At 39.3% G+C, this 72089-nt stretch overlaps 1 protein-coding gene across 1 annotated transcript; it reads right to left on the reverse strand.

Moving 5' to 3' along the window:
• Positions 1 to 42994: 42994 nt before the first annotated feature.
• On the reverse strand, positions 42995 to 43963 carry LOC103316489. The gene has a single exon (XM_008210327.1). The coding sequence runs from the start codon at positions 43961 to 43963 to the stop codon at positions 42995 to 42997; it is 969 nt and encodes a 322-aa protein (XP_008208549.1).
• Between the last annotated feature and the right edge of the window lie 28126 nt (positions 43964 to 72089).

Consider the following 72089-nt stretch of genomic DNA (forward strand, 5'->3'; position numbering starts at 1 on the left):
CAATAGATCGCACGAGACGCGCAAGAGGACTGATTTTTGCGTAGACGAGCTGAGCGTTTAGTGTCACGAACCTCGGCTTCAGCGCCTTTAGTTCGCGTCGGTATTAACTTGGTAAGTGTCAGGTGACTTACGGTTTTGCTCTACGCACAGTGGCACGACCTCCGGCTCGCAGGGTCGAACGATGGTCTCTCGACGGCTGATGGAGAGGAGGCGTCCCTCCTAGCCTAGCTGCACAGCTTCTGGGTGGTCTAAGTGCTGGAGCTACTCGATTTAGCGTTTACGTGATCGGCGAGGGCACAGGATGGTCTTAGCCTCGTATGTCTTGGCTCTTTGTCTTGACGATGCTTTCTCCCGGGCTTATAGGCCCAAATTCGTCTGCCTTAATGTGCGGCCTCTCACGCGCGCTTCTCCGCATGACTTGGCAACACCGCGCTCGGTTGCTAAGCCATCATCGCGCGACCAAACGAGCGCGTGCTATACGAATTCGCGGATGCTTGTTACATCCCCCTTTCAGACGTTGCATAGCTCGCGGAGAAACTCTGTACCGTTGTCGCGCGATCATGCGAAAAATGACATGTAGGGATGTTGAAGGATGGGAAGATCGGGTAAGAAATTAAGAATACACTGCTCGTAGGGGACTCGAGGTACTATATTTTTTCACCAACTTCTCTCTCTTACATATTTTCTTCCCTACTGTTTCTTCCTGTCTCGCGGAATCTCCGCAAGAATCTTCTAATAAGAATCACGCTTCAGGCACTGGTGTGCCCTCTTCACACCCGAACTGCGGCTCTTCTCTCTTCTTTCGGAAGTACTCCGCCCGCTGCTGCTCTTTGACGCGCGCACACTTCTCCTCGTGCCGCGCTCTCGCAAGACAAGTTTGCGTGCCGTCGCCGGGCTCCAGCGACCAGTCTCTGCTCTTCGTGCCTATTCTTGATGCGAGTCGCCCAGGTCGCAGCCTCTAGATCAGCCTGGTCCCCGGCCTCCTCGACATACTGGTCGAACCATCCAAATAGGCGCAGATCGCTCCAGTGCTGTCGATGGCCCTCTTCTTTCTGGGTGCTGTCGACTGTCGCGACTGATGGCGCGGGCACAGGAGTCGCCACTCCCCATGCTCCCTCTTCTTTTGACGGGTCAGCGATCGACTCTTCTAGCTGCTTTTTGGCCAACTTCGCTGTAATGCCTTCCGCCGCGGACGACAGTATATGTCTCCTTTTGGCGACGATGTCGCCGACCTTGAAAGTCGGCGCTTGCCAGCGGGCGTCAAACAGTGCCGCCTGGCGATTTTGCGACTCACCAGACAGAGCTTTTGCGCGCTCATATCTCTCTCTCTCTCTCTCTCTCTCTCTCTCTCTCTCTCTCTCTCTCTCTCTCTCTTTCTACAGCTGTTTACGTTTACCTGCCAGCAAGCGAATCAAAACATCAACACGCGCTGGCTCTTCTTGTATATCCCAATTTAATACTGGCTCTTGATTACTTGACCCGGCTCTCGCTTAACTCGAGTTATGGCTATGCCGAAATCGCTGAAATCCTGCAGCGTCTGCAAATGCGCCATAAGGCGGGGTATTAGAACCCTGAAGAACTGCATCTAATGCAATAAGTCATTCCACGAAGCATGTCGGCCTATGTCAATGCTGGAATTATCACCGAGTCCTTGGTGTTGTCTAAACCGAACTCTTTGCGCAATACCTTGAAACCTTAAACTAAAATGAGCACCAGTGTAACGCGAGCAGCAACTACAAGGGCTTCATCACGAGCAGGAGCAGTACAGTCACGGACCTTCAAGACTTCCACTACGGCTAAGAAAACCGCTGTAAATGGCTCAAATTATTTTCCGGTCAGAGACGCATCGTACCAAATGATCAGCTATCAACTTGACGATCCCACGGATAATAGCAGTAATCAGAGTGGACGTAATAACAGCACTGTGAGTGAGGACAAGTCAAGCCCAGCTGATAAACTGACTAAGAAGCAGCAAGAAGAGACACCGTCGCTGGTCCCGTACTCTAGGCGTGCTGTTTTCTCGAATACACTAGTGCACCCGTCTGCATTACCTGTGGAAGATTTATCCAACATTGCACCAGAAGCTTCGTTATCTACTTGTCTACCTTGTCAAGATAAGTCACCAACAGATTTGAGGATTCCGTGCTCAGGAATGGAGGCGTCATTTCCAGCCTGGTAACGTACGCAAATTTCATCCGCGACACCTTACAGGAGGCTATCGTCTCTTAGCAGCAGTGCATGGCGCTCAAACTTGAGGAGATCGCCGCTGTCTTGAGTGTCTTGCCTGAGCTCTCCCAGGCGATTGGGAATCTCGTATCAAGGGTAGATTCCTTCGAAACTCTACTGGCAAAACAAGATTCTAAATTATACTCGTTGGAGACTCTGTTGACAAAGCGAAATTCTCAATTGTTGAAGGTGACTGAAGAATGCAAATTGCTTCGCGAGCGGTGTAATGGACTTTCAGTTGCTATTGACGAAAAATCTGATAATTTTAAAAAACAAATCGGATCCTCCGTGAGCGAGGTAAAACGCTCTGACTTCTGTGTTGCGGGTGCGAGCATTCCGGATAATGCCGGTGACTCCGAGAGCGACGCCGGGCCATCAAGCGGCGAATTTATTAGGACTAGGTTCCGTAAGTCTGCCTCTCGGAATAGAAAGAAGCGCGTTGGCACTCGAGTTGCAGAGCTCAACCACCGTCCTAAAGGTCGGAGAAGTCTCTGTGCCGGGAATAATGGTGGTGCTAGGGTCGCTGAGCTAGTCACTTTAATCCTAGTAACATGCATTTTCTGATTGCACCTCCAGACGTTAAAATTAAAATGTTTGATCCTAAAAATTAAAAAAAAATCATCAAGATCTTCAAATTTCCCGAGTTTTTCGAGCTACTTGGATTTATCGAGCAGCTTGACTAGGAATCCAGAGATTCAGCAGCGTCTCGAGAAATTTGTAGTTTGGTCAAAAGACTGGGTAGTGTCAAGTGCGAAAACCGTTTCAAAACCACCATGCTTTTCTGGAATCCCTTTTACGCTTTGGTTACTCTTTACACAGATTTAAAATCAGATTTTCCAGACTACGAGTTAGCAACGGGTCTTTGCAATCAAGATTTAGTAGAACATGATCATGCCAAATTACGCGGAAGAGGTGGATATAATTCTAATCCAACCTGTAGAATGTATCGTTTAGCAATACGTCATATTGTGTCAACAGATTTTATTCGTAGCAGTAACAGAGGTAACGACACACGTGAAGATTCGGGATCTTTAATGAACTCAAGTAGTGTAGATCTATCTATTGCAGAAAATGCAGAAGCTTTAACTAATGAGAATATTGATTTACTTGAATACGAGTCAAAGGAATTACAGTAAATTAATGAACTTATAACCGCTGCTGATACTATGGATATGTATATGAACGTAGATTCTACTGGAATGCCAGAAATGTCTGAAAGGAATACGTTTGAAGCAAATGCGATCACTTTCTTTTCTGGCTATACAGCCAAAAAATGTTTAAGTAAATTTCCTTGTGACGAATGCAAAAATGTTTTTATTAAAAGTGGCGATTCTTTAACAACTGATAATGAAAAATATATCCATTATAGAAAGTATTCGCATAATGAACCAGACACGCCAGATATATTGTACTTGACGAGACCAACCGAATTATTCACGAGTGTAGTAAATTGTCAATTAGAAGCTTTTAACATTTATCATGAAAGTTTATGGCACCAAAGAAAATTATTGTATCATTATTAGAAATCGTTGAAACGTAGACTCGTGAGAAATTCCCAAATTGGTTCGATCAAGACATTATTTGTTATGAACATAGAATGCATGCTTTAAAGTTTTTGCTGACCGTAAAAATATTTGCTAAAACTCGAGAGCATAATAACATTACAAAACAATCAAATAAAAAAGATATTATTAGTAAAAATCAAAAGTTAAAAAATATTAAAAATGTTTGAGTTTATATATTTATATACTGTTGATTTTCTTAGTCGATTGTTTCTGTAAATATTTGTGTTACATATAGATATATTTATTTATTTATTTACCATTTTATTACCATTTTCCTTCAAAGATAAAAAAGGTGATATGATCACAGGCCTGGCATTATAATTATAATAAATTAACAATAAAAAAAACTTAAAACTCAATCTTATCCAATAATACGCATAATTAGAAGCCTCCATACTGCTACTTTTTTGTTAATATTTTAGCATCATATAAATTATTTCATATTTAACATTTTAAGTAGGGGGGATGGGAAACCCATTCCCTAGGAAAATGGGTTTCTTAATTCTGATTGGATCACTACCAATCTTGGCATTCCACAGGGCTCGGTCCTGGGTCCTCTTCTCTTTCGTCTTTACATCAACGATCTTAGAGACATTTTGGCTTTTTGTAAAAGCCCTAAGGGCGAATTATCGGATAATGTCGAGCATTTGCTATATGCTGATGACCTACAAATCTATACGCAGGTAACGAGGGACGATTTGAGAAGGGGTGTGGACCATCTGCCGTCTGTGGCGCGTGCAATGGAAGTCTGGCCGTCTGAGAACGCGCTTCGCCTCAATTTTGGAAGACTAAAGCTATTATTTTTGTGTCGGACAGTAGTATTAACAAGGTGCAAAATCTAAAGTTGCCTGGCATTGAGATCGAGGATAGCGTTTTCATACCCTTTACCGATACTGTAACCAACCTCGGTATTTTAATGGATTTGAAGATGACATAGAATCCGCAGGTGGATGCAATTAGCTGAAAGGTTAATAGAGTCCTTTATGGACTTCGATCCTTTAGATCCTGTACCACCGAGGAACTGCGTAAGCAGTTGGCGGGCCCTGCAGAAGTATTGTTCAACGATAGTACCTGCGAGGATTCGGTGTCAGCTACTTGTGCAGAGCTTGCTCTGCCTACGCCACATAAGAAAAAATACACACAAACACATACACACACACTAGTTGCGTTATTGTGTGTAATTTAAAATTTTCTAAGTCTAAAAAATTTAGTTTTTAACGTTATATAATAAAGTTTTTACCTACTTAAGACGTGAGTTGCTCATGCGTAGGAACTAGGCGCTTTAGTCGCGCTTTGGCTAGTGACTTGCAATAGGCCGCGCATGATCTTAGACAGATATATGTGTATGCACGCGCGCTCCCCGCTCCGCCGCTGTTTCTGCTGCCGCCGCCGCTGGCCATTCGCGCTGCTGGTATTCTGCTGCTGCTGGCTACTCAGCTGTTGCCCAGAGTGTTGGCTTCAAAAAAGGGCAGTAAAAAATACTCGGGTATTATCCAAAATTACTTTTGGATGGTTTTGATTTTTTAATAATTCTTACGCGCAATGCAGAGCTTGTATGGGGTATAACATCACACAGATTAAGTCCTTAACACCTACTTTCCATCTAGGATTCTTTAGGAAAAATACAAAATTTGAATAAATAATTTGATATTTAAATTTACCGAGTTAAAAAATGAATTACCCCTACTTACCCGTTGTGGCACTCGATGCGATGTTTTGTGAATTTTTACACTGTCCGTAGGATTCTAAGTAAACGAGTGGTTCTTTTGGGCTAAAATTTTAGGGGGATATTTTGTACACCTATAGTTAGACAGTGACAGTTAATAAAATTTTCAATTAAAATTGGAGGAATTTTTGCGTGGTGATCATTTTGAGCTAGGCTTAACATAACCTTAAAATGTCAGATTTAAACTGATTATACTGCACTGCGATTGGCTGTTCCTTTTTGCGCAAAATCTTTATATTAATTAGTTTTTATTCAAAAAAAGTAAAATTTGAAAACTTGTGACAAGAACAATCTGTAAAACTAATTTGTCAAACGTTTTGAAAAGATTCATGACAATAAAAAAACGATACCATCTATTTGTTGTAAAAATTTTAAGCTATTTTAAGTGTTTTTTTTTGTTTTTTTAATTCTTGCGCAGCTTCCAAAACCCTATCGTTTCTGAGATATCGATGATCCCATTGTTTTTAAATTTTATTGATTTCTTTAATCTTCAAAACTAAGCATTCAAATGCTCCAAAACAAAATTAATTGCTGTTCATACTTAAAATGATTTGACCAATTGGTTTCTGAGCCAATCTCTGAAATCCAATTTTCTTTCCCCTTTGTTTCCTTCTAGGAAATAGTATAATTTCCAGTTTCGCTAAAACTTCATAGAAACGTTTTTGCAGGTGTTATGAGTTCGAATCATGCGTCATAAGATTTTCAAGCTATTTACTTATTTCTACCCAACTTTTGGGTCACCCTACCCTACTAACCCTACTACCCTACTACCCCTACGTCTTTAACTGGCACTCCATGCATATAATTGACACCCTGTCCATATAAGTACCTCACCACTCATTTAAGTAAGTGTCTTCCAATTATTTTTTACATGAAACTCCTCTTTTTACTAACTTACCTATACTTAATGCTGACATTGTAGTTTATCTTGAATATTAACATTGTACTTTACTAAATTTTTATCGTTATTGATACAGTTATATAAATTTTTCACTATTTGTGCTATATTTTTTCCTATATTTAAATGCAGAAAATAGCCTTTATTAGAAAAAGCAAAAAATGAATTTAAATTTGCGAAAACATCAAACTTAGGTGATTTTCCCTTGTTTAATCATTATATCAGGTTTGTGAGTCAAATTACTAGTTACTTATGCATTATTTGGATAACTTGTATCCCTATAATTGTGCAAATTTAAATGTATTGGTATATTGCGGGTAATTTAGGAAAACGCAAGAAGTCAGGGTAAGAAAAGAACAAAGAATTAACGTGGAACTTATAGGTCTTTATTCTTAATCGTGAGAAAAGCGTGCGTGTAAGTCGGGAGGCTGGAACAATACTGAGCGCTCTGCCGTCCTTTTTCTGCGGCAGCGGAGAAACGGGAGAAGCGCTGCTCGTGGTGGGGATCTGTGCAAGCTCTACGCGCAGCGTAGAATGGCTAGCGTTCTTAAAAACTTGAATGCCCTCCGAGGTGTTCTTAAATCTAACACTCCCTCCTAGTAGCCGTTCGGAGTGGAGTGACAAACAAAATAAGATTACAAACTATGGTGTATGTGTTTATGCTGTGTGTGCATGTGTGTGCGTGTGTGTGTGTAAGGATTGATCATATGTAATATCAATGTTTGTATCTTTGGTCGGGTTGGTCCACTCTATTTGGTTGGTCTTTTGTAGAGGTTGCCCCTGTTGTGGTTCCTGTTGGGAGATGTGCACCTTCCGATGAACCAATTAGGGGCGCAGCCTTAGTTTTATGGGGAAGGGGTTTTGTGAACACGTCTGCTCTATGTTCTTTAGAGCATAACTTAAAATACTACTTAATTTCTACTAACTTATGTTCTGCACACTGTCTGACGTAATCTTCGTAAACCTCTGTAATATGTCTGAGTTTGTTGCTTCCATCCATTTGAGTGCAGACCACTGCTGCCTTGTTGTCACACCATAGTGATTGGATATGAAACTGCGTTTGGTATATCTCTGAGCGATATGCTAAGAGCTATCGACTTCCTGCATGCTTTACCCAGTGCTACATACTCAGCCTGACAGGTTAACAAGGCCACGTATGACTGTTTATGTGTCTTCCATGACACCAGGTCTCCATACAGCAGAATTGCGTGTCCACTTGTTGTAAAGGAGTTCTTACAATCAGCAAAGCTTGCGTTTGAGTAAGCTTCTATGCTGTCCAATTTACCTTTGTATGTCAAACTCTTCTTTTTTGAATACTCCAAGCACCTGAACAGGCGTGTGACCATTTTCCATTTATGTTCTATCGGACTTGGCTGGTGCGGAATGAGTACATTCACAGCGCAAGCTATGTCTGGACGTGTTCCATTCACTAAGTACATTAAAGAACCCACAATTTCTCGTTATTTTCTCTGATCGATTGACATTGTCAATCATAATACTTTCCTCGCGGTTTTTACGTTCTTTGTTCAGTACCTGATTGGTTACCATAGGCGTGTTCTGCGGCTTGGCTTGACAGTAACCAAATTTATTCTGTATCTTCTCGATGAATTTCTTTTGATCTAGCTTGATTTCACCTTTAGACTGATTTCGTGTGATTGACAATCCTAGAAACTCTTTCGGTTCTCCTAGGAGTTTTATGTCAAATCGCTTAGCCAAGTCAAGTTGAATTTGATCCAACCTTGCTTTCTTGATTCCTGCTAGGAGTATGTCATCGACATAGAGCAAAAGTATGACAAATGTGTCCTTTTCGTTAAGAAGAAACAAGCATGGATCTCTTCTGCTTGCTCTGAAACCCACCTTTTATGCATGCTCTGTAAAATGCAAGTTCCAGTTCTTTGGACTGGTTTTCAGCCCATACAGTGATTTCATTAATCTCCACACCATATCCTTGCCTTGTTTCTTCTGCTTTGCATATCCGTCTAGAATTTTCATCAGAATTTCCTGTTTGATAACTGCTCGTACCAGAGGCAGTCTAGAAACTAGTGCACAAGTTTCGCATGAATCATTAAGATTCATGTCCTTGAAACCTCTGATTACTATTCTAGCTTTTTAATCAGCGTCACCTGTACTTGTAATTTTCTTTCTAAAGACACATTTGGAATCCAGCACGTTTAATCTTTTCCCGTCTTTTTTGATACCTCACTCTCTACCTCAACTTTCTTGGCTAAAACAGCTCTTCCTTTCGTTCTGGTGATGTCTCGTGCTCTGAAAATTTCGTAGCAAACAAGAGAAAAACTACTAAGATTTTAGGCACTACCGGGGGGTCTGCTCCAGGCTGCGTTGCAAAACCTGATCTCTTTTCTACAAATCTTTAATTGCTTTCTTCTTATTCTCGTACCCAAGTAAGTGAGTCACCTCGGCGAATTTTGACACGAGGTCTCGCATACAATTGCGCGCATGCGCTATCCATACTTCATTAAGTTATCGTCATTTTACAAGTTTTCTGGCAGAACATTTTGTTTAGACACACACTCTAACGAGTCAGTATCACTCCTTCACTTAGTACATAATTTCCACTCTACAAATTACATCACTTTATTCCGACTAAATAACCCGCATACTCATACGTCGACTCTCATACACACGCTCGGCTTATCAGTGAACTGCAAGCGGATCCGCACGTCGCGGTTTTCCCCCTCCCAGCGGTTTGCTCTCTTTTTCACTCACACTGGTTCGGCGCTACGCTGACTTCTTCCATGTAGTGTATGCGTGTGGACCGGCAGAATTGTAGTAGTGAGGCTGGTGGCGAAACTACGTAGTATAGTGTGGCGGGGTCTGCTACTCTCTCTCTCTTTCTTTCCGACGGGAACTGGTGGTGATCATCCGACTGCTATTTCTCTTTCTCTTTTCTACAAAACAGATTCACAATGATATTAGTACCAACTCATAGAGTGGTACAGCCCCGGCAGAGAGTAGCATGAAAGAGAGAGAGAGAGAGAGAGAGAGAGAGAGAGAGAGAGAGAGATATTTCTACCTCGACGGTCACCCCGTCGCAGCCAAGGTAAGAAAAAAAACAAAGAATTAACGTGAAACTTGTAGGTCTTTATCCTTAATTGTGAAAGAAGCGTGCATGTAAGTCAGAAGGCTGAACAATACTTAGCGTTCTGCCGTCCTTTCTCTGCAGCAGCGGAGAAAAGGGAGAAGGGCCGCTCGTGGTGGGGAGCTGTGCAAGCTCTACGCGCAGCGTAGAAGGGCTAGCGTTCTTAAAAACTAACTTGAATAACCTCTAAGGTGTTCTTAAATCTAACAAAACGTTATATAAAAATTAAGAACTCTACATATTAAGACAATAATAAAAAGCAAATGAAGAGGAAGCTAAGTGCCAAGAACTTAGCAGCAATTTTTAGCAATTTAATCCACATTTATCATAAATTGTCAATTTAAATAAAATGTTTAATATTTTTATTTTAAAGTTTTATTTTAAAATTTAATCACGAATCACACCATAATCGCGTGATTATAGCCGCCGCAGCATGGGATTCGCTGTTCTGCTTGCTTCCACTACAGACTGGTTCAAGCACACTGTTATCGACAGTGTATCGGTGGCACAAGCGTAGTGCGACTACACTCGCGCACGACTAGTGAAGCAATCGTCCGTGAAATTCAAGTTCTCGCAGTCGACAGACAGCCAGACGCTTGAAAATAATACAGGTTTGCGTTTTGTGCTAAGGGACCCAACACTGCAAGATGTCACTGATATCAGGGCCGTTGATTCGAGTATACATTAGCTGCTTTAGGTGTCACACTGACAGACTCCACTAGGGCTCCTCCGTCACCTCCTGTCGCTTCTACTTAACCTCGGCGAGAGCCAGTGACAACTGTTATGTTCTTTGTCTTTTTCGAGCGACTCCCTATTTCTGCCGTCGTTCACACAAAAACAATAATTAATTGCATAGAGGCATTCACACTGACATTGGAACGCTTTGGCCCGACCTCTCCGAATGAAGCCTGTAACGCGGTAAAATTTAACCACGTTACATATTATACGCCATAATAATTAAGATTCAATCCTGTAAATATTTGTATTTGATAATCGAAAATTTAAAAAACCAATATAGAAGTAAAAAGTGTCACGGTCTCCGCAGGTCGTCTGCTTTTCAAACTCGTCTTTGCGGCGCTACTGGGCCATCTGACCACGAAGTTACAATAATAGTATGGTACAATCATTTTCATTACACAAGATAGTAAAAATCAATAGGATGCATAGTCTGAGCGGCATAACAAATTTTTTATTTACAAGTAAAAACTAACAATAAAATGTGCTATAATATGCCAAAACTTATTTTGAATAAGTTATTTTGGAAAACTTAATTTTACTTAGATTGTCTTCAAGTTTAATTTTTGAACAAAAATATGTTACTATTATTTAATTAAAGTATTTTTACAGTAATATTTTGTGAAAGAATAATTAAAATTGGAATAATGGATTTAATATTGAACATGTTCGTTATTTGGAAGCAGTTTAAAAAAAATGTTCAATATAGGATAATTAAAAACTCTATTACTATCCTACAACAACTTTGTGTAATAGGTAAGAAAACAATTGATTTCTTATATGATTTTATTTTTTTAATTAATTTAAGTAGTTAATTTTTTAATAAACGCCATGACAATTAAAATATTGTGCGCTCGTCATGCTAATTGGAAATCTAGTAGACGACGCCAAGTAAGACTTACTTTTGCTCATGCATATAATCAATTTATTTGCCGCGTCGCATGTACGTGAATCCATGTAACATCTTTTGTAATTCAAGGAAATTGATAAATTATTCTGACTATTCCATACTGTTTCCTGCGTATGTTTTTAATACTACATTTTCTGATCTTGCGACTAACTCAGAATTCAGAAAAACAACGATGCCAGAGAGATCTTGTAGCTACGCGCAAAAAAGTGTACAGCGTGAACCACACACTATACACTTCTATGCGGAGTTAACAGTTAGAGTAAATTTACTTTGGTTGGATAGACGAAAGGATGAACACTTGATTAGTTGATGAACGAATTTATTAGATGTTTCGTACAAAAGGAAGTTCTTGGGCGACGGAGCTGTTGATGACTTGGTGGTCAGCAGGAGAGTGAGCGGAAGAGCGCGAGCGCTGACCTGCGAGTGCATGTTGAGTAGAAAAGCCTTCAGATGGCGCTAGATGTGCGCAGTGGACCTCACGTAAATCAAGCGGCACGAAGACTCGCCAAGACTCCCTCTCTTCGGGTCGCTTGATCATATGATTTTGAAATTTTAACTTCTGGATTTTATTTTGTTTCTGAGTGATTCTCTTTTTCAATGTTTCTTTGATTTCCCAAATCTGAAACATAATTAAAATTTGTGTTTGTCTGATTTATAAAATACTTTGGAATTTACTGTAATTGTAAGTTTATGTGTTGAGTATTTTGTCTCTACAATATGTATGGTTTTATAGTGATTACAGATTCTAATGCTCGTTGTTATTTTAAACTGTAAAAATAGAGTAATCTCTACGAGCAATTCGAATTTCTTTATTGTGCCGACGTTTCAAAAGATTAAATCTTTCCTCACTAGGTTCAAGTCTTAGAACAAACAGATTGTGTAACTCATCATTGTATAGTCTCCTCCATTCCCCGGTTTCCTCATCTTTCTTCGGCCCGTATATTTTTCGCAAGACTTTATTTTCAAATACCCTAAAACGGTTGTCCGCCTGCTTAGTGAGAGCCCACGTTTCGCACCCGTACAGAACCACCGGCAGTATTATTGTCCTGTATATTCTTATTTTAACGTTTTTAGACAACAGCCTCGACTTAAGTAAATTACTCACGGCGTAGAAGCAAGCATTACCCGAATGGAGTCTCTTATTTATTTCGACATTAATATCGTTTCTATCATTTATGATCGTACTCAGATACCTGAATTCGCTAACCTTTTCAAAAGTAAAATTCCCAACTCTGAGATCTTCCTCCCCTCTGCAGATGCCTAGCTTATCCACAATCATGTACTTTGTTTTTGATTTTGTTTTTGATTCACTCACTTCTAACCCTGTATACTCCACCGCTTTTACGAGGATTTCCGCGTTTCTTGCTACCGTTTCAGTACAATCCCCCAGTATATCCAAATCATCTGCGTAGCCTAGTATCTGCGTTGTTCCATTAAGCGTTGCGCCCAGCTGGCTAACCTGCATTCTTCTAACGGCATACTCTAACGTTAAGTTGAACAGCACCGTAGAGAGCCCATCCCCTTGTTTTAAACTATCGCGTATCATGAAGGGTTCTGATACATTACCGCCTACTCGGACCTTTCCCGTGATTCCGTTCAGACATATTTGAATTAATCTCACGAGTTTTTTCGGTACACCGAGAAGTACTAGAATTTGATACATTTTGCTTCGCTTAATAGAGTCGTACGCTTTTTTAAAATCTATAAATAGTTGGTGTATGGTTTCGCAAAAGTCCCACTTTTTCTCTAACAACTGTCTTATGGTAAACATTTGATCGCTCGTCGATCTGTTGCGCCGAAATCCGCACTGATAATCTCCTACTATATCTTCCGCGAATGGAGTGAGTCTAGCTTGTATTACGTTTGACAGAACTTTGTAGCACGTTGCTAAAAGTGAAATACCCCTATAGTTATTGCAGTCTGTCTTATCCCCCCTTTTAAAAATCGGTATAATGATAGATTCCTTCCAATTTTCGGGTATTGTTTCATTTTTCCAGATTGCACATACTAGTTTATAGATTTTGAAAGTGAGCTCGACGTCCCCATATTTGAGTAACTCAGCTGGTATAGAGTCATTTCCCGCGGCTTTGTTGTTTTTTAGTTTTTTAATCGCGGCCTCTACTTCTTGGTAGCTCGGTTCCTCCACGTGGGGTTCAGCAGTGTGAATTTCGTCCCCTAATTCTTTGCTATTTTCGTGTACGTTTAATAATTTATCGAAATAATTTTTCCACAGCGACAGTAATTCGTTGTCATTTGTTACGAGGTCCCCGTTTTCGTCCTTCATCAATTGCGCTCTACTCCTAAAACCCTTTCTGATGGCGTTAATCTCTCTGTACATTTCGCGGGGGTTATTTTCCTTACTGTTGGTTTCTATTCTCCTAATAAGATTCTTTTGATACTCCCGCTTCTTATTTCTGTAGATCGCGCTCGTCTGTTTCCTTACGTTAGAATACTCTTCTACGGTCCTATCGCTTCTACTTTGTAAGCTGCTTGCTTCCACTACAGACTGGTTCAAGCACACTGTTATCGACAGTGTATCGGTGGCACAAGCGTAGTGCGACTACACTCGCGCACGACTAGTGAAGCAATCGTCCGTGAAATTCAAGTTCTCGCAGTCGACAGACAGCCAGACGCTTGAAAATAATACAGGTTTGCGTTTTGTGCTAAGGGACCCAACACTGCAAGATGTCACGGATATCAGGGCCGTTGATTCGAGTATACATTAGCTGCTTTAGGTGTCACACTGACAGACTCCACTAGGGCTCCTCCGTCACCTCCTGTCGCTTCTACTTAACCTCGGCGAGAGCCAGTGACAACTGTTATGTTCTTTGTCTTTTTCGAGCGACTCCCTATTTCTGCCGTCGTTCACACAAAAACAATAATTAATTGCATAGAGGCATTCACACTGACATTGGAACGCTTTGGCCCGACCTCTCCGAATGAAGCCTGTAACGCGGTAAAATTTAACCACGTTACATATTATACGCCATAATAATTAAGATTCAATCCTGTAAATATTTGTATTTGATAATCGAAAATTTAAAAAACCAATATAGAAGTAAAAAGTGTCACGGTCTCCGCAGGTCGTCTGCTTTTCAAACTCGTCTTTGCGGCGCTACTGGGCCATCTGACCACGAAGTTACAATAATAGTATGGTACAATCATTTTCATTACACAAGATAGTAAAAATCAATAGGATGCATAGTCTGAGCGGCATAACAAATTTTTTATTTACAAGTAAAAACTAACAATAAAATGTGCTATAATATGCCAATTCTGATGGCGTTAATCTCTCTGTACATTTCGCGGGGGTTATTTTCCTTACTGTTGGTTTCTATTCTCCTAATAAGATTCTTTTGATACTCCCGCTTCTTATTTCTGTAGATCGCGCTCGTCTGTTTCCTTACGTTAGAATACTCTTCTACGGTCCTATCGCTTCTACTTTGTAAGCTATCTAATTTAGCCTTTTTGCGCCTTTCAAACCAGAGTTCGCACTCTTCGTCAAATCATGGTTTGCTCTTTGGCTTTTTCTTTTTACCCAGTACTTTGTTCGCGGCCTCTTTTACCGTTTTTTCGATGTCCCCCCATAAGCTATTCGGTTCGTCATTCCCCTCCGTCGATGTGTTTGTTTCTTCAAGTGCCTGAAACCTGTTATTAATTTCTACCTGGTCCCTAATTCGCTCTGTTCTATCTCGTAGCTTCTCAATATCGAAGCTTTCTACCTTGTTTGCTCGCTTACTATTTTGATTCGCTACTATTCTAGCTCTTAATTTGGCTACTACTAGGAAGTGGTCCGAGTCGCTATCTGCCCCTCTGTAAGCCCTTACGTCAAGAACATTAGTATGACGTCTTTTTTCAATGAGGAAATGATCAATTTGGTTCTGTGTCCCCGTCCGGCGATGTCCACGTTGCCTTGTGTATGTTCTTGTGCTTAAAACACGTAGTTTTGATTATAAGTGTTTGTAGACTTACAAAAAATAATTCTAGCCTTAAGTATTTCACAAACGAGATTAATCATTATTGTTTAAAAACAATATTCTGTATTTGATTGAAAGTTCCATAATTTTAGATCATTAACCAAAGAGTTGAGGTTTATCTGCAAGTGTCAAAGTCAATTAAAAATTCAAATTAAGAATACTATAATATAATAATAATAATTAAGAAAAGTGTCTGCAAGTATACTGCGACAAATAACTATTACTTTGTTTCTTCAGTTATGAGTTAGACTCTTATGATAAAAAAAAATTATTTTTGTTTGGAATGACGATAATTTGTGTTTTGTGATTGTATTATCTAATACATAAACAGTATTTGTCAATTACTGAGAAAGAGTAATTAAATTATTTTTCCAGCACATGGGTGTGCAATACTACTGTAGTTTTTTGTACAATAATTCAAATAAAACATTTTTTTTTTAGACGAATTAGGCTAACTTTTTTTCGCTTAAGTCCCATGCATCTATAACCTGCATAGAATAATAAGTTTATTATGACGAGATTACACAAAATTCATGTGGGAACCATGTGGTTTCTTGTGGGCTCCCACAGCAAAAGTCCACGTGTGAACCATGTGGGATCCACGTGGAAACCATATAGAACCTACGTGGTTCCCATATGGTTTTCACATGGGTCCCATGTGTGCTTTGTTACGTGGGTATCGAATTGGTTTCTGCGTTAATTCAATCAACCCTAAATATCGCGAATTATAGTTGCGCGGGTTTTGCCACGTCACAAGTGGATGTGCTAAATATGGATAGACTACTGCTTGGTGGTGTTGAGGTACGTGTACATCTTGTGCGTTTTCGTGACAGCTTCTGTTTAATGGATCCCGATTCTGCATATACAGTACACATAACCGAGGCGACACTATTTGTTCGCCGCGTAAGGTTTAATCCAGGCATTTCATTGGCTCACGAAAAAATGCTTTCTAAAGGTACAGCAAAGTATCCGCTTATACGGGTAGAGGTGAAAATTTAACCCTAAACAGTGGCGTGCATGATCAGTCGATAGATAATGTCATACTGAGTCAACTGCCGGAAATAATCATACTTATTGAAACTATTTATTGGATGGATTTAATGAAAAGGTCTATAACGGCGATACAAAACTCAATCACAAGTGCCATTAAAACCACTGCAGCCTGACTTCAAAAAAACAAAGATGTATGTGGATGCGTATCACACACTTTTCTCGGGTACGGGGGTACATTTTTCAAATGCCGGTAATTCGATACCACGCGATGCATACTCAAACGGCTACTGTCTTTTCGCATTCGATTTGACACCCAATTTATCGGCCAACAATGACGCCCACTGGAATTTAATTAGAAGAAATAGTGTAAGAATTGGCGTGAGATTTGATGACGCATTAGATACTGTTGTAAATTGTATAATTTATGCTTAGTACGACAATCTGTTGGAGATTGACTCGTCAGGACAAGCAGTATTAGATTAAGATGCTAAAGCACATTGGATTATCGCGCCTACTTGTAATACGAGATTCTTAAAGAAAAATATTTTAAGAGAGAATAATTGGCTGACACTGCATCATTATGGTCTGGATTGGTATGATGGAGATGTTTTGCTAAAAAAATTCTACAAAACTATGCACGATATTTGCAATAAGATTACGACACGAGAAGTTATTAATTAAGAGGAGGCGTAGAAGTGTTTACCTTACTATAAATTGCCATACTGCGCACGGCATTTCATGCAACATTCTATTAAACGCTGCGCACTCCAGTACACCTGTGCACTCAACAACGCCTGCGAATTGAAGTTCTGGTTAAATTCATGTGTTGTCGGAGACAATATAACAACAACAGCAGAGCGTCTCTTCACGCTGCCATACAATCTTTGCAAGAATGAATTCTCTGAATATTCTTCAGAGGTTGCGAAAAATGAGAGCTCATGTGGTGTTTTAATCGGCGGATCGAATTCCAATGACCTGGGTAAAACTATGTGGCTTTGTGTTTATTACACAGAGTCAAAAGAGTGGTGGTATGTACTGGGTAGCGATATATGTGTCCAAAAATGGTGGATGGTATTTTGATAGTTTTGGTGCACAACTATACATCCCCGATCATGTAAACAGTATCTAGATAAATTGTAAGAAACTCAGATAGAACAACATTCGATTATGCAACGATAGGACTTTCCCCCGGATGCTGGGTAATCAGTCGGATCCAGGATTCGGATAGGGGAAATGGATAATAATGAGTCTGTTGTTATATTTCAATAATAATAGTACTGTATATATCGTAACAAAATAATAGTTTGAGTTAGTTTGGTTCAGATGTTAAATCCCGTCCGGAACAGAAATCAAGTATGCGAATTGTTAGGAATATTTTGCCTTTACAATTAGAATTGTTAGAAATAATGCAGTCCCCCTCGAAGGATTGCCACCTTGTCGTGTGCCCGTTGGGCCGGTACCTCTGGTCAATTGTGCGGCGGATCTCGGAAATGGACCCGGCGAGAGAGAGTGAATGTTTCTGGCTGTGTCTGATAACCTGTAAAACAAGCTCTTAAATGTATGTGGATCCCCGTTAAAAGGGCTCTCACTCAAGTGCAAGATCTCCCTAAAAAGGCTCTCCCTTGTTTCGGACTCTCGACAGGCCTGGGGCGGGACTCACTCAACTCTCCTCGTATCATAGGGAGGAAAGCGAAAACAGCCTGGCGGACCAACTAGAGGCTAGGAGCAATCCCCCAACCAGGCAAAGGCGGTAGTGCGGTTAAGCGGGGGGCCCTGCTAAGGCCACAGGCATCGGGGTTCGCTTCTCCGCGGTGGGTGGCTTCTGGGGGGCTGGGTCCAAGAGGCGGGGGCAGGGCTTGGACCACACACACAAACACACCCGTGTAACTTACTGTGACGAGACACGAGTCTCGCACATATAAGGCGACCGCGGCGACCACGGCATGCGCAGCGAGCGTACGCGCAACGAAAGGCGAGGCCGCAAGAGCGCGGAGCGCGACAACCGGCGAGCGACTCAGCGACGACGCGCCAGGTGGCGCGAGCGGCATACGCAATGCGCCGCGAATGCACCCATACATACCCGCGCCGCGCGCCTTTATAAGGCGGATCACGCGGCACGATGGCCAGTTCTACTCGAGCTCCACTCCAGGTAGCATCGTGCGCACACGTTACTACAGGGAACAGCGAGAGATAGATCTGCGCCGACGAAGTCGTTTCGTGAGCACACGTGACGATTTGGTAGACGAACCGAAACCCGAAACTCCGAAACCCGAAACTCCGAATTGCCGTCGTGAGCACACGAGGCAACCCGGAACACCCGAGCGACATCGAGTCTCATCTACGTGAGCACACGTGACGATACCCGGTGCCACCGTAAAAATCCTAATCAATAAAGCCAGCCTTACGCCGACATCTCACGACTCGCTTTATCTCTGTGCGCACACAGGACAAAGAGAGGAACGAGACGAGCAACGAAGATTTGTTAATCCGTGCGCACACGACTCCATAAATCCGAGGGATAACCTCATAACCCCGTTGCACTATCCTGACCGTTACTGTGCGCACACAGAGCGGTCGAGATCGTTGTTGCGCGATACATTCGGATCGGTGTAGCCGTGCGCACACGACTCCACCGTACCGAATGAATTCATAACCTCAAAATCCGTCACCGATCCGTCATACCGCCACCGTACCGAAACACCGTAACCGCGAATACCGAATCATTTTTGTAACGAAATCGCGTAGATATTCTTGTAAATTGTCAACCGTGTTAGTTTAAACAAATCGATTTGTAAAGGCGAAATATTTTTAACAAGACGCATAATTGATTTCTGTTTCAGCCGGGATTTAAAAACTGATTCCCACTTGCTATTCTTTACTTAAGAAATATATTTTGTTATTATTAAGAATATAAAAACAGACTCTTTTCTTGCCCCTTTCCCCTATCCAGATCCTGGAACGGATTGACTATACAGTCTCTTGGGGAAAGTTAAACCGTTACATTACAAAATGAAATGAAAAAGAGTGGAATACAGGAAACGGTTGCAAAAGTGGCAGCAACAAAGGAGCTCCCCAGCTCAAACCAAGTCCTCACGGACGGTATTCTGAAAGACCGGGCGACTGTCGTCAAGACGGCAAATACCGGTGCGAGTTCCCAGGAGAGTCACCAAGCGGCTGCAGGGTCCGCCCCAGCGGAAAATACCGGTGCCTCCTCGGAAACTGAAAACAGTAAGGTAAAGTAAAGAAACAGGCACTAAAGGAAGCTATCCTCAGGGGCGAAGCTAAGGACAAAGCGTTTGGAGGACGCTCCTGGGGGGTCGCAGGTTGGGACTCTTGCAAGCGCGACCAAAAGACAACACTCTTATAGATCCACCCTGAGGGAGCTTAAAAAGAGGTCCGTTGGGGACGCTTCAAAGAGCTACAGCCGAGCGGTGGCTACTGACTTGAAGGTAACCATCGTTCCGGTCAAGTTCTTGAAAGAGCGCCTTGACAAGGACCAGGGAAAGAAGGTCCTGGAGGCCTTGGAGGGGGAGATTAATGACGCCCCAAGAAGAGCCAGGACAGAAGGAAGTAAAGGTTATGGAGGTCGATCCCGGCTTTAATAAGGTAAACATAGAGGTAGATGCGGGTAGCGGTGCTCTCGAACAAGATGGCTGATCGGGGGCAACGCAACAGCGTGAACAATATGAATGGGTCCGGATCTGTACCGGATACCACCATAGATTTTACGCAGATTAACCTGCACCATTGCAAAAGCGCCTCGGCTGTTCTGGCTAGACGTATCGCGGGGGTGCGTACAGGTATTTGCCTAATCCAAGAACTTTGGATTCACAACGGCAAAATCGCAAGGCTTAAACGAAATAGGTACACTGATCAGCGGCAGTCCCGTCTCGACTAAAACGTGTCTTATTGTTAAGAGGCTTCAGGTGGATATGGTGCTAAAGTACTGCTCAAGAGATCTATGTACGGCAAGGGTAGGCTACAAGGGTACCGAAGATGAGCGGAAAGTCTTTATGATTGCCGCAGCATACTTTCCTTGCGAGGAAGCGTGCCCGCCAGGGGATATAACACAGACTGCAATTCTAGAGGAGAATGTCTATTTGAGTTCTTATGGAAACTAGCCTGATGGAAACCCACTTTTCAGACTTGAGGGAAGAAACGAGGTCAGAGGCTGTTTAGCTGATGGCCCGCGGAAAGGACTAGAGACTGGTGAAATGGGTAACAGACAAGGCAAGGATAAGGTGGACTATAGGGACGTTCGAGCTCTGCAAGGCGGCAGGTCTGGACGGCATTTTCATGACTCTGCTGCAGCAGGGCATAGACGTATTAGTCCCAGCCTTGGAGAAATTGTACTGAGCCTGTCTGGCACAAAGATATGTTCTGAAAGAATGGGGGCAGGCGAGGGTGACTTTCCTGCCAAAATCAGGTAAGACACATCCCACGGTTGCAAGGGACTTCAGGCCAATCAGCATGACCTCGTTTTTACCCAAAACCCTGGAAAGGCTGGTTGACAGATATATTAAGGAGTAATCACTAGTAGAAGCGCCGCTGCACAGCAAGCAGCATGCCTACCAGACAGGAAAGTCAGTGGACACAGTGTTAGTGGATGCAATTAGCTTCATTTATTCGACACTATAGTGCCTGGTAGTGGATAGCTTGCTCTGCATCCTGAACGAGGTTGGTATAAACGCACAGGCATATGCAAACGACATCGTCATCCCGATCAGGGGGGACGACGAGGACGTGCTAGCAGGTCTAATTCAGTTCGCACTGGACCTATTGGATAAATAGTGTAATAAAGTAAAACTGAGGGTTAACCCTAACAAAGTCAGTGTCATGCTGTGTACGAACAGGTATAAAAGCAAGCTGATGGTAAAGCTCTAACTCTATGGAGTTCCCCTGGAATTGGTAAAGAAGGTCAAATACCTCTCACCTGCTGTGTGAATGCCCAGCTTTCGCAGGGACAAGATAGAGAGTGTGGGGGGTTTCTGTGTTAGGGTTAGAGGAGCTAAGGTTAAAAAGATTGGCATCAATTTTCCGAGTCGCCGAAGCTATAAATAAGGATCTATAAAGTAATCACTAATGGTGAAGGAGGCACAGCACAATATGCTTTAACAATATATTAGCAAGGCTACGCAATTACGGTACAATAATGATTATACAGTTGCGGCATCGGCGTGTTGGGTCGGTATCAGTATTACGGAACAGTGACCAAATTTGAGGTTAGAATTTTATTCAGGTGCGGCGCAGTCGTGAGGCACGGCTACGTCGATCCAAATGCGTCGTGTAACAATGGTTTCGATCGCCCTGTGTGCGCACAGTTTCGGTCGGAACGGATTTACGGTGTTTTGAGGTTATCCCTCGGACTCGTAAAGTCGTGATTGCACGGCTCCTCGTCGCTTGTCTCGTTCTTCCCTTTGCCTTATGTGCACACAGTGACAAAGGGAGTCATGAGATGTCGGCGTGAAACAGGTTTTGAAGGTTAGAGTTTAACCTCAAATCCACAAGGACGTAAGCGCACGACCTTGTGGGTCGTCGGTGAGGGTATTGTTACTTCCTTAACCCTGTGTTCTCACAGCGGCAGTGGGAGCAGCAATACGTTAAGATATAGGCTAAAGGGTTTTTGGCGAATCTGGGTAACGTCTACGTGTGCTCCACGTGGGCGAGACTTGGTGTCGTTTGGATGTTCTGGATTATTTAGTGTGCTAACGACAATAATCCAGGGTTCGGGCTTGAGTGCTGCTAACTAGTCATCCCGTCAGCTCACAAGATGGTTTCGTCGGCGAGGGTCTATCTCTGGCTCTCCCTGCAGTATCGTGTGCTCACGGTACTGCCTGGATCGGAAGCTCGAGTAACAGCCCGCTGCGCCGCGCGGTCAGCCTTATAAAGCCGCGCAGCGCGAGTGTGTACAGGTGCGTTCGCAGTGCTCCGCAAGCGCCGCTTCCACCGCCTGGCGCGTTACGGCTGAGTCGCTGGTCGGCCACCGCAGACGGCCGCCGCGGTCCGCGCTCGTGTGAACTGGCCTTTCAGTTAATGCGCGCGCGCGCTCATTACGCGTCGTGCAAATACCCCTTTTGCTTTAAACAAGTCTTTATTTGCAGGGTTTTGGGATTGTATACATCGCGATTGTCATGTTTGTGTATGCATATACAGGGTGATTATAAAACAATACAACATTTTGGTATCACCGTGATCTGCGTGAAAAAATAAGTCCAGGGGAATAAGTCCGAAGAATTTTCCTTTACTTTTTAATTTCCCAGTCAGAAAAAGAAAATCTTTCCACCACTGCGCCAGGCGGAGAAGCGCATACTATTTTCGCAAAATGATCGGCTTGCGCCGAAAACTAATGTACCATGAGCAAAATCTTTGCAATTTGAGAAAAGCTAGGAGGTGCGTAGCCCAACGCAGATCAAAACTTAACCTATTTACAGGTTATCTAGCTCTTACATTTAAATTTCAAATGAGTCTGTGCCTCGACGCACAGCCCGAACTTGGTTGGTACAGGTGATTTAAAAAATGTTTTGTGTGTACGACTGTCCTAATCTCTATGCCCAGATTTACTTTTTTTAGCTAAAAAGATTTAAAAAACGGCAAGATTTTTTCTGCTGACTTTTCTGCGGCCAAGATCGAGCGATCGAGCGAGCTTTTCTGGGTAGAGTGTCGCGCTAAGGGCTCGCACAGCCTCACCGCACAAAACACAAGCTTTTTTCTAAACAAATATTAGGAAAACAACAAGATTTTGTCTACCGTCTTTTCTGCAGCCAAGATCTGGCGATCTAGCGAGCTTTTTTAGACGGCGTGTCACCTTAAGGGCTCCCGCAGTCTTGCCACGAGAAACACTAGCTTATTTTTCTACTTGAGATTGTTAAAACGGAGCGCGCTGTGGGATTCAAGCGATATTAAGAGCATTTTTAGGCTGCGTGTCGCGCAAAGGGCTCAAAACATGATTTTTCACACATGAAAATGGATTACAGTCGGCGAAGTCGTACGACTCGTATGCGCGCTTAACCACCTGAAAAAGCTAAATTGTGGAAGGGTTCGAATTTTTTTTAGAAAGAAATCAAAAGTGTTTATTTATAGCATTTATTTTCTCAAGAATATCAACCTGCACTGGTTTACGATGTATGTGAATTCATAGGTAATTAGCTCAGAACCAATCACTCTTTTTAACTTCGGATATTTTAGCCAGATTGATTTTGACGCATGTGCGATAATACCAGAGCAAGCATGAATCGCACTGAACTGCGTTGTTAACAAGTACACGTTTGCATTTTTCGCATGTATACTTATTGATTTTCTTTTTTGACTGCACCAAAAATTTTAATCTTTTAAAAGCGTCAATTCTTAAAAAGTTTTTTAAAATGAAGATACCGACGTCATCGTCTTGAAATGATTCCGATATACTTGACATTTTCTTAATTTGGTCAATATCTATTGAATTTCGGCCGTACAATACGTCAACTATAAATGCTTTAGTAAATTCCAGCCATTTAAGCATAGTTTTAGCTTTGTCCACTAAGCACATGCCCCGAAAGTTTTTAATTTTGAAGTTGTTAAAATGAACCATTTTGAAATGTATAAAAGAGATTTTTCTATAAATTCTATTGCACAAATGTTTAGATGACTTTAATGAATCGGTATTGAGAACATGAATGTGCGAAATCATATAGCTTTAAAACGTATTTGATTAATCCTATATCCTTTGCAGATATCTGGAAGATCCAAATCTTTATTTTCATTGTTGGCTTCAAATTACTTTCTCACGTAACTTTTTGCCAACGATACACCATTTGACGGTCCCACTGAGCTTCATGCTTTTGTCATAATCTCTAATAAAAAGTTAACTTTCTCATTTAGTCTTTCCATCTTCAAATTTTTTACGACATCATAAAGCCTCAGCTTGTTTATAATTTTGGAAACGTGTTTATCCAGAAGTATTATCGAGTGAGGCTTTGTTTTGCATAAACAATTCAAATAGAATATTTTTACATATAAGATAGTGAATCAATAAAAATAGTTATACAAGTCGATCATACAAAAATATTTACTTGATGTGATGATCAATTTTCTGTTTCCGACCAGCAATAAAATTTCGCATCTGCAAGATCTGACTGGTAGAAGATGATCGCGCAAAAACGCTCTTGTAGACATCTCGAAAGCGAGCTGAAGAGAAAAAGTCTGCATCTTCATAGGTAGTCAATACCTGAATAAGACACTGATACTTCTCTGGATTTGACATAAAGCGAGCCGTAATCGATTATTTTCCTGCCATTGCAACTAACAAGTCGTGTTACAGTTTTGCATTAACAAAAAAAAAGCAGCTGTCAGAATCTGACCAAATATATACAATAACAATGCGACGTCGTTGATCTTGTTGATAGAGGTCGCTATGCACAATTCTCGGCGTTCGAATCGCGCAACGTTCGAGCTCGGTCACAACAATATTTACCAAATGACAATAGAAGACAACCTCACGATGATATTGAGCCTTCTACAGATGAGTGACGAGACAATAGTACATTGTACAACAAGTGCGGAAAGTTGCCAATAGCGCACACAAGTGGCGTTGGGCGCAGGAGCAAAGCGAGTGCGACCAGCCGGCTGCGTGTGTTATGGGCAACTAGGCACGAGTTGCACATATTATTTTTTATTAGAAGTTCGAGAGATGTATGCTATTGGGCGTACGAGTTTTTGTGGGTCAACGAGCAAATAACCCTCGCCGTAAAATCACTTCAAATGTGTACATCTCTTGCGTAGCAGGATGTTATACTGATATTTTCCGCATGAATTTGCAATGCGTGCGCCAAATGGCAATTTCCGAGCATGCGTGAAAAAAGCAAAAAATCTATCTAAACTTATGTTTTGTTCGGCGAGGCTGTACTAGTCTCTAGCGCTACACATCATAGGAAAAAGCTTTTCAGATCAAGAGATCTCTGCAGTAGCAACGGCCGACATTTACGGAGAAAATCCTGCTGTTTTTTTAAAACCTTACTAGGAAAAAAGATGAGAGGTTCATAAAAATAAACTTAAGTAGTCTGTCGTATATCATAACATTTTATTTAATGCACACAACAACATTAAAAGTTATCTTCATTACTTGAAGAATCGTGATGTTCAATATTATCATTATCATCAACATTATCATCATCATCATCATCATTATTATCATAATGATCAGCATCCAGGAATAGCAACCTTATCATATCATCTGTTAAAAATTCATTTGTCTTTTCCGAAAGTTCCTCTATAGATGACAAATACAAACAGAGTACATTAGTAACCTCTCAATCATATCTGTATTGGTGTCAATCCTAATAATATATTGATAATTATTATATAGTTATGTTATTATAATATTTTGAATACATTAAAAGTACCAACCTAGACGTTTTTCTGGAAAATTTATCACAAAATCTTTTAACATTTTTATTGTTTGACTCCTGTGCCTCTTCAGAGAACATCCCAATAGGCAAAAACAATCCATCAAGCATATTATATCCATGCAATAGGATGATGTGCATCGATGGAGGCATATAGTACCAATTGTACAAACTAACATACTGTCTTGCTGTCTCTCTACAGTAATCACGAAATGCTACATTATCAATTCTTTTTCCAGAAGATATCACAGCCGATATCACCCGAAAACGATATAATAAACTGGTCAAAATCTTTAAAATGGTAAAATGCTGAGAAAATTTTGTAAAAGGACGTAGTTTTTAAGAAATATTCTGAGTTTTAATTTTGTATTTTGAAAAAATTATTCATATAAGTCATCCACGTGTGTGTGTGTGTGTGTTTTCTCTCTCTCTCGGAGAAGAGGTGTTAGGGAAAATCTTAGAAAGACCATAGCGTGACTTTGTTTATGGGGTCGTCGAAACAGCCCCATCCGCAATTTCAGCGGTGTGTCGGATTCACACCGACTAAACCCATCCTTTTTACGGCCAGATGAAAAACACCCAACCGTACCAAGGAACGCCCTCTTTGTTTTTATCGATCCTCGGTAAAGGCGCACCTAGCTCCATCTTCTGTGCCCTTGTTCACTGCGGTACGACCGTTGAGTAGTGCTTCGCCGGGGAGGGTGGCGAAAGGCTTTTATGCCCTCTTCTAATTGATGTAGTCATCATCACGTCTTTTTCTTTCTGCGTCGTCCGGGCGTCTGCTTCTTTCCGCATCGTCCGGTCGTCTGCTTCGTGCGGCATCGTCCGGCCATCCTCTGGACAGCATCAACCCCGACACGGCTCAGTGACCTTTGTCTAGCTACATTTTTATTCCGCTGTTTCGCCTTGTCTTCGCCTTATTTTCTCTTCATTTCTAATCTTCTTGAGGATAGCCTTACGTAGTTGTTTACTGTGTTCCGACCATCCTCCGACGTCAACATAGTTGTCATTATTGACTCAGGTGTCACTCTGGTCTGGAGATAACACTCGAGTTCTTCTCGCTCCATTTAGTATCGTGAACAGTCACAGAGAACATGCTTCGCATCTTCGTTAGCGTCCAAATAAGCTGGGCAGTTCGGACTGTCGTCTAATTTAAATCGATGCAGATAAGCCCGGAAGCATCCGTGCCCGGTTAAAAACTGTGTAAGGTAGTAGTTGACCTCCCCATGTTCTCTTTCAGTCCAATCCTTTATTTTTGGTATAAGGCGATGTGTCCATCGCCCTTTGTCACTAACATCCCATCTTGTTTGCCATTCGGCCATTGTCTTCTTTCTTGCTGCATCCCAGATCTCCTTCTGAGTTTTGTCACTATTTCTTCTTTTAGTTTGAAATACTTCCTTACTTTTCATCGCCAATAGGTCAATCGGCGGCATACCAGCAATAATGCTCACCGCATTGTTTGATACTGTACGGTGAGCTCTTAGGGCACTTTGTCTGTACACAATGGTTAGCATTCAGGCATACAATTTCACCCGCATCACATCTGCTTATATTGGGGCTTCATATAGCATAATCGATGTGGTTACACTGGCTAAGAGTAACCTTCGCTTCTGAGTTGGGCCTCCTAAATTTGGCATCAATCGTGATAGAGCAGCGCTGACTTTTGCTGCTTTTTGCTGACTATTTTCAGATGTTGTTTGAAAGTTAGTCTTGCATCGATGGTAATGCCCAAGTACTTGATGGTTGGTTGAGAAGCTATCTCATGTCCATCTACCGTCAGTTTAATTTCCTCTTTCTTCTTCCTACTAGAGATAAGAATAACTTCCGTTTTGTGGCTAGCTAGTTTCAGACCCGTCTCCGCTAGCCATTCGTGTATTATACGGATCACCTCTTCCGCTATTTCTGTCACCTCTTCTTTATGTTTCGCTACTACCACTACTGCTATGTCGTCAGCGAAGGATCTTACCCGGGGTGTCCAACATGCAGAGCGTTCTGTATGATGAAGAATCCTGGGGTGGTTTCTTTCCTTTTGGCAGAAGCATGAGACGCTGTTTCTTCCAGTTTGTGGGGAATGTTCCTTTTTCTAGACATGCATTGTACAAGTCTACGAAGACCTCTGGATAAGCGTGGATGGTATGCTTCAATGCAATATTGGGAATGCCATCCGGCCCTCGGGCCTTGTTGTTTCCTACCCTTCTGCAAGCGGCTAACAATTCCTTAATCGTGATTAGTAGAACAGCCTCTTCATTCGCACCTCTTTTGATGACACTTGGCTCTTCCAGTTGCCTGGGGAACAGTGTGGTCACTACCCGGTATAATAGTTGCAGGCATTTTCGAGGGGGTACGAAGCTTCATTTAATCTTCTTCATTACTATTTTGTAAGGTCCACCCCAAGGGTCCTGTTTGACTTCATCCTGTAGTTCTTTAAGGCACCGTCGCTCGTTTTTGTGCGGGTTATCTTCTCAAGCTTCCTTATAGCGTCTTTCATTTCTTGTCCGCGGGCATCTACTATTTCCTAGCCTCTACCGGTTTTATAGTATTTCTTTCTTGCCCGTTGTTCTCCTCTTTTGGTCTCAACTTCTTTGTCCCAGCAATATACTGATGGTCATCTACAATTGGGCACTCTTCTCGGCATGGCCGCGTCACAGGCTCGTGTGATTTTACTCGTCATCTGTTCCGCCTTGCTGTTCGCCGTCCCCGAGGGTTGCAATTTTTCCAGTGCCAGTAGAAACATCTCCTTATCATAATCCTTCGTTTTCCAACCGACTTTGCTGGTCCATGTACTCGCGCTGGGTCTCTGCTCTGATTTTCTTAGCTCTATTATTATGGCTTGGTGATCACTATTTGTGTAGTGTTCACTTACGGTCCACTTGTCAATTGTACCATTAAGGCAATTACTAACAAATGTCAGGTCTACAATAGATCCTGCGTCTCCTCTTCTAAAGGTGTTAGTATTACCCTGATTAACTAACACCAAGTCCAGGAGAGCAGATGATTCTAGCAGTACCCGTCCTCTTTGGTTAATCCTTTGACTGTCCCATTCTACGGCCCATGCGTTAAAATCGCATGCTATAATTACTGGCTTTCTTCCCGCAATATCCTACACGAGTCGATCTAACTGCTGCTCGAACTGTTCGATCAGTGCGTTAGGCGAAGCATAGCAGCTGTATACGTGTATTCCTGCTATCTTTGCACGAACAAATCCTTCCTCGTTTGTCAACATTTTTTCCTGAAATGCCACGTTCCTACATGCCCAGATCATTGCTCTACCAGTGTCGTCTGTTTCCCATGATGTCTGACCCAGAGCCCTGTATGGTTCACATATAATGGCTACGTCGACCTCCGTCTCATGAACGTACTGGTTAAGTAAATCCTGTGCTGTCTCGCAGTGATTCAAGTTCAACTGCACTATCTTCATTATATTCGTTTCTTCAACTTCTCTACTGACGCTCGGTATACTGGGCATGTGTAGCTACCAGCAGCATGGTCACTTTTCTCTGTTGCTTTTTTGGCAGAGAACGCAGCTCGGTTTGTTTTTACAATCTCTTGCATTATGTTCTTCGACTCCACACTTATAACAGTGGTTACTTCGATCCTGTGTTACTGTGCAGTTTTTGCCAATATGTCCAAATTCTAGACATTTATAGCAGCGAAGTGGACGTGCATTCCGCTTTCTCTCTCGTATTCTGTATACTACCCAGCCAATCTTGATTTTCTGCGATCAATTGCCGAGCCATTTTTGCAGGCATTTGAATGACCGCCGTCTGCGTATCGCCATATGCCTTGCGCACAGACTTTACTGCCGTTTCCTCCACTGCATTTGAGCCGCTATCTTCAAACTCCCTCCGTAGCGCTTCCACGATGCCCTCCTTAGTGGTTAGAATATCAAGATCCTTTACTTCAAAGACCTCTACATCTTGTAGGGTTCTTACAGTGACACCCTCTTCTAGCACTTCTTGCACCGCTTATCGAAGTGCCGTTGCCTTCCCTTCCGATGTGCATTATTCATATAAGTCATCGACACGTGTGTGTGTGTGTGTTGTGCGTACCGTAGTATTTAAGAAATCACTTCGTCATTATTATTAACATTTAACTCATTCTATTTTCAATCAGTTTACTATTTTTTAAACAAATTTATCATTAAATTTTTAAAGTGAAGCATAATGAAAGAAAGTTAAATTGATTACCTGTATCTTCGGCAACGATATCCACGTTGTTAAAAAATGTTCTGGCTGTATTACAAATACGCGCTATTTTCGATTTGGTGATTTACCATATAAAAGCTATCTGATGCTGAAATTTTAAACGATTTCATCAAGCGGTTTTCAACTAAAGAGCTAAAATGTAAAAAATCGTTTTCTCGAAAATTGCGCGAGCGACCTATCTAATGAATAGCCTGTTGTTTTGATGGTTAGGTTGGTTAGGAACACATGTAAACAAACGTGAATTTCTGTAAAAAAAATCTGATGACAGTGTTCATATTCTATAATAAAAAACAGAGGGGTCTACAAACTTTTGGATAATGAACTATCTAAAACTTACATTAAATTATGTATCAAAAACCGCCTCATACATTAGCAAGCAAATATATAGATGTATTAAAACAATATTTCATTTATTGGACCTATAAATTTAGTTGGAGGAAGCTACGTGCCAATGAATTGGCAGCGGTTTTTTACTTATTAGTCAGATATTAAGAATCAGTAAATCATTTAGAAAACTAACACCAATAATTTTGATATCTTTTCTCCGCAGAAATACAAATATTTAAAATGATCATCCCTACTGAAAATAATCATATCCCGGTCACCAACGACACATTCGAGCTGCTGAAATTCGCAGCTTAGCCTAAGAACGCGGCCGCGGCGCGGCGCGTTAGGTCTCTGTCGCGCAAGCTCCGAAACTTGATAAGAACGAGCTTGACTCTCGACTAGCAGCTCGCCTTGTCACCTGCGACACATCCAAGCTGCTGAATTTCGCAGCTTAGCCTAAGAACACAGCCGCGGCGCGGATCACGAGGTCTCTGTCTCGCAAGCTCTGGAAATCAATCGAAAAAAGCTCGACTGTCAAAGGGCTTCTCGCCTCGTCACCCACGACACATTCAAAACCTTATTTATAAACGCAATAATGACTTATTTAGTGAATGCAAAAACAGGAATAAAGCGTTATTTTTATTAGACGTACACGAAAAAGAAATATTTTTAAAATTGAGCTTATATGAGGTAGTGATGAATGTGACGGTAAAGGATAGTTACTTTTCAGATGATAAATTTCCGATTTCCGCAGATTTTCCGATGCTCTAAGGCAGAGTAGCTGTGTACGTGTATGCACAACGCGCTACTTTGCTGTAAAGCCATTTAAAGCACAATAAGTTTCTTAGTAATAAACAGATACTGAGTAATAACAACTGATACTTTCTTAGACGTTTATCTCTATTAAATTTTCTTTAAAGAAAGCCTTAAATGTTAGCATCAGAATAAACTTTTTTGTTGCTCTCAAGTCACTGTGATCGGAGAATGCCCAGGCCATTGAGGAAATCTGGAAATGAAGGAAAAGGAATGTCATGGAATATTCTGTGATATGGATTAGTCTGGTATAAAGTTAAGATATTCTTCTAAAACGCCTTTTTATTCTTCTTCTTCTTCTTAAATTCTTAAATTCTTAAACCTTACGCCCTTGCGGTGAAGGCAAGCGGAAGCATACTGTCTCGTGTGCTATGCTCCAAAATTACGCTAATTCTACGGGGCTTTAGACCTACGTTCTTTTCAGCTAAAAGAAGTAAAACTGGGCGTAGAGACTTGGACAGTCGTACACACAAAACATGTTTAATCACCGCTCACGCAATGGAAACAAGAGGCAGCACGTTCTGTGCTATAAAATGGGTCTCTCGTTTGAAATTTTTTCGTGCCTAGCTCTCGATAGCTCGTAATAAGCTGTACCGACCAAGTTCGGGCTGTGCGTCGAAGCACAGACTAATTTGAAATTAAAATGCAAGAGCTAGATAACCTGTAAATAGGTTACGTTTCATTCAGCGTTGGGACACGCACCTCCTAGCTTTTCTTAAATCGCAAAGATATTGCTCATGGAAAATTAATTTTTAGCGCAAGCCGATCATCAGATTCTGCGGAAATAGTTTTAATCGCATCTGCTGCTCCTTTTTCTCGCGCAGCCTTCGCTGACCTTCTCAGCAACGGTTTCCTTCACTCGTCATCGCGCGGCCGCCGCCGCGCTCACTTTCCTTCGCGCGCTTCTCCGCCTGACGCGTGGTGGGGGGACTTTTTGGGGGAAAATTTTTCGGACCAATTCCCCTAGACTCAGTTGTTCACGCTGATCACGGTGGTACCAAAATGTTGTATTGTTTTAGAATCAACCTAGTCGTTGATCATTCAAGCGGGTAAGAGATTGCTTCCCGATCGAAGCGAAGGCAGTAAATCACTCGAGGAAATAATCGGCTTTACTCTCGTGTTGCATATAGTGCTTTATTCACGACTGAACTGTGTAGCCACTTTATTTTTAAAAAATTTGCTTCCATCTATTGCCAATACATTCTAAATTGAATAAATCAATACAATTTTTTTTTTAAATATTCAAAATATTTAAAAATGTTTAGTTTTTTTTATACATTTTCTACTTTTTAATATTCATTCAAGATTTTCAAAATTTTGCGGAGATAAAGAATTTAGTTCCCGCATTTTGCGGGAATAAAGAGTTTATTTTTTGCAAATTTACTTTAGTCCTGCATTTTGCGGGAATAGAGAATATATTACTTGCATTTTGCGGGAATAAATATGAGAAAATAAAATGCTACTATATAGTCATACTAATACTCAGGATACGCTTAAAACCACATTATTAACAACATTCTTCCAAAATAATACCTAAAATTTCAAGAACTGTAGTTCTGACGAAAAAGAGAACAAGTCAAGAATCGGTCAATAACACAGTTACAGACAAAGCGAAACAATGCCGTTACGCGTGTTTGTATGAGTGTGTGCGCGCGCGTGTATACGTTAAAAATATTACAATTACACACAACTCAAAAAAAAAAAAAAATTTTACTCGAGATTTATGTTAAATATAAACTGCATTTTGTAGTGATACTTCACTCTATAATAAAGTGACCGTTCACTCTTACCCGATTAAAACCAATTAAGGTCAAAATATATAATATTCTTTCGAATTAAAGCGCAATTTTTACTTTGAACGATTGACGTTAATTTAACTAACCAGCTCCAATGTGTGTGTATTTTTTATGTGGCGTAGACAGAGCAAACTCTGCTCAAGTGGCCCTCTGACCCCGAATCCCCACAGGTACTAATGTTAAACAATACTTCCGTAGGGCCCGTTAATTAGCCTTTTTTACCTTTTTTTTTTGAAGTTTGACATTTCCATACATTCCTCATCTAACGTTTCTCTGCATCAGTCCGAGAAGCGTTTCGCATCTATTATCTAGTGGCCTTCGTCTAGTAAACGGTTTTCCTCAGCTGTTGCGCCTTGTCCTTTCCTTCTATTCTTTTTTTTTGTCATTTCTAACCTTCTTGAGAATGGTCCTTACGCAGTTGTTTACTGCACACTAGCCATCCTTTGACGCTAGCATAGCTATCATCATTGAGTCAGGGGTCACTCTAGTCAGAAGGTAATGCTCAAGTTCTTCTCTTTCCATTTCGTATCACGAACAGTGACAAAAGACATACATCGCATCTTCATTTGCTTCCAAATATACTAGGGAGTTTGGATTATCCTCTATCTTAAAGCGGTGTAGGTAGGCTCGGAAGCATCCATGTCCGCTTAAAAACTGCGTAAGGTAGTAATTCACTTTCCCGTTGGTCCAGCCAACAATACGTGGTATGAGGCGGTGCGTCCATCGTCCCTTTGCACTGGAGTATTATCGTCTTTGCCACTCAGCTAGGGTTTGTTTCTTTGCGGATTTCCAGACTTCCTTTCGAGTACTGTCATTACGCCGGCTTTCTTCGTATACATTCTCTCGTTCTGTTGCTAGAAGGTCAATAGGCGGCATACTTGAAATACCACATACTGCATCTTCTGATCTGCATGTTCGATATCTTCTGATATCACTGCATGTTCGGTAGGCAGAAGCGACCCGCAATGCATTTCTCCTATAAACTGTTGACAGCTTTCGTGCACAAGACTTCACCAACATAGCGTCCGCCCATATTGGGGCACCGTATAACATAATTGATTTAGTTACACTGGCTAGGAGTAACCTTCGACCCTGCGTTGGCCCAGCTATATTAGGAATTAGTCGCGATAGTGCAGCACCGACTTTTTCTGCCTTATTTCTCGACCTCTCAAGATGCTGCTTCAACGTTAGTCGAGCGTCTATGGTGATTCCAAGGTACTTAATGGTCGGCTAAGAGTCTATTTCGTGTCCGTCCAATGAATGATGCTATGAAATGAAGGCTATCTGGATATACAGATAGCCTTCATTTCATAGCTAGCAAGCTCAAGTCCAGTCTACTTTAGCCAATCGTGGATTATACCTACTGCCTCGTTAGCGATTTCCGTCACCTCGTTCTTTTGCTTTACTACTACCACTACTGCAATGTCATCTGCAAACTCTACAACCGTTGCCCCTTCGATTAGCTCTATTCTAAGTACTCCATCGTACATGATGTTCCATAATAATGGGCCAAGCACCGACCCTTGTGGGACCCCTTCGGTTACTTGATTGGCTTTTGTGCCGCTCTCTGTGTCATACAAAAGTTTTCTCTCTTTTAGTTAGTCAGACATAATCCTTTTTATATATGCGGGTACCTCTTTTTTCCGTAGTGCCTCGTGTATCTTGTCCCAGCTGGCTGAGTTAAATGCATTTTCAACATCCAGTGTAACAATAGCACAGTACTTCTTGGATCCTCCTTTATATCTTTTTCCTTTTATTGCAGTTCTAGCGGTGTCAACTACTAAGCTTACGGCATCAAAAGTAAAGCGTTTATCCGGAAGCCGTATTGATATTCCGCTAGTCTGCCTGGTTTTTCAATGACTTGGTCCATTCTAATGCCAATCGTGCGCTCTAAAATCTTGCTCGGAGTGTCCAGCATGCAGAGTAGTCTGTATGAGGCAGCTTCTCCAGGTGGCTTATCTCCTTTTTGTAGTGGCACCAGGTGTTGCTTCTTGCAGTTTTTAGGAAACGTCTCTTCTTCGAGACATAAATTGTACAAGTCCACAAAGATATCGTGGCGTGCCTGTATAGCTTGTTTTAATGCAATATTGAGTATGCAATCCAGGCCTAGAGCCTCGTTATTCCCAATTCTTTTGCATGTAGCCAGTAATTCCTCTGTGGTGATTGTTGGAATGATTTCGTCATTTGCCTTTGCTTTAGGAATAGCTGTTATTTCAAGTTAAAGAGGAAACAGTGTGGTCAGAATACAGTCCAGCAATTCCGGGCTCTTAGGAGGGGGTATATAACCTCCCTTTATCTCCTTCATTACCACTTAGTACGGTCACCCTCTAGGAATCCAGCTCAACCTCGTCCTGTAACTCTTCAAGACACCGTCGTTTATTTTCTTGGGTTTTTTCTATAGTATCCGTTTAGCATCCTCCATTTCTTTATTTAGTGCTTTGCGAACAGGAGAAAGGCTTTTTCCCGCTTCTGGTTGATGTAGTCGTCATGACTATAGTTATCTTTCATTTTCTGCTTCGTACATACACACATAGGTACTCAGTCTCTTTGTCTACGTCTGTTTTCTTCGTCTTTTCTGAATTTCTTCGGAATGTCTGCTGTATAGTTGCTGACTGCGCACCATCCATACTCTGAGGTCAGCATGGCCGTCATAATAATATCGTGAGCACTCGCAAAAGGCGTGCTCAACATCCTCTGTTGCATCCGAACATATTGGGCAGTTCGGATGGTCGTCTAGTTTGAACCGATGAAGGTACGCCCAGAAACATTCGTGCCCTGTCAAAAACTGCGTGAGGTAGTAGTAACTTCCCCATGTATTCTTCCAATCCAGTCTTTTATCCTTGGTACAAGGCGATGAGTCCATCGCCCCTTGCCACTAATGTCCCATCTTGTTTGCTATTCAGCTATCGTCTTCTTTCTTGCGGCATCCCAAATCTCCTAGGCTTTTGTCATTCGATCGTCTCCTAGCTTTAAATACGTCCTTTCTTTCCAACGCTAAAAGGTCAATAGGTGGCATAGCTGCAATAATGCAGACATTATCGTCCGATACCGTACGGTAAGCGGACGCCACTCTTAGTGCACTTCGCCTATACTCGGTAGTCAACTTTCGCGCATACGATTTCACCCGCATCACATATGCCTACATTGAGGCTCTGTATAGCATAATCGATGTGGTTACACTGGCTAAGAGTAACCTTCGCTTCTGAGGTGGCCCTCCTACATTTTGCATCAATCGTGATCTCATGTACATCCACCGTCAGTGAGATTCCCTTAATTTTCTTCCTACTGTAAATGAGAATAACTTACGTTTTGTGACTGGCTATTTCCAATCCCCTCTCTGTTAGCCATTCGTGTATTATACGAGTTGACTCTTTAGCTATGTCTGTCATCTCTTTTTTATGTTTTGCTACTAACACTACTGCTATGTAATTATCAAATCCTACGACTGTTGCTCCTTCAGGTAATTGTAGCTTTAGCACCTCGTCGTATATGATGTTCCAAGTCAGTGGGCCAAGTACTGACCCTTGGGGGCACATCCTGTAACTTTATAGTTCTTGGTGCCGTCCTCAGTGTCATATAATAAGATTCTGTCTTCCAAGTAGTCGGACATCATCCTTCTTATATATACTAGGAGGGTTCCCCCCTGCTCGTTTCGCTCGCCAACCCCCAAGTGCAAATTTTGAGTGATACTCGAAATTTTCTATGTAATTTGAAAATTAAGCTATAATGTTGATAAAATTTTAAATATAATATATAATATTTATGTCAAAATTCAAGCTTACAACTATTATATAAAATTTTTTAAATATTATTTAAATATCATTAACTTTAACTTAATTAGTATCTCCATCTGTAACTTCATATTTAAATTACTTGTATCTTTATCATGATGTCGGACTCAGACCTAATTCTGATTTTTTATTAGCTATTGCATTTTAAAATATTTGTCTTTATCGCTGTCTTTATCCCTGACTTCACCTTAATGTTTTTGAATCTAATTTGATTTGAGTTTATTTATATTACTATTCTTATTCTTGACTCCATATTTTTCTCTGCCTCTATCTCTGATCCCATCGCTATCGTTATCTGTATCACTATCTCTATTCTTTAATTAATATTAATCTAAATTTATATTATGTTTATGTCTAACTATATCCAGATCATCGATCTCTATCCTAAATTGTATTTATATCTATTATTTTATTAATCCTCTGTCTCTATTTTAAACTTTAACTATGTATCTATCTCTTTATTATTATTTCACTTCCTTGTTCATCTCTCTGACTATTTATTAACAACTCCAAAATCAATCCCATTTTCTTTCTTTATCCTTCTCTTGTACTTTGTATCTAAATTTTATATTTTACACTTATAATCTATACCAACGCTGTTCCTATCTTTATCGCTATCTCTACTTTCATCTCCGAGTCGTTTACGAATGACATCGTTATCCCGAATTCTTATTGTATTTCTATCTCGAGCTTTTCATTTAATCCTTTCGCTTTATCGTGCCTATTTTTTTCTTTATCTTTCTGTTCACAGATTGCATCTTCATTATCGATTTTGTTTATTTACCTATGTCGATCTCTGTCGCGATTTCTAATTCTGCTTGCTATACATTTTCAAAGTTATGTGTAGCTCAAGGATAATCTATCGTTACATTTATCTCTAATTTAATTTCTAATGCCGTATCTATTGCGTTTTCAATTGTCTCTCTGTCTTTCTTTAACTTATTATGTCAATAAAAATTTTTATAACTTTTAGCGACTTACCTGTATTTCTATATTAAACTTTGTCTATTCTTCTGTATCAGTCCTCTTTTTCATATATATCTATCGTTACATTTATCTACGACTCTAGATCTATCACGAATTCCATCGTTATCATGATTTCTGTCTTTACCTCCTTATTCTCAGATTTTCCATCTATCTCCAATCTTCGTCATTACGTTTTTGTTTTAAAGTTTTTGTCGGAATCGACATCTCTACCCTTATTCGCATTTTTACCCATATTCCCGTCCTCCCTTTTTCTTTATGGTGAATTCTATTCTTATTTTTAATATATTTCTAACATTTTTAGCTTGAACTTGATTTATATTGAAATCTATATTTTCATTATTTTGTTATCTTTTGAGACTTATTATCCATTACTATCTCTACACTCTGAACCCCAAAGTAGAAAAATTGACGTAAGGAAGTATAGATAAATTAGTTCACACTTAAGGAATAGAATAACTCCTTAGATTTGTACTTTAAGAAAGTTTAAATTGATGACTTTATACTTTAGAATCGCATGAAAATATTTTAAAAGTGTAAGTACTTTAGTAGAAGTTTGAATTTATACTTTTAAACTTTCTAAAAGTTTAAAATTTCACGGGATCATCCCTGGTAGGAACGTTGCCGGGTTTTCTAGCAAAATTTGTCTAGAAATGAACATTATTAGTAGATTCTGTCTGGTTGATCTACCTGAAAACCCTATACTGGTCACATGAATTTTGCACGTCACAAATAAAATTAATAAATATAAGGCTTTTTATTCCTTTTTAATGGATTTAAATATATTATATTAATAATTAACGATTCAAAGGATTGTTTAGAACTGTAGTAATAATAATTTTTTTCATATACACGTAAAAAATTAATCCCGTGAAACCATAACCTATTTTTTCTGTCGAGAAAATAAAGCACTGAAAATGGCTTAATTGTCGATTTTTTTTAACAGTAAGTTGGATCTTAATGCAGTTTTTTGCATTCGATTAGTGAGAGCGTCCACAAACTTTGTGACCTATAGTGATAAATTACTTTTTGAAAAATACATTTGTGCATTAAAAATATGCATTTTAGAAGTGCATTGCAAAAAGGCAATGAATAATTAACAACTTGGTAAATATTGAAGGAAATTAATCCAGTTCTGCTACTCGGGAGTTTTTGGGGTCGTTGAACGCGAATATCACGACGGCGACGGTCTCCGAGGTACCTGGTGAGTATGGCGGACCGTGTCAACGTCGTCTCCTACAGTTTTGCGGGAATTATTTGAATAATTTGTCGAAACTCGTTACTCAAGAGTTTTTGAGATCGCTGAACATAAATATCGCGATGTCAACGCTCTCCGAGGTACCTAATGCCTAGGGTGGTCAGTATAAACGTCGTCTCCTAGAGTTTGGCGGGGAATTAATAACATGATTTGTCGAAACTCGTTACTCCGGGGTTTTCGAGGTCGCCCAAAAATCACTTCTAAAATGCATATTTTTAATGCACAAATGTATTTTTCAAAAAGTAATTTATCACTATAGGTCACAAAGTTTGTGGACGCTCTCACTAATCGAATGCAAAAAACTGCATTAAGATCCAACTTACTGAATCGTTAATTATTATTATAATATATTTAAATCCATTAAAAAGGAATAAAAAGCCTTATATTTATTTGTTAGGTGGAAACTTGAAGAGTTTCCCCTTTAATGCGAGTTTGCCTATCTGACACGCTCTACAGGTGTCCAGGGAGGAATCTGGTCAGGATTTGTGTCCCTGCCCACAAATGTTTTCTTTTCTTTTTGGTGGTGGTCCAAATCAATGCTTGAAAAGCTTACCTTGGGTTTATTAGTTGAAGACGTTCCTAGATGGCTTGTTCTTCGTTGTTCTATTTTTTTCTCCCTTTTATTTTGGAAACTTGGAGTGAGTCTTTTGGAAAAATTTAAAATGACAAAAGTCTATGGACCTTCTGATTATGTATTTTCTTCCAAAGAAATTTTGTACAGATGTGAGTAATTCTCTTAGATTGAATCTTGGAAATAAACGCTATTGAATCTAACTAAAACGAATCTAAATTTCTGAATAAAATCTGAATGTAACTTTGAAATCTATCGGTCCGCCGGCTTCTGTGCCCGATCACGGAGTGAGAGAGTAGCGTGGTTCGAGAGCGCTCGGAAGAGGTTCCGGACCTCCCACGCCGTCGCCAGCTTACTTCCCCTTAGCCGCGTTACAGTGTCCACGCTTGTTGCACTCATTAGGCCTTACGGGGCCTGGCAACTAGTTGCGCGCCGAAACTGCAACGTAGCTCCGCACGTGCGCCTCTAGCCGTTGGCGGGGAAGTTATTTAGGTCAGCAAGATTCTTAGCCACTTGATACTTTTGTGGCCTTGAGTCTCGCTGTACTTTTATACGTGCAGAACTTTCTCGATCCCACATTTGAAATTATTATTTCAAATGTGAATCCAGAAAGTTGTCACGTAACATCCTCCCCGCACTTAAGAACGTTTCTCGTCCCCGAGAAACAACCGACGCCGTTATCTTTGGGTACGTGGTCCCGTAAGTGGAAAAGGAGAAAAAAAACTTGTGTTCGATGTGGTTGAGTGAAAGAGAAAAAGCAATTTTGTCAGAATGATTCGATTTATTCGGAGGGGCAAAGGGCTTTAATTTACTTTTTGTTGTTATTGCAATTTTTTTTATTATTATTTGTTCTGGTCTCCAGTCAATTGTGCTGTTTCTCTTCCCTTTTAGGTAATGTCGTTAATGTCTTGTGAGTTATCGCTCAGCACATGATCTATATGTGTTTTATCATGTGTTGATGCTTTCGCTCATGGTTCTTTAATGCGTCTAGCTTATGATTGTTTTGCTTGACATACACATCTAGTGTGTTTGGTTGGTGGGATTTTGACTAGAGAAACGCCATTGACGAGACTTCTATGGGTTTTAAATGTTTTGCTTTTATGTTCGGGTGGGTGGCTGTAGGGATTTTTGATTTTTGATCATTCTGTCTGTATTCGTTTGATACAGCTTTCACTGGGTCCGTTCTACCTTGTAGATTTTTGCCTAGGCCTTTGCCTTCTATATAGCCCATTTTTTCCATTATACTTTGTGATTTTGACTTCGTGTATGCTTTAATCGCCTTGTTTTTATCCTCTTCTTTTGCATATTCGACGTTTGCTATATACATATGTGGTGTCGCCGTTGGTATGAAGGTGATCACGTATGGTCCATGTGTCATGAACCCGTTCATGGCGTGTTCTCGTTGTCTTTTGAATTTTATGAGGACTTTGGAATCTCCCATGTCCGTGATGTCTATTTTGTTTTGGTCCATTTTCCTGTAACAAAGAGGAATGAAAGATAGAAGGTATCGTTGCATGCTGTAATGTTAGATATTGTTTTAGGGTTTGACATATTGTTCATGCAATGTTTATTTGTTTTAGGGGTACACTTTGTCTACTTATCATTTGGGGGTTTCTGGAGGTCTATTTTTCTTTTATTCGTGTGTGTGTGTGTGGATTTGAGGTTGAGCTATGAGTAAAAAAAATAAATAAAAGAGACGTAGCAGAACAGGGCCACTAACAGCAAGAGAAAATGGGCCTTATTAATCCAAAAAAAAATTTTCTCGTCAAATCAAAAGCGCATGTGTTTTGAGCAAGGGATTTTTGTTTGTGGGTTTGAGATTGCTCTATTTAGCGAGCGGGAGATTTTGTTTGTGGGTTTGACCTAAAGACGGTGTTAACCCATATGTTACTGCTGTCCATGGCTTAACCTACAGGCTACTGCTGTCCATGGCTTATCAAGAAACAACAATATTCTATATCTGAATGTGTGAGTCGAATAAAGGAAGAAAAAAATGCTACGTCCACGTATGTGGTGACAGAACATTTTATGTTTCAGTGGGTTATGTGAGTTAGGTGTCAGCTTTTTAAACCTTTGTTGATAGAATTAACGGGGACATTTCAGTTGATATGGCCATTTGTGACTCTCATATTATCATCATTAATGTTCCCCTTTCTATTGTGTTTGTTTAATGCTTGTATTATGTTTGTGTATGTATGTGTGATCAGGTTGTTAGTTATGCTCGTGGTAAAGGAAAACTATTTTTTTTTATTATAATGGGGTTTTGCTTTACTTTATTCCTTAGATTTTTCATCTACATCCATCTTTTCTAAGACATTTTTAGGAGTGTTTTTATTTTCAACGCGAGTTATGAAGTAAGAATTGGTTGGGTCTATTTCAAGAATTAAACGTTTTTCCTGATTTATGGTGGTGCCTCGTTCCGGTCCGACTTCTATGGTGTTACTTGGTGTTGGTATCTTTAGTAACTGGTAGTTCTGGTAACATTGGCTTTGCGATGTTGCTTAACATTGGTACTTCTTGTTGAATTACTGCCGCCTTAGCCTCCTTTCTGATTTTGGTTAGCATGGGAACATGTTGAGGTGTTGCTGTTCCGGCTGAGGAAGCTGCCATAGGTTTCTGACAATTGGTCCATTTGGCTTGTTTCTTACAAATTTGGTCATGTAATTCGGTTCTTCTTTCTAGGTTCTGCAAATGTTGCTTTGTACGTTGGGTCACTATTCTTTCTTGCTCTTTCTGCGTCGGATTCCTCAAAATATTGAACGTAGCCGTATGACAAACGTCTCTTTTTGTCTCGTATGGTCTCATAATATACCATCTTTCCAAACTCCGCAAAGTGCTGGAAAAAGGTCTCATCCTTTTCATTATCGATGCCTTGCCAGGGTAAAATGCAAAATAACCTATCTTTACTCATTTCTCTAGCTTGTTGCGTGTTGTTCACGACTCGTACTTCGCGTTGGACCGAAGGATTTCTTTTTGCTGGAGTAGGAATGTTCTCATTGGGTAGCGACCTTCTTATCGGTATTGGTACTGTTCTAGCCAGTCTTCTGAACTTGTTTTCTATTATGAGTATGGTCTTTAAATCATTTGCTCGTATAGCCTCCATTACTGTATCGTAAGTTATAGTAATCTTTTTGCTTCTGGGGTCTGTTCTGTGTTTTTCGGTAAAAATACACCGTGGTTTCCCAACTTGTTCAAATTCTCGCACAACGGTCCAGACTGCACCTGCATGTCGCAAAATATTGATACGCTTGTAGCTGCCGTGGTCATCTTGCTACTTTCTGTAAATATAGATTTTTTTTTGTATTAGGGGTATTTATGTACTGTTAAAACTTGGTTCGTATACAGGGGTGTGTTAATAATCGTATTCCGCTTCATTTTTAAATTGGGTTTCTATTATGAATGATTTGGATTTACTTAATTTATTGCATTTCGTTTTCGAAGTAATAGGGGTGTCTGTTAGGTTTGTTTCGATTATGGGGTTATCGCAATTGGGTTCGTTAGTTTGAGGTATTTTATATGTTTGTTTATTTAATTTTGGGCAGGGTATCATCATTCTGCATTTCATTCCCTTTATTAATGCTATGATGCCTGCTATGATAACCAGTTGGAAGGTTAGACCGCTATACAGGAGAGTGTTTGTTTTATATTAGTGTCTTTTATGTTCTTTTAATTCACTTAATTTTTCTATTATTTGTTTTAAAGGTTTAGCTTGGTTAAAGTCAGATTTAGGTCCAATTATTTAAATGCTTTGGGGTGCATCGTGACCAGGATTCTGGTCTTTTTCGTTGAGAATGGAGTACATGTCATGTATTTTTAGATCAATTTCGGGTTTATACAAATATGTAGTTCGACTGGATTTGGTTTCCTGTCCAAATATCATGCTGTCGGTGGTTCTCCCGACGCACGTTAGTGAGAGTCGTATTATTCCGGCTTTCTCCAATTTTATTTTTGTGTCTCTTTGATTTGTGCACGAAATTCGCATTTGTTCTGGTTTGATAGCTGAATATAACCAGGATTGAACATTTTCTAAATATTTCAATTGGGTTTTTGCACTGATTCCATATCTTATGTCACAGCTTTTTAGTGTTTCTGTGTTGGGGTTTAATAGCATTCCTACTTCGTAGTCCTTTGATGTAGGTGTGCTCTCAAATGGACCAAGTATTGGACAAATGAGGGCATAGTGTGTTTTTGCGCATTTGATTGTGGGTTCCACATCAAACTTAACGTATCTTTCTTGATTGGAATTTATTGCTATATATTTATGCAATGGTTTCACGAAGACTATTTCTGTTGTTTGGTTTTGATCATTTTGTGGTACTGCCACCGGATGTAGTCTGTAAATTTTATATAGTTCTCTGTCCACCAGTGGTACATATATTACGGCAATGGTCCTTCCGTCTTGGTGAATCGCGTCAATTTCTGATATTTTGATTATTTCTTCTATTCTTAAATGCTCTGTGGGTATAGCAAAGTCCAGGTTTTCGCTGGTTCTCTTTACGTCCGTCATAATTTGATGTAGCATGTTTGTTGTTATAAGTTCCGGGTAGATCTTTCGTTCTTTCAGATATCTGAGTACTTTCAAAACCTTCTCGTTGCTTTTTATTAAGTGGTTCAGTGTTGGTTCTAGGCATCTTACGTATACAGCTATTTGTACTAGATGTTTTAGTTCATCGTCTTCTTTTAACATTTTGTTTATTGTTTTGGTCATGCTTGCTTCGAATCCTTGGAGCACTTTTTGGTGGTTTTTGGTTATGTTATATAGTTCTTCAATTTGGCTGAGACTATATGCGCATTTTGGTCCATTATCTGCACGATTTTCGTCTGGTCCTGAAATAACATGTCTATGTTCGTGTTGATATTGTCTACGTCGTCCGTGGTGACTAGACCGAATAATCTTTTGCTTACTCAGCCTATTATTCCTAGGGATGCTATTCTTTTCACTCGAATGCTTCTGGGGTTTCTCACTGCTGGATACGATTGATGTGTCATTGTTTTGATGGTTTCATTTATTTGCTTTTGTACCTCATTCAAAGTTTGGTCATTTAACTTTATAAGATCTAGTCCTAATGCATGTTTGCATTTTGTCTCTTCGATTCGCGTTAAACAGCTGTTGTAGACGGCCTTGTATGACTCCAATGGTGCATGTATCTGCATGAATTCATCCATCTCGATGTAGATTTGAATTTTCCAGTCAGCTCTTCTTGTTCTCATGACGTTCACTCTCTCAAAGTAGATGCCAGGATTCGGGTCCAATAGGTCCATTTGACTTTGGGCCGTTATTATTATATTTAAAATTATAAGCAAAAGTTTGTTTAATTTATTCATCCTGCAAATTTTGATATGAGTTAATGGGAGTTTATAAGAATTTTATGAATGTTTTATTTGAAATTTATTTATGTTTATGTTATTAATTAATCAGAATTGGTATCAGAGTCGTCCTCTACATGTTTTAATTTATCTATATGCTTTCGAATTCTTTTACCATTAGGATATTCTAAAATTACATTTTTCCTACCAATAAATTCAATAATCTTCAAGGGCTTATTTCTATAACCATCAAACTTTCCTGTTCGAGGTTCAGTGATAAGTCTGGCATAGCCTCCCACTTTTCCCTTAAATTTCCTAACCTTTTTGTCGTAAACTTGTTTCGATTTATGTTTGTTTTAAATTTGTTTTTTACCCGCTAAGAGTTTCATATCATCGAGTCGCAATATGAAATCTCTAATGTATGTGTTATAGGTTCTTAACTTCTCATCAGAGGGTATTTTTATAGGGAAATGGGGAAAAAACTATTCTACCATAGACTAATTCGAAAGGGGTGAAGTTAGTTACTGAGTGTACGCTAGTATTGTACGTAAATGCCGCGAAGGGTGCTAATTTGTCCCAATCATCGTATTTTTCAGAATAAATTCGGATAAACTCGACGAGGGGCGCATGGCTTCTTTCGAGAGTGCCATTGGTTTGGGGTCTATAGCCAGAAGTGGTCAAGCGATTTATTTTGAATAAGTTTAGCGTGCATTGAACTATGGTAGATAGGAAGCTGGTCCCTCGATCGGATAAAATTGCTCTGGGTGCTCCGAACTGACAAATTAGGTGTCTGACTAATGCGTCTTAGCAAATGGCAATTCCCGCTGGGCGTCATTCTGAGTTTGCCCACTGTGTCTATTGATACTTTGTCGAATGCTTCAATAGGAGTATCGGTGATTAGCATGGGTTCTCTTGTTTTGAATCGTTCTATCTTCTTCTCCTGGCAGCTTTCGCACCTTCTGATGTAGTTTAAAATGTCATTTCTCATTCCGGGCCAATAATATCTTTTTCTTATTTTCTGGTACGTTTGATTTATACCTTTGTGTCCACCTGTTAAACTGTCGTGTAAATTTGCTATGATCTGCTTTATCTCGTTTTCCCTGGGTAACTGGACTTTTCCGAAGCAGATTGTTATTTTGATTGTCGAATTGGAGAAAATTCTCATGAGCATTTCACTAATTAGACCAGGCTCTAAATCATCGGTGAGGTCTCCTCTTTTTGAAATTCTGAAACTTCTTATATCTTTGTTGACCATTGTCTGTTTGAGATTCATCAGTGCATTGTTTAAATCTTCAATTCTTATGGTGTTGAAGTATTTTTCTTTTAACACCACAGAAAATACATTGTATTTCTTGTAGTGTGTGACCAGTATTTGACTAATTTTCGGTTTCTTGTTTTTCAGATTAAATGGTTTTATCGCTCCGATTTCGATAATTTTGATATTGAGCTGTTGCATTCACAGTCTTTTGATATGAAATGAACTATGTTATCCCTTTTATAGGTCAGGCAATCTTTTACAGTTTTCACATTATCTTTTATTGGTACACAATCCACGCTCTTTCCAACTGTCGATCCATAATTTGTCGTGAGACTTGTTGTTGTTGTCATATCTTTTGTTGACGGGTAATAATTCTCCCTTGATGGGCCAAGGGGAAGGCATTATTGTTTCGGGCGGTCTCGAATACCTAATGTTCACTTCTGATTGTTCATTGTCTTCGGTTTCTGTTACGATACCTTTATTCACTTCTTTCTTGGTGCGTTTGGTGCTGTTTGCTATAGGTTGAGAACCTTTTATTTTGGAGGAAATCAGATAGTCTGCCTTCTCCCGGTATAATTATAAAATCGCTACTCAAGTCTTATTCATGATCTGAGAGAGAGTCACGATCATTGTCCATTCTCTTGCAGTTTTGCCTGTGTGACGATCTATTAACTCTTTTACCTTTTCTCCTAGGACTTGGTCCATATGTTCAGTACCATAATGCGGGTTGAGTTCGTGCATTCTAAAACGCATTTGTTCAGTGATTTCTTCTCCTTCTGCGAGACACAATGGTACATCGGTAACCGACTCGTACTCTGAATCCACTTCGTCCTTCTTTGGCATTATGATATCTCTTGAGACTTTCCTCAAACTTCTTGCTTGCTTCTTCCACTTCTTCCTTGCTTAAAGTGGTCCTTATGGAACTTTCTCTTACGGAGTCATCATCGGTGTTTGGTTCTGTGTTTGAAGGTTCTTCTGCACTCAATAGCACTTCGATATTACTGATTGTCCTATTTTGACTGTCGGTCGATGACGTGTCTCCATCTGAGTCGGAGTCTTCTGATTGATAATTATCAATTCTTAATCCACTGTACCTTGGGTCGGGCAGTGGTGGTCTTTCGGTTTCACTCCCTGCTAATGCTGTGGATGATATCCATGACCCACTTGATGGACAGAGTTTTCTATTGGTGGATGCCTCAGAATCGGTATCACTTTGGGTATCCTTGCTGCTTTCTTCTTCGCAAGTTGCAATTGTCTCTGATGTAGGTTTGGTCACTTTCAACAAAGGTTTGTCCATGTGCTTATTTATTTTGGCAGACTTCACTGTCTTGGGCACTTTTGGTATTGCTCCTTGTAGGTGGCTATTGGACTTTCTACCTTTGCTGTTCTCCCTCGCGTTCTTTGTACAATCACGCTGTGATCCAATTTTGGTGCATTCTTATTTGTTTTCGCTCCTACTGGTCTCCCTCTTCCTCTTGGTGCTGTAGTTCTTTCAGATGCTGAGTGAGCTCTGTTTCGAAAAGTTGTTCCATCTGTTGAAGCATTACTTTTGGTTTTGTTCCCGTACTGCTTGTCATCTATAATCATGACCTTTATTTTTGGCAGATTTTCATTTATTTCCTTTTCGGTCATTTCTGGAGGATTTCTCGATATGGCATCATCATTCTTGTTCAATTTTCCTGGCTTGTATTTAAAAGTGTACTCGTACCCGGTGAATCTAAACATCCATCTCATTAATCTTTGTCCAGGGTCCTTTCTAGTGTGCATCCTAAACACTCCTTTTCTGTAGTGGAGTATTTTCTTTCCGCTTTGTTTAATGCTCGATAGATATTGTACGGGGTGGTCGAATCCATCTTTCTCTTGGCTTAGAACGGCCCCAATTGCGTAATCCGATGCATCAGTCGTCAGAGTGAATTCTTTGTTGAAGTCAGGGAGTTGTAGTATGGGTTCCACCATGAGGCACTGTTTTAATTTTTCAAAGCTTTCTTCGCATTTTTCGGTCCTCTCAAACTTAACATTCTTTTTCAATAGATCATTAAGCGGTTTTGCAATTTTGGCAAAATCTTTAATGTACTTTCGATAATAGCCAAACATTCCAGGTACTTCCCTTATATTCTTTACGCTTTTGGGTGTGGCTAATTTAGCGATGGCTGCAACTTTCTCTGGATTTGGTTCCACGCCTCTCGCACTTATTATGTGCCCTAAGAAGCCCACTTCTTTTCTGAAGAACTCAATTTTATCTGGTTGCAGAACCAATTTCGCTTCCCTTAGTCTTTGTATTAAATTTCTGATTCTACTTTCGTGCTCTTGTAGATATTTGCTATAAACAATGATGTCATTTAAATACACAAGCATTTCAATGTTCTGAAGTCCTCTAAGTGCTTTTTCCATTAGTCTTTGGAAAGTCGCTGTGGCATTTTTCAAACCTTCTGGCATTCTGGTATACTCGTAATGTACATTGATTGTTGTGAAAGCTATTTTATAGCAGTCTTCGGGTGCCATTGGTATTTGTTGAAAGCCGCTTGCTAAGTCGAAGATGGAAAAGTACGTTGCACCTCCCAATTGGTCCATGATATCTGCGATATTCGGTAATAGATATGCGTCTCTAATTGTTTTCTTGTTCAATTCTCTAAAATCAATCACCATCCGCCATCTTGGATTTCCATGGCTGTCGGGTTTCTTTGGCACAATCCATATCGGTGAATTGCAAGGTGAATTGGATTTTCTTATGATTTTGTCTCTTAGTTTCTTGGCTACACTGTCTCTCACAACTTGCTTATGCTGTGGCGGGTGTCTATATTGTTTCGTGTTTGTAGGTACATCGTTCTCTAAATGAATGTGGTGTTGAATCATATCAGTACATGGTTTTTGCGGCCCATTATAATTGTTGTAATATCGGCCTCTACCTCTGTATCGTCTTGAATCTGGGATTATTTTAGCTTACATCTTGGTTTCTAGTCGTACTGCTTCTTCATAAGCTTCCCGCGAATCATTGGGTTTACTGTAATCTACTCGCTCAGCCAAATTTGCAGGTAAACCTTTAATAAATATGTCCACTGCTAAAGTTTCCAATGGTGCCAGCATTTCATTTTTGAATTCTTCTCCTTTTTCTTCCTTCAAAGCATTCTTAGCACTGCTCAGGAGCACGTTTATTTCATCATAAAAATCGCCTACTGTGTCTTCTCTCATTCTCTCATTCTCACGTTCTGTATCTTATTATTATAGTAACTGAAGTTTCTTCCGGGTCCAAATCTTTGCTTTAAATGTTGTATCAAATCTTCTACACTTTTTATCGTTTTATTGTTTAAACTTTTCTTTGCTGATCCCGTTATTTTATGTAGAGCATGTTGTAAGAATTGCAGCTTAATCGGGTCACTGACTAACTCGCTAGCGTTCCTCAAATCTTGTATGTAGTTTCGAAGATTCTTTTTCCCATCAAAAGTTGGAATGCCGCTTATGCAATTCATAAGTGCAAACCTGCTTGCTATGGTGCTCATTAATAGCATGCTCGCATTTGGTGCTCCTCCATTGGCTGAATCATCATTGTTTGAGGCGTTCCCCGTCATCTCGAATAAGTACTGTGTGCCTTCTAGATAATCTAGATAATCACTCGTATCGTCGATTGATTCTCTTGCACTCTTATGATACTTTGAGTTATTTAATATGCTTTCAGTTACTTTGGCTTAAAGCATATTAAAAAAAAATTAAAATAACTAATATTCATCACTCATTAGCCCCTATTTTCCGCACTACCATCCGTATGGTAGGTCCTATATGGCCACTTATTTTAACAAATTTAAAGTATTTAAGAGTATTTAGTAGTAAGTATTTAGAATTAAATATTTATTTAATAATAAAACATACTTAATTCACGTAAAAATGTTTCATGAAGCTAAAATATTTTAATTTTTCTAAAATGTCATAAAATTACGTAATAAAATGTTCGAAATCAGTACATAACAAACTGTCGTCACAAATCACACATCAACATTACATGAAGAAATACGTAATTTCAATACATCACAAAATCACATCAATATTTTTACCAGGGAATGCTACCTTCTACTCATTACACTACTATGTGAATATGTTAAGGATTCAAATTCTTTTTCTTACACCCATAATCTCTTTTTCGAGATAGATAAGATAAGAGAAATGAGAGGACAGCTGAAGAGTTACAGGAACAGATCCTCCGACGATCAAGTCCAAGCGGACAAACATTAGCGATTTTAAAAAAATCCTTATAACTTTTGATCCGAGCGGTCGATTTCAACCATTAAGAGCTTAAATTATGTTCTTTTCTTCTATTTTCGTTTCAAAATTTTGGATTAAGATTTTGATTTACGATCAGCTATTAATAAGGTAATGAGAAAGGTAGAAACAGACATAATTGATAGGCATATATATAGTTGACGATTTGACAGTTAGTTGGCATGTATACGCAAAATTATTAAATTTAATTATTAACTTTTTCAAATATTTTTAGAGATGGGAAAATATAATATAAATTTGAAAAATGGATTGCAAAAATTATATCATTTTTGCATAAATTGTCCAGAGGATAAATTATATGACATTTCTTTATTGAAGATATATAAGATAGTCACTCAATGTTCGAAGAAAAGACATTTAAATATTTCAAAGCTATCACCACTAGTATTTACATTCTCAAAAATTGTTAATTTAAGAAAAATCGAATTTCAACGGAATACATATAACAGTGAAGTAAGTTAAATGAACATTTTCTGAAATTTTTCATTTTTTTGTTACACTATTATTGCAACGTAAATCTATGTAGCATATGTTGTAACAAGGTACAAATTGAAGGATATATCGGTTTGCGTGATGTTTGAGTAATTAACATTCTGCTGTCCATGCAGAAAATTCAGATCAGCGCACTAGCTAAGGAGTTGAAGTAGCAAATGCGATGCTCCACTAACACGTGTGATTTGGAAAGTAAGAACTCTTTTAAAAAAAATCATTTAATTAAACTAAAAAGATTAGGCGAGTTTGATTTATTGTGTATTATCATGAATGTCTATAATTTCGTTTACAATGAAACATGAATTATACGATGAATCATATTATTTTATCCCGTCATCAGTGATCCCAAACGCTCAAACACTTAAAATCTCTTATCCAAGCAGACAATGCAAACACAAAGCATAGTTCAGCTCAGAAAACATGCTAATAAGCAAAAAAAAAAAAAACTCGCGAACAGTAACGATAAGCATTTTTTTCTGTATGATGAACAATCTGAACACCAAAATAGAATAGTAAATAGTGTCGCAGGCGCCACGGTTTCGTCTGCTTCTTATTCGCATTCGTAGCGCTGCCACGCCACTTGATAACGTGTTGTTTATTCAAGAGATATCACCAGCTTATGTCGAACAGTGCAACCGAAAATAGAAGCCAAAATGCTGTCTTTTCTTAAGGGGACACAACACTTTTAAACTTCGGAAAAATTGATTTTTTTATTGCCTATTTTGACACAAAATTTTCCGTAGAACACACTCCTGAAACTCATTCATCGAAAAAAAAAATTCCGCAAAGTTATAAGCAAAATATTAAAAAAAATTTTTATCGTTTTTTTATCTAATAATTTTAATTTTAAGTTTGATAAATTCAAACTGAATAAAATTTTTATTATAAATGTTGAAAATACTATTTTTTACCGTAGTTTATACGTATATTATGCTCCGCATACATATTTTAGTGAATAAATTAGAGCGTATTGATGAGATTTTTTTGCGTTATTTTTGAGATAAATGTCTATGTTTGCTTCCTATATAAGGCTCCGATCGAAACGTAGGGATATTTATTTGAATTTAGATATCGCGCGCCCGCGTGCTACCTGTGGGCACGTTAGAATCAATGTGTCGGAAAGAAACAGAGCGACCGTTCCTGCTGTTCTGCTAGCAGACAGCAAATATTTCAAAACACAGCGAATATGGTCCTGGGATTTGTTTTACACTGAGTAAAAACAGCTTATGTTTTAATACATAAAAAAAGCTGATATTTTTTACAAGAGTTTTTAAATTAATCTAAGAAGTTTTTGCAGTGTTTTTGGTTATGATTATAGCTTATAACCCCACAAAAAAGTGAAGTGTTTGTCTTAAAGCAGAGTAGTGAAGATTTAAAAAAAGTGTAAAGTTCAGTGATTTTGAAAATATGTGTGATTATCAAAATACCAAGGGCAGGTATGCGTGTACACATCTAGACAAGAAGTACTCTCAAGGAAGAGGCAAGAAGAGGCAAAGAAGATTTGTAGGAGTAACGAGTGAGGATAAACTTGCCAACAAGTCAAGACTTCAAGTTCATCAAAGAAGATACAAACTCCAGCAGCGGAAAATTCCTGTAAGATCAGAAATAGATTGACTGATATCAACATTCTATTTCCTGCGCTTGAGGATATTTCGATTCTCAACCAATGCCATGGTAAAGGTCAACTTGGCGAATCCAAAGCCTAGGATTACGATTCAAGATTCAAGTAATGTGTATTGAGTGTGGTCAGCTGACAGCTTTTAACTCATGCAGAAAAGTTGGCGTCAAGAACCATGCTTGGGTGATCAAGAAGAGCAGTAGTTACATTTCGTGCTCTTGGACTTAGACACGCTGGTCATCATCTATTTCGTGGGTTGATGGACTACTACCCATACTAATACCCATGGCTCAGTCTCCATGTGATGCAATTAGCGAACAATTCAGTGAAGTGTGTGAAAAAGTGGCCAAGGACTCCGTGAAAACTGCAGTAATGGAAGAAAAAGCCTCTACAGAGATTGGAGCTCGCGAACTAGTAATTTTCTGCAGTTTTAACTTGAAGATTCTGCACAGTGATCAAAAGAAAAGATAAGTATAAAGTGTTATTATTATCAAGGACAACATAACCTTTTTATCACATTTTTATAAAAATTCATAATATGCCTTTTTTGGTTGCAGGTAAGAAAAGCTGTACAGAACCCAGAGGTATAAGTGAATATACCTCATAATTGCGGAGAGTCAAAGTCTATGTGTGAGGGACACTTTAAACCATTTTCATAAATATTAAAGTTGATTTTCTCTAAATGTTGTTTTTACTATTTTCAGCTCACTGTCCGTAGGATTCCAAGTGAACGAACGGTTCTTTTGGGCTCAAACTAAAGGAGGATACTTTGTTTGTGAAAAAGTTCACAAATTCTTGCACTAAGTGCCATAATGGGCCAGCAAGAATAACGAAGGTTTTAGCATGATAAAATTAAAGGTATTGATGCTTAATATATCTATAAAAAATTTCAAATGATTTAGTTAAAATTTATGAATTTTTCTTAGAGTTCTTTTTTTCAGGGTTTAAAGGTGTTGTGTCCCCTTAAGGGGGAAAATGCAAATAATAGTTAAAAAAAGAGGGCATTTTACCTTAACTCGAGTATTTAAAAAGTAGATGCTCAAGTTAAAAGTTATAAAAAGCTAAAAATCAAGAAAATCGCAATATTAAGGTTTAAAAACTTACATCGCATTTAAAAGGCTTAAAAACTTACAAAAATACTTAAAAACTAAAATAAAAATGTATCTATTAATAGAAAAATTTCCTTATAAACTTCATAAAAATCCATAACAAAAAATTAAACAACAACGTGTTAAAAACTATATTTTATATTATATAAATATTTCTTATACAAATTGTAAATCGTTCTAATTTGTTAAAGATATTGATAGCTACGAAATTGCAGTTTTTCTTACTCACAGTTTTACCTATTCTTGGCAATCGTATGCTCTTATTTATAGAATTGCTATCGCTTATCGCGTAAAATTTAAATGTGTGTAATAAGCGATCCTTAATGTAACGTAATAGTAAAAAATAGCCTTTAATCGGAAAAATTGCCTGACTTTAAATGAAGGGTTGATCTATTGTTATGAAGTGATTCTTCTTTATTATTTTTCGCTCTCTGTTGAATACTTTGTATGGAATTTAGACAGTTGTTCTACGCATCTCCCCAAACAACATTCTGTTTCAGATTTTTGCAAAAATTAAAATAAAATAATCTATATACTTATCCCATTTCATATTGAAGTCTAACAGTCAACCTAGATATTTATGGCTTTCCACTCTTTTTATTATATATTACCTATTTCGATTTGTAAATTGTCCGGAACGCTACCACAGTAGCTGTCACATTATACACACAAACACACACACACACATTGGTTGACTCTTGTTGACTGGACCAAAAGGCGACACAGGGAAGTAAATAACTACCTTACGCAGTTTTTGAGCGGACATGAGTGCTTTCGAGCCTACCTACACCGCTTCAAGATAGAAGACAACCCGAATTGCCCAGGGTGTTTGGAAGCAAATAAAAATGCGAAACATGTCTTCTGTGACGGTTTGCGATACGAATTGGAATGACAAGAACTCGAGTGTTACCTCCAACATAGGGTGACACCTAAGTCAGTGAGGACAGCTATGCTGACTCTGAAGGATAGTTGATGCACAGTAAACAACTACGTAAGGATTATTCTTAAGAAGTTAGAATTGACGTATACCTTCATCAGATGTACACATCCTGTACACCTAGACACCGTTCTCATATGATTTATTTACCTACATCAAAAATAACGGGGCGAACTACTTAGAACTCGTCATCAGACACCCTGTACATCTGGACACCGCCCTTGAATGATTTTCATACCCAGACACCAAATACCATGGAGCGCACCACCTAGACGTCGTCATCGGTCATTGTGTTAAAATAATTTTTACACCTAGACACCAAAAACCACGGGGCGATCTACTCAGACCTCGTCATAAGCCATCCTGTACACCTAGACACCGCTCTATTATGATTTTTATACCTAGACAGCAAAAACCATGGAGCGCACCACCAAGACGTCGTCATCAGCCACCCTGTACACCTAGACACCGTACTTGAATGATTTTTATACCAAGACACCGAAAACAACCTGAACATTTTCATCGGCTACCCTGGCACTGTTACTGTTTCGGAATGCTGAGTATGCACCAGCAACCCCTTAATTCTAAATATCGTAATATATTATTATATGAGGAATGTGAGGATATGTAAAAAAGGTGGAAAAGCAATTCCCTATTATATTTGATGCACAGCTAACTTAACCGTTCTTTCACACTAGAGGCGGCTAACATCACCGTCCTTTTACACTGGAGAAAAAGATAATGATTTGAGCAAACCATATACAAGATTGTTTATATTATATAAATGACAGCATTTTTTTGACAACTTCTATTGAAAATCGCTGATTAGCATACGAATGTGATAATGTATAAAAATCTTTTAGAAACAAAAATGGAAAGTATCGTTTTTCTTAAAAGTAAAATCTCGGATACCAATATAGAAGTTTCAAGTTAATAGTGTCGCTAGCGCCAAAGCTTCGTCTTCTTCTGAAACTCGCTTCTGAGGCGCTACTGCACCACTTGATTTATGTTGGTGGTAGATATCTCAGTCCAATAGAAGCAGTTTGGTGATTTAAAAAATGTCTGTTTTGTATTAAAAGTAATGAAGTTGAAAGTATGCCTGTTCATAAAAAATACAAAAATTATAAGATATTTGAAATAAGTAAAATTAAAAGTGCAATAAACAGTTAGCAAACGCCATTAACAGTTTGGTTTGAAAGGATAATTGTTTAGCAGAGGTATGGGCGGATACGTTGCAGGTAAAGAAAGTCGAAAGTGCCTATACAGAATGAACAGAGTGACCCGACAGTGCCCGTGTCTCGACAGTAGTTGGGTGAGGTAGAAGTCCACCTCGCCGTGGTTCCTGTCTTTCCAAGGTCCGACCTCCGGTATCAATCTGTGCGTCCACCGACCTTATCCGTTTGTCGTCCATCTCGTCTGCCATTTTGCCATCGTCCTCGTCCGTTCTTCTGTCGCAGCGTCTGTCCTCCCAGCGTTCGAACTCCGTACGTATAAGCGTTTCCGCTCACGCGCGAGGAGATTGATCGGGATTACGCCCGCTATCACGAAGATCGCGTTTTCAGATACGGTCCGGTACTCGCGATTCTTAGTGCCCCGGTTCGTTGAATGCTCGTCATAGCCTTTGCCCGTTTTTTTACCTGCAACGTATCCGCCCATACCTCTGCTCCGTAGATCATGATCGAGTGGGTGACGCTCATAAGAAGTCGCCGTATACTCGGTTTTGGTCCTCGCGTGTTGGCCATGAGTCTGCTCAAAGCTTTCGTCATCTCTGCTGCTTTAGCTGCAGCTTTACGTATGTGTGCCCAGAAAGTCAGTTTCGTATCTAGAGTCACCCCCAGATACTTTACTTCGTTTCTGGTAATCGTCTGTTCCGTCCCCACATTCATAGGTATAATTGTGTCTATACGTTTCCTTGTTAGTAGCAGTAGCTCAGTCTTTTGTAGCGCCAGTTGAAGTCCGTGATCCGTCATCCATGTGCTTACGCGTTTAATTACCTGGTTCAGTTTTAGCTGCGCCAGGTGGGTGTCCCGTGCCGTAATTACAGCCGCCACGTCGTCCGCGTATGCGATGAGGCACGTGTTGTCCGGCATGTCTAGTCTTAACAGTCCGTCATACAATATATTCCAGAAGTCAGGACCCAGGATTGAGCCCTGCGCTACTCCTGCTGTCAACTTTCTCCGTCGAGTGCCGTCCGATGTCTCATACGTCAGGTACCGGTCCCGTAAATAGTCTTTTACAACTCGCACGAGGTATGCAGGCACCCGAAAGGTTGTTTCCAACGCCTCCAGGATGTCCGTCCACCTCGCAGAATTGAAAGCGCTCCGTACGTCCAGCGTTGCCTAGAGTACCAGTGTTCTGCCTCCATGACATATATCGTTTGTCTCGTCTACAATCTGTACCACGTGTGTTATAGCTCCTATTGTTGAGTGTCCTCGTCTAAGTCCGTGCTGTCGGTCCGAGAGGTCTCCGGCGGCTTCCACCGCTTGCAACAGTCTCGGTAGTAACAGTAATTCGTACAATTTACCTGGCGTGTTCAGGAGGCTTAGAGGTCTACAGGAGGACGAAGAAGCAGGGTCCCCCTTACCTTTTGCAATGAGGACCAGCCGCGTGCCCTTCCAAGGCCCACCAAAACTTTGGTTTAAATTTCATAGAAAAAGTTTTATAAGCATATTACTGATTTTTTTATCAATTTTTGATTAATTTTAACATAACTATCATGTAACTTTTTTCTATGAAATTTAAACAAAATCCCCTCATTCATACCATAACTAATATACTTTTAAATAATATCCTAGAGTTTTAGCTCATTTGGTCCATTCGTTCCTTTGGAATCTTACGGTAAGTGAATTATGGACTCCCTACTATACGTAGGTATATAGAGGTATATAGAAGGTCTAAAACCATAAAAATAAAGGTAATTCTGTCTAAGAATAGTAATAAAAATTTGGTTTATTTATATAAGTATTTATAAATTTATAATGAAAAATGTTGATTTTAATTTCAAAGGTGGTGTGCCCCCTTAAGTCAATCGTGAATTATACCTACTGCCTCGTTAGCGATTTCTGCCACCTCTTCTTTTGGTTTTTCTACTACCACTACTGCAATGTCATCTGCAAATCATTTGTCATTTTTTCTTGGAAAGCGGCGTCTCCGCATTGCCCATATCGCCGCTTTACCAGTACTGTCCACATTAAACGATAATTTGTCCAGGTCTCTGTATTTTTCACAGACAATGGCTATGTCGATCTCTGTCTCACGGACATACTGGCTTAGTAGGTCCTGTGCAGTCGCACAGTGATTTATATTTCACTGCACTATTTTAATTTTCTTTGTCTGTCAGTGGCTTCTACTGGAGCTCGGTAAACTAGGCATGCGTAGCTACCAGCTGCGTAGTCACTCTTCCTACCTGTGCCTTCCTTGCAAAGTACACAGTTAGGTTGGTTCTTACACTTCTTTGTTTTATGCCCATCTTTTTCACATTTAAAGCAAAGGTAACTTATATCTTCTTTTATTGTGCAGTTTCTGCCGATATGGCCAAACCCTAGGTATTTGTAACACCTAAGTGTCTCGTTTCTCCTTTAGTTGAACTATCCTATCTGATCTTCTGTAGCTTGGTGATCTTAGCCGCTATCCGAGCTGGTACCCGTATCACAGCAATTTGCGAGTTACCGTCATCTTAGAGTCTTCCTGTTTTGAGGTAAGCACGTCCAGATCTCCTACTTCAATAGTTTCTTCTTGCTGTGGTGCTTTTATTGTGGCACCTTTTGCTAGTACTGCTTCAACTGCTTCTTGGAAGTGCGACGTTTTAACTTCTTTTGTGCGTTTAATCTCTATCAGAAGATCTCCGGCAAATGTTCTGCATATTTTATTTAGACTATTTCCCAGGGTGTTAAATGACGGAGCCGCTTTTATTTTTGACAAAACGTCTGCATATCTCTTTCCTTCTGCAACCTTGATGATTAAAGCATCCGGTCTATGTGTGTATATATGTGTGTGCGTGTTTTTTATATAGCGTAGGCAGAGCAAGCTCTGAACAAGTGGCCCGCCGACACCGGATCCCAACAGGTACTATCGTCGAACAATACTTCCGTGGGGCCCGTTAACTAGCCTAGTTGGCTTCTCCTCTGACATATCTATACATCCCCCATCCACCAAGGTGATTAGGGGTTCAGGATCAAACTCGTCTTTTTTATTCTGCATCGTCTAGCCGTCTGCTTTCTGCAGCATCGTCTGGTCGTCTAATTCAAGAAGCATTGACCGGTCATCCTCTGGACAGACTCAACCTCGACACCTAAGTTTGTCAGCATGGGTCTGAAGAGCACTTAGACGTACTTAATCCTAGCTCCTACGTTTTTCTGCATCGGTCCGAGAAGCGTTTTGTATCTACTACTTAGTGTTTACCCAGCGGTTTTGTCTTGTCCTTACCTTCTATTCTCTACGTCATTTCTAACCTTCTTGAGAATAATCTTTACGTAGTTGTTAACTGCGCACCAACTATCCTTTGAAGTCAGCATAGCTGTCATCACTGACTCAGGTGACACCCTATTTTGGAGATAACAGAAGACATGTTTCGCATCTTAATTTGCTTCCAAACACCCTGGGCAATTTGGGTTGTCCTCTATCTTCTGCTATTTGTAGCTATTTCGTAGCTATTAATATCTTAAACAAATCAGAAAGATTTATAATTTTTATACGAAATATTTATGTATTATAAAACATAGTTTTTAACATGCTGTTGCTTAATTTCATGTTATGGGCCTTCATGAAGTTTATAAGAACATTTTTTTATTAATAAATACATTCTTATTTTAGTTTAAGCAGTTTTGTAACTTTTAAGCCTTAAAATTTGTACCATTTATAATCTGACGAGTTGAATAAATCATTTCTCTCAATTACTTAATCCTTGCGTACGAATTATTACATTTCAAACTCCGCGCCCTTTGAGACGAGCTACAGTACCAGAACGAGAGCGAGCCACCCTATCGGTTACTACAAGGTAAGTCATTTCTCCTATTAATCTTCTCAAATTTACGTCAGTGTCGCATGCAACGTTATTGTGTCAGTACATAGTGTTTAAACCTAGCTAGTCTAATACATTTAGAAGTCACACTGAGTTTCGTTACTCCGTGAGCTATCACTATCGCAAAGTCAGCCGAGGTACCGGTCAAGTCGCGCGCTTGTTTACCATTTTCTCTAGGCGGTAGCACGTGAGCGGACTGCGCTAAATAAAAGGTCTCATCGACTCGGAATTTGTAATTATTTCTATCGTGGGAGTATTCGCTCTGTGCGGCCACCCGGACGTAACAGAAATTGGGGGCCCTTTCCGGTCTTGGTTTTTACTATTAGAAGCAAGTGCGATTAGATCAACGAAACCATGGCGTTAGGCGGGCCGAATAAGGTAGACGAAGTATTACGAATTTTAGAAATAAACGCGAAGGCACTAGAATCTGACGTACAGAGGGACGATTGGGACATCAGGAAATATGCAACATACTTTCGCCAACTAAAAGTAAAGTGTTCAACTAAAAAACCGCAGTCAACGGTGATACAAACGCGCGCCGCGATACGCTAATTAAATTCCTGGCGGGCGACGACGAGGAAGACTTAACGTATATACCGGAATTATTTCTCAGAGCAGAACTTATGGAGGATTATCAAACATTAGGCCTTCCAAGCAATACTATGTCCTTCTACGAGAATTTAAACAAAACGGGACATTTATCGAATAAACAAATAAATCCGAACGCAGTTGAAGTCAAAAAATTTCAGTTTTCCACACCGCGAATAAATACCTTCAGACCGAGAGAACACTTACTACAATCGAGCGCAGACACATATAACAATGCGTCGGTAAGCTTCTTACATAGTAAAACGGCAGAAAAAGTGATGCGAGATTTACCGAGGTTTGACGGAAAAAATATACCTGTGCACGTATTCGTGTTGCGCTTACAACAAGCCGCGAACGCGCTCACTGCGGAAGGAGAACTCGAAATTGCAAACGTAAATTACTCGAAATTAGACGGCGATGCATACAACTCAACAATCAATAAAACCTTCAGATCAGTAAGAGAAATTAGTAAGCACCTCGAATCAACATTCGGTTCGGGAAAATCAACGGACGAACTACTCGGAGAACTCGCGAAAATAAGGCAAAAAAAGGGAGAAAAAGTCGTTACTTATTCTAATAGAATCCGAATTTTGGACGTGAACATCAAGGCGGCAGCGAATATGGAAAGAAAATCGGCGCCAAGATTTAACGCGGAACTTAGTCGAAAATTAATATATTATTTTAAGAAAGGACTAGATTGGCCAATAAGCACGCGGCTTGGCGAATTTAATGGCGTAAACGAAGCAATTATCCATGCAATAGAAATAGAGCGTGATTTCGCATGCTATCAGGAAAATCAGGACCAAAAAAATAATACGGCTCAAATTTGCGTACTAAACCCTCAAGCTATAGAAAAATGCCAAATCTGTAGTAATAAAGGCCATAAAGCACAAAAATGTTGGTACAGAAATCAGATTCCGAATAACGAAACCGTAAGATCACCATTCCGACCGCAAACGAACCCGAGGGAGGGGCCTAACAATAGCGCTATGCAGGATTAATACAAATTAATAAATCCACTAAACGGTAGAGAGATCGTGTTAATATTAGACTCAGGAGCAGGACCAAACTTATTAAAAGAAAGTGAATGCATAGAAGGCGTCAAAATTAATGAAAACGCTATAATTAAATTAAGAGGCATCACAGCAGGAGTAACGCAGAAGCTCGGCACAATCACATTATACTTCACGCATTTTAAAATAGAATTTCATTTGGTGAACAACGATTTTCCAATAAATGAAAACGGACTGTTGGGGTGCGACTTTTTCGCACAATCGGGAGCAAGTATCGATTACAAAAATAATTGCTTAAAAATCGGAGAACATATGATCGAGTTCACTAATGAGGTAAGGGAAGAAATCACGGAAATCGAGTTGAGCGAAAAAACGGAAACCGAACACAAAGAAACGGAACGGAGCGCGCTAATGACAAAAAATTCAAATCAAATTACTCTAGGGGGGATAAAAAATCTAATTCAATGAGAAAATATTCTAAATCAAGGGCGAAATCAAATCGAAATCAAGGAAAACAAGAAGCTGAATCAAGAACAAAAACGAGACAAAATCGGTGAAATAAAAAATCTAAATCAAGGAGAAAATCGACATATCAGGGAAACCAATAATCGGAGTCAAGGGCGAATTCAAGTCGAAATCGGAAAAAATAAAAATCGAAATCAAGAACAATTGCAAGTCGAAATCGGAAAAGATAAAAATCAAAATCAAGAACAAAAGCAAGTCGAAATCGGAGAAGATAAAAATCTAAATCAAGAACGAATTCGGGACAAAAGCAGCAAAAACAAAAATCAAAATCGAGAACAAAATCGGGAGCTAATCCGAGAACAAACTCAGGCGAGAATTGAGGGACTAAATCCTGAAGAAAAACTAAATCAGGAACGAAATCATGGCACAGCCAAAAATCTAAATCGAAATGAGGACGAGATCGGGTATATAAAAACAATTCTAGAACAAAATCGAAGTAAAAAATTAAACGAACTCGAGAAGACGGGGAGAGAAAATTCAACAGAAAAAGAAAGCGCGCTTAAAAAACTCGAAGCAATCCTCAGAGACGCGGAACGGGTCATTAAAAAAGAGGTGCAGGTAGAGGAGATTATTTTTAATATGTACACTAAAGCAATAAACGTAATCCTAAGCCTCAATAGCCTAACCGGGTACAGCTCGGAAGGTACAAGGATAGCACTAGCCAAGATATTGGACGCAATTAGGCTGGGCATCTGGCGAGAGGCGAAATTTCACGGTATTTTAGAAAAGGCGCACGAGCAACTGTCAAAAACGCGGAGGGACCTGCAGAACGAACGGTTAGAAGCATGCTGTCAACCCGCCCCGACCATAAATAATGACAGGATAAAGAAGGTGGCCGAGCAACTACGCTTGGAGTATATTTCTGAAGGAGAAAAAACCAGGGTATGGAGGTTAGTGGAAGAATTCCACGACATATTTCATGTAGAAGAGGAAAAACTGCTTAAATTAACAATACCTACAGTCGACGAGGTACCGGTATCGACTAAGCCTTATCGACGCTCACCCGAGGAGAGAGAAGAACAGGGAAGACAAATAGCCGAACTACTCAGGGACGGCATTATCGAAAAATCCACGTCATCTTTTTGCAGCCCGTGCTTTCTAGTTCCAAAAATGCCTGACTCCAAAGGCGTTGTTAAATTCAGACTAGTTATCGATTACAGAAAAGTCAATGCTAAAACACTGAATGATCAATATCTGATGCAAAATATACTTGACATCCTCGATCATCTCGGGGGAGCCAAATATTTTTCGGTTTTCGATTTCAAGTAGGGTTATCACCAAATAGAAATAGCAGAAGAGTACAGGCACAAAACGGCATTTGCTATTTAGAACGAATTTGAGCAATATTTAGAACGAATCAGGCACTTGTTCGAAAGATTAAGAGAGCACGTATTAAAATTACAAGGCCGATAAATGCGAATTTTTAAAGAAAGAGGTAGCGTATCTCGGACACATAATCTCGGAAGCGGGTGTAAAACCAGACCCTAGGAAAATAGAAGCTGTAAAAGAATATCCCGCTCCTCGCAATAAAAAAAATATAAAACAGTTCTTGGGCTTTGTGGGCTACTACAGGAGGTTCATTGACAAATTCGCAAATATAGCAGTACCGTTAACAAAAATGCTGAAAATCGACGCAGAATTTGTATGGACCGAAAAAGCACAGAAGGCGTTGGAAATTCCGCGCGATAAACGCGAAGAACCTATTTTAACATTCCCGGATTTTAATAAACCTTTCACGCTAGTAACTGACTCATCGGGGTATGCACTCGGAGCAGTATTGCTAAATGGAGAACCGGGAAAAGAACACCCGGTCGCATATATGTCACGCACATTGACAGAGGCGGAAAGGAAATGGGACACATACAATAAAGAAGCGAACGCGCTAGTATCGGCAATCAAACATTTCCGGCCGTACCTATTCGGGAGACGTTTTGACTTGATAACGGATAATATAGCGCTACAATGGCTGCGCACTCATAGGGACCCTAATTCGCAAGTTAACAGATGGAGATTATTACTCGCGGAATTCGAATTTAACATAATCTATAAACCAGGAAAAATGAACATAGCTGACGCGCTTTCAAGAAACCCGGTAGAGTGGGCTATAAATATAGAAGCGGCGGAACATATAAACCAGTCACAGAGTGACAATCCGACGGACGACGCGGCAGGAGGCAAACCAGCCCGCGGTAAAGACACCGCGCCAACGCATACAATACAGACGCGCGGTCGAGGCGAAAGACTACAGGGGACAAAATATAAAGAAGCCATAGCAGCTCTAGCATCAAAAAAACGCAGGCCAAAAGAAAACCGCTCAAAAGAACGGGTGAAAAAAGATATTTCAGGAGAAAGTCAGGAAGAAAGCCCGGATATAAAGCAAACCATCGCGAGGGGTCAGAACGATGACAAGCAGCTGGGATCGGAGGAACTCGGAATCGAGACAACGGGGATGCGACAGGACTCAAACGAGGGGGAGGTACAATCGGAGAGCGACATTAGGGAAACGCAGGGAGAAGGGGCGGAACCCCTGAACACGGCTAAAAATGGAAGCCAACGGGATACTCAAAACTCGGAGGAAGCCATTACGTGCCGAGAACAAATGTTTATGCGGAAAGACAACTTCATGTACTTTATCTCAACAACGGGAGAGCCTTGCGATGAAGGGGCAAGACAATTGAAAATTATGGGAAAATTACCGATGTTCGCGCGATTACAGGTCGGGATTCCAGCGTCGATATGCGTAAATAATAAAACGCATATAGCGCTTCCACTACGAGATGAGACGCGAATCGGGCCGACCCTGACACAACACAACATCGAGATTTTGTGCACCAATCTAACACCATTTCTAAAACAAGCAGACACAAAATCAATAAGTATAGTAAAAACCGAAAGAATCGAAGAATTGGAATGGCGCGACGCAATAAAACCGTTAAAAGACTCATTCGCTCGCTCGCACACTAAAATGATAATTTGTTTGGGACATAAAATATCCATTGGCGGAGGATCGTGAAACGATAATAAAAGCGGCACACGCGTCAATAGTCGGGGGACACCGCGGCGTGACAAAAACTTATAAAAGAATTAAACTATTATTGGGAAAATTTAAAAGAAGAAATACAAGCTTTCGTGCGAGAATGTTTAGACTGTCAATTAAAGAAATTAGTTAGAATACAAACTAAATTTCCTATGGTTATCACGGACACACCAACAGTAAGCATTGAAAAATTAGCCATGGACGTTGTAGGCCCTCTACCTCCTACGGATAGTGGCAACGAGTACGTACTAACGTTTCAGGATAATCTGACAAAATTCGCGATAGCAGAACCACTGGGAGACATTACGGCAGCAACGATCGCGAACGTACTAATACGGAAGGTAATTTGCGTTTTTGGAGCACCGAAAGTAATATTAACGGACCAAGGAACAAATTTTCTTAGCAAACTAATGAAAAGAGTAGCAAAACGATTTAGAATTAACGAACGCTCGCATTCCAGCTTGATGGAATACGTGAAATTTTTCGTGCAAAAGAACAAAAGAGACTGGGACGAGTATATAGACTTAGCGACATTTAATTTTAATACCAGTGTTAGTGAGGCCACTTGGAATACGCCGTTCGTGCTCATATTCGGAAGATTAGCGCGCACTCCGGAAGAAGGCGAACTCGAAGAGGAAGATTTACTACCGACCTTTAATGGTTATATGAGGGAGCTGGTGACTCGGCTTAATAGTCTCCAAGCGACGGCGAGAGAAAACTCGATTAAAGCGAAGGAAAGGGCTAAACAATATTATGACAGACGAGTAAACATTAAAACGCTGCAAATCGGAAATCACGTGTGGCTATTAAGCGGGCCGAAACCGCATAAATTCGAGGATCAATATAAAGAACCGTATACAATGCTCGACGTGAGCCCGAACGGGAACGTAAAAATACAAATAAGCGCGACTAAAGAAAAAATCGTACATGCGAACAGGCTACGCATGTCGCACGTAGAAAATAAAAATGATAAGGCTAAGTAGAATTAGAACCACGACATAGTCGTATGCACCTCGCAAGTAATGCATGAAAAGCACAGTAAAATTCATCCACATTCAGCGCAAACTATAACAAAATCAAACACGCTATACTCCCCTAATGGACGAGAATTAAGACACGCTTCTATCTCAACGAGAACTGTCGAAAGCTCTTCGAACGTGAGGGTGTGTTCACCTACGACACGCTTCAAGTGATGCTTCACGGACTTCACCCCGGCTTCCCACAAACCTCCGTAATGTGGAGCACTAGGAGGAATGAAAACCCAATCCGTCCCGTCATTCGCAAGAACCAAAGCAACCTTCTGATAAAAATCCGACGCCCGGTGGAACATCGCCTTCAACTCGTTGCCAGCTCCATGGAAGTTGGTAACGTTATCGCTGTAGAGCTTCTGGCATACCCCTCGCCTACTAACGAATCGACGGTACGCACTGATGAAAGTGTCCTTCGTCAAATCGCTTACCAGCTCCAAATGAATTGCTCGAATGGAAAAGCAAACAAATACGACGATGTACCCCTTGTACGATTTGTTCACGACCCTTGGTTGTGCGAACCTGAATGAGACCAGTGTAGTCTAAACCTAAAATACTAGCATGCACTCGGTCGGCAGGAAGATCTCCTATTAACTGCTGAGCCGATTGAGGTTTGACCCGCTGACACGTCACACACTTGTAAATCATGGACTTCACCAACTGCTTTCTGCCTACAATCCAAGCCTGCTGCATCAGAACACTGGAAGTCAAAGTAGGTCCACAATGCAAGCACATTCGATGAGCAAAATACACGAACAAGCGACTGAGAGCTAACTTCTGCGACAAAATCAGTGGATGCTTGCAATCAAAAGACAGGCTGGAGTGAGACAGTCGACCTCCTACTCTCAAAATATTATTCTTGCCAATAATAGGATTTAATTTACTAAGCTGATTGCCCTTTGGCAATCTCTCTCCAGCCTTCAACGCTTCGACCTCGACAGCAAAACTTCTCGCCTGCGCCTCTTATATCTGTTCCCTGTTCCTTTTCGACTGTGACCGGTAACGGCCTTATTCCGAATTCAAGCTTACGAGCTAACTTCAGAGCGTTAGGTCGAAAAAATGCGCTACTGTTCATGAAGAATAGAGGCCATCATGAGCAGCAGGGGGCGCTCTCAGCCACAGTAACTTTTATACATATATCGATATCTATTTGTACAATTTTCATAAGGCCAACAACGATAACATAACCTCGAATGTCAATGTTTACATGTCATTTATTGGATCTGATAAAATCTAATATCTAAAAGATATAGTGAAATTTATAATATAAAAATACTATAAATATATACTATAAAGTTATAGTATAAAAATATATACTATAAAAATATTACTATAAATATATACTATAAATATATCCTATAAAGTTATAGTGAAATATATACTATAAAAATAGTGCTATAAATATATACTATAAAAACAGTGTTTTCATAATAAATTTATATTTTTATATAGTGTGTGCATAATGGATTTTTCAAGACAGCGTCACAGAAAAGTTGATTCAAGAAATTATATCGGCAGAAAAAAAAGACCTAAATTTTGTTCTGCTAATAAAAAACTAAAAAGATATGAGACTTTTGTTTACTTTCTTAGAGAACAATCTGATGTGTAAGTGTGGTGGAAATATAAAATTTTATGAAATAAAATGTCATGGATTAGGTGGCATTATTCTATTACGTATGATAAGTGTTTACATGAGAAGAAATTTCACAACTGTAAAAAAATTGGAAAATAATCAAATATTTTTGAAATCAATAGACGCGGTGTCCTAGCTATGAGACTGGTTGGTGGTGGCCTTGAAAGTCTGAGAACTTTTTGTGGAGTAATGGACTTTCCTCATCCAATTCAAAATGCAACTTTTACTAAAATACGTAATGTGCTTTTTGAAGTTACATCAAGAGTTGCGGATAAGTTTATGTCTGAAGCTGTAGACGAAGAACTTCGACTTACACGTACTAATTCACAAAAAGAGATATGTGAACCTGAAAGTGTTAACCCATTAAAAACCAGGCAAAACCTGGCAGAGATATCGAGAAACGAACTGTGCCATCCTTTGCATAACCAAAAAAAAAATACCCGTGTTTTTCTTTTGTCGATCACAATTGTTTATAACAAATTATTAAAACAAATAACCCAAAATGTCGTAATTTTGCAAAAATAAATGCGGATATCGATTCTACGGGCAAAAACACGACAAAAACCTATGTAACGTTTTTTTGTCAGAGTTCAATTTATTAGTCTAAAATAGGAACAAACTTTTCACATGTAAATCATCCTTCTCATCCGTCTTACAAGGAAAGGTACCCAACCCGAACTCACCGATTTTGATGATTTTCATATATGTTGTAGAACATAAAAAAATAAGAGACACGTATTTTTTTTATCGGCTAATTTTCACTTTTAAGGGGTAAAAACCTCCCCTAAAGTTAACCCCCAAAAAGCGTTTTTTTTAAATATCTCGGCTTAAAATTAATATTTTTCAATGAAACAAATTGGAGGTTATTTCTTACAAAAAGAGCAAGTATTTCATGGTGATTTGAAGAGTAAGGGTAGCATCCCCTATTTTTTAGGGGTTGAAAACATATATTTTTTGGCATAATTTTATAATAAAAATGTTCAAACCGACTAAAAAAAATTGGAAAAAATGTTTAAACATCCTTAATAACAAAATTTAGTTGACGTCTTTCGGTGTTTTCATAAATATTATCCCTAAGGGGGTAAACCACCCCTAACACAAAATAACTGTAAATATGTAATTCAATACATAATATTTCGTAGAAAGTTTGTATATAGAGGTTTTCGAGGTCGCTGATTACAAATCTGTTATCAGATTTTGAAAATTCAAAATGGCGGATCCAATATGGCGGACGGAAATATCGAAAAAAAATTTTATATAATAAAAAAGTTTTAAACGACTAAAAAATTTGGAAAAAATTTGTAAACATCTATAATAAACAAATTCAGTTTTTCGGTTTTTTCATAGATACTACCCTTTAGGGGGTAAACCACCCCTAACACAAAATAACTATAAGTACTTCAATCCATAATATTTTGTAGAAGGTTTGTATATAAGGGTTTTCGAGATCGCTCTTTGCAAATCTGATATCAGATTTTGAAAATTCAAAATGGCGGAACCAATGTGGTGGACGAAAATGTCGAAAAAAAATTTTAACTTTCATAAAAACTTGTTATAAATGTGTGATCTTTGTAGCCTGTACATGTGAACTAAAGAGCCTTAAACCTAAACCCCTAAAGAACAAATAGGCTAAATGGTTGTGCTTTTTAACCAAACCACCTCAAATTCCTAAATTTGTAAACAAGAAAATTCTGTGTGTGAAGCAGTTTTATAATTTCCGTAGAAATTGTTATCAGAATGTTATTGAAATTCCTTTATTGTAAATTCAACTTATAATGTATTTTTGTTTATAATATTAGAGTATAATAATAATCTACAATCTTTTATCTTTTGCCATAGTGCATTTTTTGTATTGAGCATAAAATATATTATTTTACGATGTTTTTACAATAATGGTAGTCCTCATAAAAGTGTTTAAAGCACAATGCTTTTTTGCACCAACCACATCGTACAATTGCAATGTTTGTGCACCCTTCTATTTCACAATGTGTTGCACAAGACTTTCCAAAACTGAAATCTATAGGATTATCAAATTTATCTGGTTTTTCATTGACGTAACCGCTTTTATACCAGGAATATTTAAACAAATCTATATATCTCGGTGAAGACAGTTGGTTGTGAACCAATGATTGAAGTTTAATTATATTATTTCTCACATGTAAATTCATATCATGATCCATTAACATTACATTATCATAAAATGTTCGGACAAAGTTTTTCCAAATACGGAATCCATAGACATCAAGTGGTTGTATTTTTCCTGTGGTTCCAGTTGGAATTTTTTTTATGTTAATAATTTTATTTTGTGGCATTGTTTCTTCTATAACTTTGTCACAATGACCACTCCAAGAATCAAGTAATAGTATTGAGTGATGGCCTACATAGGGATAAAATATTTTTTCCAACCAGATTTTGAAGTGATCTGCAATTAAGAGACTTACTAATTAACTGATCAACGATATTACAATGTAAAAATTGTTATTAGTTCCCTTACTTGTTATTAATTTTCCAGATTTGGATGCTTCCACATACACGTTTTCTGGTCTAAATATGTTTTGTTCTACAATAGGGCCAAACTTGCCACTTGGTTCCTTTAAAACAAGAAATAGCGGTGACAACAGTTGTCCAGTAGCTAATATTAGTGGCTGTATAGTATAACTATGCGTTGTTGCTGAAATTGACTGTACCAGACATTGCACTTGCTTTTCTCCTTCTACTGCTAATGTTCTTCCAGAATGCATTTCTAGCTGAAATCCGCTCTGATCTGTATTATACAAATTTTCGAGTCCAATCCTTGGTATACACGATTTAACGTCATCGATAAATGCTTCAGCTTTAGCCGTAAGTTCTGCACTACTTTCTAGTGTTTTTCTTGTTATGAACTTATTTATTTTCCTAGAAACTATTCGGTGTGCTTGCTTAAATTTGAGTAACCAATGTTTAGAAGCTTTGAATCTAATATCATCAAAACTAATTTCTTTTTTAGCTTGTAAGGCCCATCGAATTATATCTTCATCATGGATAATTGAACCACTGTCGAGAGCTGCTTGAAAATTATCCAGGGTATACTGACAAATTTGTGCTACTTTTTCTCTATACGTGCCACCTTTACTAATTGAATGAGCCCAACGACGTAGCTGACTAATAGATGATACTTTTTTGAATCTGTTTTGCACTGTTTTGAGACTTAAATTTTGCTTCGTTTTGCTACTTCTCCAAAATTCTACAGCTCTTTTTTTGTATTCAAAATCTAGTTCTTCATTATCTGCTGTACATTGATTTGTTGGTGCTATATCCGGATCAGGAAAATGATGTTGCACTTCATCTTCAATTATTTCCGCATTATGGTCTTTATACTCTTCTTGAAAATCCAAAGAGTCATCAGTAATCATTTCTACATCGTTGAAATCATGTGTTGCATCTATTAAAATTTCTTTTATTTTTTCGGCCAACTCTGTTTCGTGATAATTCGTGACACTATCTGGTATGTTTAACGCTTGAAAGTATGCTAATAATAAGTTTAGAACGTTTAACGGATTAATTTTCATTTTTCAATCTAAAATGAAAACAAGCGGTAAAATTTATACAAGCTGTGTTTTTGCATGTAAGGCACGACTGCTACATTTCTACCAGAATAAAACGAGTGAATGTAAATTGAATCAAATCATTAATTTATGCATTGGAGAAGAATTCTCGTTCCACTTTGTGATGTTCGGAAAACTCTATTTTTGGTTTTATTCAACTTTTATTCACTTTGAAATTGAATAATGTAAATCTATATAAAATCACTAAAGAAAATTTTCTACAACTGTATGATACCACTGACAAACAAAAAGACGTACTATTCGTACTTTCCGGCATCGAACTAGAATACCCACAAAACTCACTCACTGCCTAAAAAATAACACAGGCAGCTGAGGTAAACACTCGATGAAAACAATCTAAAAAAAGAACATACTGATTCGCACATATTGTCAACAACTTTTATGAGTGAAAGACATTTATCTGTGGAATTATCATTGAATGTACGATAACATTCATTAAACTAATGAATGCATATAAAATTCCCTTTCAATAACAACGTGTTCTTTAATTGCAAATGAAGTTCGAGTATTAATATTCTTTTATGTATTTTTACCAATAACAAAAATTATCATAGTAATTTAATAATAATAATAATAAGAAGAAGAATAAGCATAATTGCAATAGCAATAATAACAGTAATACTGATAATAGCAATGATAATGAAAAATAATAATAATAATTAGAATAATATTTATTATTAAATTTAGATTTTTTGATAAATTCATTAAATCGTAGCAAATAGTATTATTATGGAATTCCAGACTGTAAATATTTTACTATAGATACAATAATCATTACTTCGAGAATTCATCTAAAAAACTTTCGGCTTACGAAATAATTGTAACAATGAAAAACTCCCAAGTTTGACAACATTAAATTTTATTACAAAACGCAAAAGAGTTTGATAAACTAATTTTATTAACCTATGTTTTTTCATTTGCAAAAAAGTGTGGACTTTTTGAATTTATAAAATTATATAATTATGCAATTTATGAAATACTTTATAATTTATGAAATTACTTTTGAAATTATGCTAATTTATAAAAGCAGAAAAATAAATAATCTTTGATTGAAACATAAAACGAGACGTTATTTGTTACATACAAAATGATAGAATAAAATATCGGTAATATGTCTATACTCGTGTCTACGGTAAAGCATAGGCCTTCGGCTTGTCTGGAGGTTAGGGGTTTGGAGTCGTTTGGTTAAAAAGCACAACCATTTAGGCTATTTGTTCTTTAGGGGTTTAGGGTTTAAGGCTCTTTAGTTCACATGTACAGGCTACAAAGATCACACATTTGTAAACAAGTTTTTTTGAAAGTTAAAATTTTTTTTCGACATTTTCGTCCACCACATTGGTTTCGCCATTTTGTATTTTTAAAATCTGATATCAGATTTGTAAAGAGCGATCT

Source organism: Nasonia vitripennis (assembly GCF_009193385.2).
Source record: "Nasonia vitripennis strain AsymCx chromosome 5 unlocalized genomic scaffold, Nvit_psr_1.1 chr5_random0005, whole genome shotgun sequence".
NCBI lineage: Eukaryota > Metazoa > Arthropoda > Insecta > Hymenoptera > Pteromalidae > Nasonia > Nasonia vitripennis.

Coding starts and splice junctions, on each gene's coding strand:
- LOC103316489 (XM_008210327.1), bottom strand. CDS start 43,963: ATGACCAAAACAATAAACAAAATGTTAAAAGAAGACGATGAACTAAAA.